A 72,089-nucleotide genomic window follows, 5' to 3' on the forward strand; every position below is an offset into this window, starting at 1 on the left:
AGTGGGCCCAGAGATACCTCTCCGACAATCGGAGTGACAAATCCTAATCTCGAAATACGCCAACTCAACAAGTACCTTCGGAGACACCTGTAGAGCACCTTTATAATCACCTAGTTACATTGTGACGTTTGGTAGCACACAAAGTGTTCCTCCGGTAAACGGGAGTTGCATAATCTCATAGTCATAGGAACATGTATAAGTCATGAATAAAGCAATAGCAACATACTAAATGATCAAGTGCTAAGCTAACAGAATGGGTCAAGTCAATCACATCATTCTATAATGATGTGATCTCGTTAATCAAATGACAACTCATGTCTATGGTTAGGAAACATAACCATCATTGATTCAATGAGCTAGTCAAGTAGAGGCAAACTAGTGACACTCTGTTTGTCTATGTATTCACACATGTACTAAGTTTCCGATTAATACAATTTTAGCATGAATAATAAACATTTATCATGATATAAGGAAATAAATAATAAGTTTATTATTGCCTGTAGGGCATATTTCCTTCAGTCTCCCACTTGCACTAGAGTCAGTAATCTAGTTCACATCGCTATGTGATTAACACCCAAAGAGTGATCATGTTTTGCTTGTGAGAGAAGTTTAGTCTACGGGTCTGCAACATTCAGATCCATATGTATTTCGCAAATTTCCATGTCTACAATGCTCTGCATGGAGCTACTCTAGCTAATTGCTCCCACTTTCAATATGTATCCAGATCGAGACTTAGAGTCATCTAGATCGATGTAAAAGCTTGCATCGACGTAACTCTTTACAACAAACTCTTTTATCACCTCCATAACCGAGATATATTTCCTTAGTAATGTAAGGATAATTTTGAACGCTGTCCAGTGATCTACTCTTAGATCACTATTGTACTCCCTTGCCAGAATGATGCTAAGGTATACAATAGGACTGGTAAACAGCATATCATACTTTATAGAACCTATGACTGAGGCATAGGGAATGACTTTTCATTCTCTTTCTATTTTCTGCTGTGGTCAGGTTTTGAGTCTTTACTTAACTTCACACCTTGCAACACAGGCAAGAACTCCTTCTTTGACCGTTCCATTTTGAACTACTTCAAAATCTTGTCAAGGTATGTACTCATTGAAAAACTTATCAAGCGTCTTGATCTATCTCTATAGATCTTGATGCTAAATGTAAGTAGCTTCATCGAGGTCTTTCTTTGAAAAAATCTTTTCAAATACTCCTTTATGCTTTCCAGAAAATTATACATTATTTCCGATCAACAATATGTCATTCACATATACTTATCAGAAATGCTGTAGTGCTCCCACTCACTTTCTTGTAAATACAGGCTTCACCGCAAGTCTGTATAAAACCATTTGCTTTGATCACTTTATCAAAGCATATATTCCAACTCCGAGATGCTTGCACCAGTCCATAGATGGATCGCTGGAGCTTGATCACTTTGTTAACACCTTTTAGGATCGAAAAAACCTTCTGGTTGCATCATATACAACTCTTCTTTAAGAAATCCCTGAAGGAATACAATTTTGACATCCATTTGCCAGATTTCATAAAATGCGGCAACTGCTAACATGTTTCGGACAGATTTTTAAGCATCTATATGAGTGAGAAAATCTCATCATAGTCAACACTTTGAACTTGTCGAAAACATTTTGCGACAATTCGAGCTTTGTAGATAGTAACACTACTATCAGCATCCGTCTTCCTCTTGAAGATCCACTTATTCTTAATGACTCACCGATCGTCGGGCAAGTCAATCAAAGTCCATACTTTGTTCTCATACATGGACCCCATCTCAGATTTCATGGTGTCGGTGTCAAAACCGGCGGATCTCGGGCAGGGGGTCCCGAACTGTGCGTCTACGGCGGATGGTAACAGGAGGCGGGGGACACGATGTTTACCCAGGTTCGGGCCCTCTTGATGGAGGTAATACCCTACATCCTGCTTGATTGTTCTTGATAATATGAGTGTTACAAGAGTTGATCTACCACGAGATCAGAGAGGCTAAACCCTAGAAGCTAGCCTACGGTATGATTGCATGTTGTCCTATGGACTAAAACCGTCTGGTTTATATAGACACCGGAGGGGGCTAGGGTTACACAAGGTTGGTTACAAAGGAGGAGTATACATATCCGTATTGCCTAGCTTGCCTTCCACGCCAAGTAGAGTCCCATCCGGACATGAGACAAAGTCTTCAATCTCGTATCTTCATAGTCCAATAGTCCGGCCAAAGGATATAGTCCAGCTGTCTGTAGACCCCCTAATCCAGGACTCCCTCAGTATCGCGTGAACCAGGTTTCAATGATGATGAGTCCGATGCGCAATGTTGTCTTCGGCATTGCAAGGCGGGTTCCTCCTCTGAATACATCCTGGAAGAGTTTGAATACAAGGACAGTGTCCGACCCTGCAAAATATGTTCCACATACCACCATAGAGAGAATAATATTTCCACAAATCTAATCTGTTGACATGTTTTGACAACATGACGTCACGCCATGGCCCGGTCATTATTCGAACCGTTTTTCTCAACCAACTCTGCACATAACGCGAGGCGGTTTTCTTGACACGTCTTGTCAAAGCAGAGATCGTGTTCCCCTTATCACGAGATTCTCATCAATACGGACGTGGGTAACCCAACCGCGCCATGAATTACGGCGCCTGGGGAATAAGCAGTTTTGCCAGGAAAGTGGGGAGAGACATCGCCTCTTCCGCCCTTATAAAGGGACAAAGATTTACTTTTTTCACCCACGCCTTCTTTCTCCTCGCTTACCCATTCCCGCACACTCGAGATCTAGCGCCCAAGCTCGCGTTCTTCTTCTCAAACCACTCCAAGCATGTCCGGAGCAGGAGGCAAGTGGATGGTCTCCTCCGTCACGGAGGAGAACATCAAAAAGTTACGGGAAGCCGGATACCTGGCTTGAAGGATCTAGAAGTAGATGTGTCTAGAAGGGGGGGAGGGGGTGATTAGACACTTAATGCTAAAGTTGCAATTTTTAAGCTTTTTCGGTTTAAGTGGAGTTTAGGCACAATTTCAACACACACAATACATATCAAGCAAGCATGCAAAGAGTGTATGAGCAGCGGAATGTAAAGCATGCAACTTGCAAGAATGTAAAGGGAAGGGTTTGGAGAAATCAAACGCAATTGGAGACACGGATGTTTTTCCCGTGGTTCGGATAGGTGGTGCTATCCTACATCCACGTTGATGGAGACTTCAACCCACAAAGGGTAACGGTTGCGAGAGTCCACACAGGGCTCCACCCACAAAGGGTAACGGTTGCGCGAGTCCACACAGGGCTCCACCCACGAAGGGTCCACGAAGAAGCAACCACCCACAAAGGGTCCACGAAGAAGCAACCTTGTCTATCCCACCATGGCCATCGCCCACACAGGACTTGCCTCACTAGCGGTAGATCTTCACGAAGTAGGTGATCTCCTTGCCCTTACAAACTCCTTGGTTCAACTCCACAATCTTGTCGGAGGCTCCCAAGTGACACCTAGCCAATCTAGGAGACACCACTCTCCAAGAAGTAACAAATGGTGTGTAGGTAATAAACTCCTTGCTCTTGTGCTTCAAATGATAGTCTCCCCAACACTCAACTCTCTCTCATAGGATTTGGATTTGGTGGAAAGAAGATTTGAGTGGAAAGCAACTTGGGAAGGCTTAGAGATCAAGATTCATATGGTAGGAATGGAATATCTTGATCTCAACACATGAGTAGGTGGTTCTCTCTCAGAACATATGAATTGGAATGGTGTATGCGTTCTGATGGCTCTCTCTCCGAATGAAGAGGAGGTGGAGGGGTATATATAGCCTCCACACAAAATCCAACCGTTACACACAGTTTTCCAATCTCGGTGGGACCGAATCAACGAACTCGGTCGGACCGAAAAGGTAAACCTAGTGACCGTTAGGGATTTCGGTGGGACTGACTGGATCAACTCGGTGGGACCGATGTGCTAGGGTTAGGGTAAATCCAAAACTCGGTTTGACCGATTACTCAAACTCGGTGGGACCGATTTGGGTAATAAGTGAAACTGAGATTTGGCCAAGCAAACTCGGTGGAACCGATTGCATATCTCGGTGGGACCGAGAATATTGCAATGGGTAACAGAGAGTTTGCAAGCCCATCTCGGTGAGACCGAGATCCCATCGGTGAGACCGAACTGATTAGGGTTTGGCAGTGGCTTATGACAAGTGAAACTCGGTGGCGCCGGATAGGAAGAATCGGTAGGACCGAGTTTGGCTTAGGGTTTAGGTCATAAGAGGAAGTGGGAAAGTAGCTGAGGGTTTTGGAGCATATCACTAAGCACATGAAGCAAGAGGCTCATTAAGCAACACCTCATCCCTCCTTGATAGTATTGGCTTTTCCTAAAGACTCAATGTGATCTTGGATCACTAAAATGTAAAGAGAGGAGTCTTGAGCTTGAAGCTTTAGCCAATCCTTTGTCCTTAGCATCTTGAAGGAGTTCCCACAACCTTTAGTCCATGCCACTCCATTGTTGAACTTATCTGAAACATGCTAGATCGAAATGTTAGTCCAACAAGAGATATGTTGTCATCAATTATCAAAACCACCCAGGGAGCACTTGTGCTTTCACTTACCCATTCCCGCACACTCGAGATCTAGCGCCCAAGCTCGCGTTCTTGTTCTCAAACCACTCCAAGCATGTCCGGAGCAGGAGGCAAGTGGATGGTCTCCTCTGTCATGGAGGAGAACATCAAAAAGTTACAGGAAGCCGGATACCTGGCTATGGATATTGCGCACCGGCTGCCAAATGCGGGGCATATCGTCCCAACGCCCAAACCCCATGAGAGGGTAGTTTTTCTTACCCAGGGATTTCCTCTCCACCCCTTTGTCCACGAGCTCATGTTCTACTATGGCCTGGATTTTCATGATCTGGCCCCCAATTTCATCCTCAACATCTCGGAGTTTATCATCGTGTGTGAGGCCTTCCTCTGCATCAAGCCCCACTTCGGCCTATGGCTGAAATCCTTTAATGTTAAACCGAAGGTGGTAGGTGGCCAACAAGCAGAGTGCGGAGGCGCCATGGTGGGCAAGATGCCTAATGTCACCTGGCTCGAGGGTACCTATGTGGATACCATAAAGGGGTGGCAATCGGGGTGGTTCTACATCACTGAGCCGCGCGACTCCAACTGGGTGGCGGCCCCCAAATTTCGATCCGGAATCCCCACGCGGCTTACCTCCTGGAAAGAGAAGGGCCTGTCTTGGTGTTCGTTGGTAGAGCTGACCGGACTCCAGACCCGCATCCAGAACATGACGAACAAGAAAATCAAGCTTGTCAACGTGGTCCAGGTTATGCTCTTCTGCCGGATCCTTCTGTGTCAACGACGGGCATTCAATTTGTGGAATTTCGACTCGGCCAAGCACCAGACGCTGCGAGAGCTCTATGACACGATGCACGAGGACGTCTGGAGGGTGCTGTTCAAGAGTGCTGAGATTCCTCCCTCCCTCACCGAGGACCGCAGACTCAGCGCAAAGCGCCGCGCCAATCCGGTAGGCTTTTTATATCTCTCAGGGTATCTATTTGCCCCGGTTTAGTTGTGTGTAGGATCTGAACTTCCATGTCATTAACAAGACTGGATAGAGACGATGGAGCAGCTTGATAGCCCAGCCCCACTGCCCGAAGATCCTGCAGATGCTCTTCTAACGAAGATGCTGACTCCGGCACCCTACGAGGTGCCGGAAAAGAAGACCAAGAAGAAGGCCGCGGGGGCCCGAAAGGGTCTCCGGCGCAAGGTTGTACCGGAGTCATCGGACGGTGACTCCGATGCGCACTCCTCCCACGGAAACGAGGAGGAGGAGGAGAAAAGTTCTCCCCCCAGCCGGGGGAGACAAGAAAAGGAAGGTCGACCCATCCGGGGAGGCCGAAGGGTCCAAGAAGGGAAGGACCCTCCCTCCGGACCGCGCCACGACGGCCGCCGACTGTGGCGACGAGTGGCTACCCAGGGTCAAGCCCCTGGCGAAATCGTAAGTGTCCGAATACCATAGTACTTCATGGTATGTTCTATTACACTGCCTCTCCTCATGCCGAACATGATTATGCAATCCTTCCGAGCTCACCTCGACGTATCCTCGTCGAGTGGCTCTCTGGACTCGTCGGATATGAACATCGGTTCTCTCCCAACCGCTACCACCGCTCGCCCTACGGACAATGCCGAGGTGTTGTCTCAAAAGGCACCGAGCCAAGGGGAGGTGGTCCTAGGGGCGCCTAGAGGCAACTTCCCGGACCCTGGGTACCAAGGGAGCGAGGCCCCTACAGGTTTCGAGTTCTGCCCCCAGCCGAATACTGCGCCGGAACCTTCGATGGTTCCGGACTCCGGCAGGCGGTCCCCCGTTAGGGAGGCCAACCATCCGTGCCGGTGTCCTCTATCCAACCAGAGGTACCGGACAACCCTCTGGAAGCGCTTCACAGCGCTTCCATCGAAGAAGAGCACCACGCTATGATACGTCTCCATCGTATCTATAATTTTTGATTGTTCCATGCCAATATTATTCAACTTTCATATACTTTTTTGGCAACTTTTTATACTATTTTTGAGACTAACATATTGATCCAGTGCCCAGTGCCAGTTCCTGTTTGTTGCATGTTTTTTGTTTCAAAGAAAACCCATACCAAACGGAGTCCAAACGGAATAAAAACTGATGGAGATTTATTTTGGAATATTTATGAATTTTGGGAAGTGGAATCATTGCGAGACGGTGCCCGAGGGGGGCATGAGGTAGGGGGGCGCGCCCCAGGGTGTCAGGCGCGCCCCTGACCCTCGTGGACATCGCGTAAGGAGGTTGGTGCCCTTCTTTCGCCACAAGAAAGCTAATTTCCGGATAGAGATCATGTCCAAAATTCATCCCAATCGGAGTTACGGATCTCCGGAAATTTAAGAAACGGTGAAGGGCCAGAAAACAGAACGCAGAATCAGAGAGAAACAGAGAGATAGATCCAATCTCAGATGGGCTCTCGCCCCTCCCACGCCATGGAGGCCAAGGACCATGGGGGAAACCCTTCTCCCATCTAGGGAGAAGGTCAAGGAAGAAGAAGAAGGAGGGGGCTCTCTCCCCCTCGCTTCCGGTGGTGCCGGAGTGCCACCGGGGGCCATCATCATCACCACCATCTTCACCAACAACTTCACCGTCATCATCACCAACTCTTCCCCCCTCTATGCAGCGGTGTAACCTCTCTCTTACCTGCTGTAATCTCTACTTAAACATGGTGCTCAACGCTATATATTATTTCCCAATGATGTATGGCTATCCTATGATGTTTGAGTAGATCTGTTTTGTCCTAATGGCTATTTGATGATCAAGATTGGTTTGAGTTGTATGTTTTATTATTGGTGCTGTCCTATGGTGCTCTCCATGTTGCGCAAGCGTGAGATATTCCGATGTAGGGTTTGCAATATGTTCATGATTTGCTTATGGTGGGTGGCGTGAGTGACAGAAGCACAGACCAGAGTAAGTAGGTTGTTTGCGTATGGGATAAAGGGGACTTGATACTTTAATGCTATGGTTGGGTTTTACCTTAATGAATCTTTAGTAGTTGCGGATGCTCGCTAGAGTTCCAATCATAAGTGCATATGATCCAAGTAGAGAAAGTATGTTAGCTTATGCCTCTCCCTCAAATAAAATTGCAATAATGATTACCGGTCTAGTTATCGATTGCCTAGGGACAAATAACTTTCTTGTGGACAAAAGCTCTCTACTAAAACTAATTTAGTCGTGTCTTTATCTAAACAGCCCCTAGCTTTTATTTTCGTGTTCTTTACTTTCTTGCAAGCTTACCCAAAAACACCTACAAGGTACTTCTAGTTTCATACTTGTTCTAGGTAAAGCGAACGTCAAGCGTGCGTAGAGTTGTATCGGTGGTCGATAGAACTTGAGGGAATATTTGTTCTACCTTTAGCTCCTCGTTGGGTTCGACACTCTTACTTATCGAAAGAGGCTACAATTGATCCCCTATACTTGTGGGTTATCAAGACCTTTTTCTGGCGCCGTTGCCGGGGAGCAATAGCGTGGGGTGAATATTCTCGTGTATGCTTGTTTGCTTTATCACTAAGTAATTTTTATTTGCTGTTCTTAGTTGTTTTCTATCTTTAGTTATGGGTAGGAAACGCAAAATACCAAAAAAAATAGTTGTACCTACTGAACCAATGGTTGAAGAACCACTCAAAATCTATCACACCGCTGAAGCTTATTACTTGGATCATCTTCGATCCCTATGTGCTCGTGCTGAAACCCCAACTAGCTTAGTTGAGGGCAAATCTTTAGATGAGCATGCTTGTTATGTGCGACATCGTATATCTGAAAGAGGGAAACGTTTATTGGATCAAATTCATCATTTGCAATGCTATGCTTGGAATTTATGTTATATATATGATTTTACTTGTTGTTATGAAAACCCTAAGAAACACCTTCCCTACCAATGTGAGTTTATTCATAATGGAATCTTATCTTCGTATGCTAAGGGTGCTTATAATTACTATGATGTTCAACAAATTGAAGAATTTGTTGCTTTTAAGGGTGCTTACGAAATTGCTTCTTTGATTGAAAAGTATGGTGCTACTCTTTACGAATCTGAAAATTTTGACATACTTAAATATTGCTATGATAATTATGCTTCTAATGCCTATGTTAAACCATATATCGAGGTCTACTCCGCTGTCCAAGAAGAGACTAATATTTTGCAGGAGTCTATGGAAGAAGAAATTGAAGAAACTGTGAGCTCATTGGATGAAAAAGATGAGGAGGAGAGCGAAGAACAAAAGGAGGAAGAGCGGATTAGCTACCCGTGCCCACCTTCTAATGAGAGTAACTCTTCAACTCATACATTGTTTAATTCCCCTTCGTGCTTACCGAAGGATGATTGCTATGATGACTATTATGATCCCATTGATTATCTTGAAATATCCCTTTTTGATGATGCTTGCTATGCTTGTGGCCAAGATGCCAATATGAATGATGCTTATGGAGATGAACTTGCTATAGTTCCTTATGTTAAACATGAAATTTTTGCTATTGCACCCACGCATGATAGTCCTATTATCTTTTTGAATTCTCCCGATTACACTATATCAGAGAAGTTTGCTTTTATTAAGGATTATATTGATGGGTTGCCTTTTACCGTTGCACATGATGATTTTGATAAGTATAATATGCATGTGCTTGCTTCTCCTACTTGCAATTATTATGAGAGAGGAACTATACCTCCACCTCTCTATGTTTCCAACACGATAAAATTGCAAGAAACTGTTTATACTATGCATTGGCCTTTACTATGTGTGCATGAATTGTTCTTTCATGACATGTCGATGCATAGGAAGAGAGTTAGAATTCGTTGTTTCTTGATATATGTTGCTTTGTGCTCACTACTAAATTACAAATCATTGTTGATTCAAATTGGCTTTGATATACCTTGGGATCCGGGTGGATTCACTACTTGAGCACTACATGCCTAGCTTAATGGCTTTAAAGTAAGCGCTGCCAGGGAGACAACCCGGAAGTTTTAGAGAGTCATTTATTTCTGTTGAGTGCTTTTATATAGTTTAAAAACAACAAAAATAAAGAGGGGAACCCAAAACTTTTCCAAAAAGGAAAGTGAAAGTGATAGAGACAAGCATTGTTGAAGTGGGAGCTAGCCTTGAACTTTGTTCATGCTCACGACAACTTTGTGAATCTTGATTACATAAACTTTTCAACAAAAATAATTATCCCCTTGTACAATTCCATTGTATTATAAAAATAATGTGCCAAGGTTTGCCTTTATGATGTTTACGATGCTTGTTGGTTTGTGCGGTGCAGGACAGAAACTTTGGCTGTAGTGCGTGAATTTTAATTTTTTACTGGAACTTCAAATGGTTCTGATTCTTTTTGAACTGTCTTTCTGTACAAAGTTTTTATTTTCCCTAATTTTGGCAGAATTTTTCATGTATCATAAGTATGGTGAATGTTCAGATTGCTACAGACTGTTCTGTTTTAGACAGATTCTGTTTTTGATGCATAGTTTGCTTGTTTTGATGAAACTATCAATTTATATCAGTGGATTAAGCCATGGAAAAGTTATATTACAGTAGACACAATGAAAAAACAAAATATGAATTGGTTTGCAATAGTACTTAGAGTAGTGATTTGCTTTATTATACTAACGGATCTTACCGAGTTTTCTATTGAAGTTTTGTGTGGATGAAGTGTTCGATGATTGAGAAGGTTTCGATGTGAGAAGAAGGAAGAGAGGCAAGAGCTCAAGATTGGGGATGCACGAGGCACCCCAAGTAAATATTCAAGGAGACTCAAGCGTCTAAGCTTGGGGATGCTGGGAAGGCATCCCCTCTTTCTTCAACAAATATCGGTATGTTTTCAGATTCGTTTCGTTCATGCGATATGTGCAATCTTGGAGCGTCTTTTGCATTTAGGTTTTCATTTTTATTTTATGCACCATGCTGGTATGAGATGGTCCTTTGTTGATTTATAGAATGCTCATTGCACTTCACTTATATCTTTTGAGTATGGCTTTATAGAATGCTTCATGTGCTTCACTTATATCATTTGAAGTTTGGATTGCCTGTTTCTCTTCACTTAGACAACCGCCATTTGTAGAATGCTCTTTTGCTTCACTTATACTTGTTAGAGCGTGGGCATATCTTTTGTAGAAAGAATTAAACTCTCTTGCTTCACTTATATCTATTTAGAGAGAGGACAGGAACTGGTCATTCACATGGTTAGTCATAAAATCCTACATAAACTTGTAGATCGCTGAATATGATATGTTTGATTCCTTGCAATAGTTTTGCGATATAAAGATGGTGATATTAGAGTCATGCTAGTGGGTGGTTGTGAAATTGAGAAATACTTGTGTTGAGGTTTGCAAATACCGTAGCATGCACGTATGGTGAACCGTTATGTAACGAAGTCGGAGCATGAGGTGTTTATTGATTGTCTTCCTTATGAGTGGCGGTCGGGGACGAGCGATGGTCTTTTCCTACCAATCTATCCCCCTAGGAGCATGCGCATAGTACTTTGTTTCGATGACTAATAGATTTTTGCAATAAGTATGTGAGTTCTTTATGACTAATGTTGAGTCCATGGATTATACGCACTCTCACCCTTCCATCATTGCTAGCCTCTTCGGTACCCTGCATTGCCGTTTCTCACCTCGGGAGTTGGTGCAAACTTCGCCGGTGCATCCAAACCCCATGATACGATACGCTCTATCACACATAAACCTCCTTATATCTTCCTCAAAACAGCCACCATACCTACCTATCATGGCATTTCCATAGCCATTCCGAGATATATTGCCATGCAACTTCCATCATCATCATATACATGACTTGAGCATTTATTGTCATATTGCTTTGCGTGATCGTAAGATAGCTAGCATGATGTTTTCATGGCTTGTCGGTTTTTTGATATCATTGCTACGCTAGATCATTGCACATCCCGGTACACCGCCGGAGGCATTCATATAGAGTCATATCTTTGTTCTAGTATCGAGTTGTAATATTGAGTTGTAAGTAAATAAAAGTGTGATGATCATCATTATTAGAGCATTGCCCCAGTGAGGAAAGGATGATGGAGACTATGATTCCCCCACAAGTCAGGATGAGACTCCGGAAAAAAAAATAAAAAAATAAAAAAAGAGAAAGGCCAAAAAAAGAGAAGGCCCAAAAAATAAAAAAAAGAAAACAAAAAAATGAGAGAAAAAGAGAGAAGGGGCAATGTTACTATCCTTTTACCACACTTGTGCTTCAGAGTAGCACCATGTTCTTCATATAGATAGTCTCTTGAGTTATCACTTTCATATACTAGTGGGAATTTTCATTATAGAACTTGGCTTGTATATTCCAATGATGGGCTTCCTCAAGTGCCCTAGGTCTTCATGAGCAAGCAAGTTGGATGCACACCCACTTAGTTTCAGTTTGAGCTTTCATATACTTGATAGCTCTAGTGCATCCGTTGCATGGCAATCCCTACTCCTCACATTGATATCTATTGATGGGCATCTCCATAGCCCGTTGATACGCCTAGTTGATGTGAGACTTTCTCCTTTTTTGTCTTCTCCACATAACCCCATCATCATATTCTATTCCACCTATAGTGCTATGTCCATGGCTCACACTCATGTATTACGTGAAAGTTGAAAAGGTTTGAGAACGTCAAAAGTATGAAACAATTGCTTGGCTTGTCATCGGGGTTGCGTTGATACGCCTAGTTGATGTGAGACTTTCTCCTTTTTTGTCTTCTCCACATAACCCCATCATCATATTCTATTCCACCTATAGTGCTATGTCCATGGCTCACCACTCATGTATTGCATGAAAGTTGAAAAGGTTTGAGACGTCAAAGTATGAAACAATTGCTTGCTTGTCATCGGGGTTTGTGCATGATGTGAATATTTGTGTGGTGACACTACTAGGAAAAGGCCTACTAATGGCGCACCGGTTTTGCCTACTAATGGCGCATCACCGGTGCGCCATTAGTAGCACGCCACTAGTAATTTTTATAATGGCGCACCACTGGTGCGCCATTAGTATCTGGTATACTAATGGCGCACTCCAGTAACAGTAGTGCGCCATTAGTTTTGCTCACGGTGCGCCACTAGTGTCTGCTATACTAATGGCGCACCACATGGTAGTGCGCCATTAGTAACAATTTTTTTAATTTTTTTAAGTATTTTCAAATTTATATGTCAACAATGCTCTGCGCAGAGCTACTCTAGCTAATTGCTCCCACTTTCAATATGTATCCAGATTGAGATTTAGAGTCATCTGGATCAGTGGCAAAATTTGCATCGACGTAACCCGTTACGACGAACCTTTTTGTCACCTCCATAATCGAGAAACATATCCTTATTCCGCTAAGGATAATTTTGACCGTCTTGATCAAGCGTATTGATCTATCTCTATAGATTTTATGCTCAATATGTAAGCAGCTTCACTGAGGTCTTTCTTTGAAGAACTCCTTTCAAACACTCCTTTATGCTTTGCAGAATAATTCTACATTATCTCCGATCAACAATATGTCATTCACATATACTTATCAGAAATGTTGTAGTGCTCCCACTCACTTTCTTGTAAATACAGGCTTCACCGCAAGTCTGTATAAAACTATATGCTTTGATCAACTTATCAAAGCGTATATTCCAACTCCGAGATGCTTGCACCAGTCCATAGATGGATCGCTGGAGCTTGCATATTTTGTTAGCACCTTTAGGATTGACAAAACTTTCTTGCTGCATCATATACAACTCTTCTTAATCTCAGGTCACTATTTCACCTATGAGATATCCAACACATATATATACAACAAGCATCCATATAACAATCATAGCCAACACACAAGTTCCATCATATATACATACATAGCCAACACATAGTTCCATCGTTACATATTACAAAAGTTTCACATTGTTCATCCAACACCGTTATCCATCAATTCACAAAAGTTTCACATTGATACAAAATAAAAACACAAATGGAAAAGAAGCACTCCATCCATGCAAGCTTCCATGAATTAAATCAAATCTGCAAAATGATAAACAAGAAGTTAGAAGAAGAAAAAGAAGAAGACTAGAAGAATACTAGAAGAAGAAGAACACTAGAAGAAGAATAAGAAGAATTTTGGAAAAGAATAAGAATAAGAAGAAGACTATAATCTTATTATGTAAACTTGATCATTTTGTGCTAACATAAGTTATTTTGGAGCTAACCTATAGGAAACTAAGCATATAAGCTCTAAGTTAGTATATTAGAGCCAACTTAGGTAAAATGAAGCTAACCTATGTCATTTTGGAAAAGAAGAAGAATAAGAAAAAGACTATAAGCTTATTATGTAAACTTGATCATTTTGTGCTAACATAAGTTATTTTGGAGCTAACCTATAGGAAACTAAGCATATAAGCTCTAAGTTAGTATATTAGAGCCAACTTAGGTAAAATGAAGCTAACCTATGTCATTTTGGAAAAGAAGAAGAATAAGAAAAAGACTATAAGCTTATTATGTAAACTTGATCATTTTGTGCTAACATAAGTTATTTTGGAGCTAACCTATAGGAAAATAAGCATATAAGCTCTAAGTAAGCATATTAGAGCCAACTTAGGTAAAATGAAGCTAACCTATAGGAAACTAAGCATATTAGAGATAACATAGGTAACTAAGTATATATATATATATCATTTTGGAGATCTGACATACCTGACAAAGTTCAGTTCTCATGCATTGTTCTTCTCCTTCTCCTTCCTCAGCCTGATGCGCCAAGAGAGGCGAGGCGGTGGAGGCAGTGGGATGTAGTCTTCTACCTCAATTGGCGTGGTCATGTCGCCCAGCTGTGGGATCGCCGGCGCCACCACCGGTGCGTGGTCATTGTCAGGCACCACCACCATCGCGAGGCCACCTTCAGGCACGACCATCGCTAGGTCATCCTCAGCCACCTCCATCTCTTGCCCATGGTCAGCCACCACCATCTCTTGCCCATGGTCAGCCACCACCATCTCTTGCCCTTGGTCAGCCACCACCAGTGCTAGGTCATCCTCAGCCTGATGCCCATCGTCATCCTGCAGCTCCTCATCCCCACTTTGCTCCTCTTCTCCCGCACTCCAGTACGGATCATCCTTCTTGTTATCTATGCTACTGCCAGAATCGCTGCTGCTTTCGCTACAGCCAGAATCGCTGCTGCTTTCGCTACAGCCATAGTCGCTACTGCTTTGGCTGTAGCCATTGTCGCTGCTGCTGCTCCCATTACCTGTACAAATGCAACAATGACCGTTAACAATCGATGTGAGACAAAGCCAAGTGTAGAGGAATAAGAAGAGGCAGAACGTACCGGCATCATAATCTTCAGCGTAGCGCATGCGACACATAGTCGCGTTGAACACCTTCACGATGAGCATGGTGGCGTCGTCGTCGTACCTGAAGAGAAGTACCCCAGCCGCAGGTCGTAGGCATGGTAGAACTTCTCCCACCCACGAGACAAGTACATGTGGCCCTCCTTGATCACCAACTCCACATCCCACAGCCTGTGAAACCCGCTGTCGGCCTGTCACAGCTTCACATTATTTGGCGGATCTTCACCCATCAGCATGTTCATAAAACTGTCAGGCAGCCTCTGCAGTTTGGGACAATGAGTGCTGTAGCAAACAACAGATATCATAATGAGATGGGTGAAGGGGAGATCTCTCGTTTTATATACCTGCGTCATGGATGATACTGAAGTCCCAAGTATGATAGTGAAGAACTCGGAAGCATCCAACTCATACTGCGGTGTCGCAGAGCGGCGGTGGCTGCTTCCCGCCATCTCTGATAAGCAGCAGAAGAGACCAATTAGTACCCTTACAACAGATCATAAAACATGCATGATAACAGGCATCACAAGTAATTCAGAGGCATCACAAGTAATTCAGAAATTGTGAAACAAGCCTTTCAATGTACGAACTTGAAAGAACTACTGAGGCTTCTGCGACAGTTCAGAAAAGTAATGATCAATTCTCTCTATTTCTGTTTCTAGTTCACATAGTTTGATAACTTGGATGCACAAAGGCTATTGGTGCAGTATCATAAGGTTCCATATCATGTAGAAGAAAAAAAAGATAGGTGACAATAGCAAGCACACATCTGAGCAGACATTAGCAATATATGACAGAAATGTACATGCTGATTAACAAGCTTGGGCTTAGCAGTAATATTTTGAGAAAATATTTTCTTGAAGCCTGAACAAGTGGCTTTCCTTTTTAAAAACAGAACCAAAACCATGACACAATCACTTGACAACATCTATTGACTACATTAGATGGAGAACTACTCAAGCGGTGCAAGCAAGCAAAATTGCCAAGCTAGTGCACCAAGTCCAAATTCAGTTAAAGCAAGCTCTTCCTACTGCCAGGATATTGAGCTTTCGAATTGTAGAGAATTTGTTGCTTTCACTTGCCATAATCTACTCCAGCTAGTTGCTGCAAGTGGGTGCAATTATAAATTGCATGGCTACAGAAAATATGAGGACGAGCAAGTGGGTGCAATTATAAACTCACTTACAGTAACAAGCGAGCACATCAAAATCTGAACCAGTATCTGAGCTAGTACTCCAAACTGTATGTAAAATGTGCTCCTACTAAAAAAATAGGACATTGTGCCTGTCAAATATGCAGTTCTCCTTATCAACCTACCTAGCAGTAACAAAACCAAAAAAAACTCATGCGGCACCTACATGAGTAGCAGGAGTATTTCTGAATTGTGATGCTAGGTTATTAATTTCTTACAGAGTGCACCATTTAAAGGCATTGATGTGATTATTTCTCTGCAATTATGTATCCTAAACTAGCAAGGTTATATTTAAAGGCATTTACAGAGTGCACCATTTAAAGGCATTAATTATGTATCCTAAACTAGCAAGCTGTTAACATGTCACTTGATAAAACATGGAGAAAACTACCTAAAGCGATGCAAAGCCTGCTTTGAAGAACGATTTAGAGAATAATAAGAAGCCACACAAAGCTAACAGCGGCAAATTAGCACCAGGCAGAAGCAAAAGGGAATGAATTACTACTACTCTTTACACTAGCACTGACCCTTCATAGTAGAAAAAGATGTCTACATACTCACACCATTCGTCCATCCATCTAGCAAGCAACTAGCACAATTCAACCAACCATCAAGCAAACCATCTACTACCTAACATCAACACACATCCATCTATCCAACATCCATTGATCCATGTAAATAGCAGCATGGACAAGAGAGGAACAGGGAACAGAGAGATGAACAAGGAACATGGAGGTGAGTAAGGAAGAGGGGCTCACCACGGGCAGCGCATCAAAGGAGAGCAGCCGCCGGCCACGCGCAGGGAGAGACGGCGGGAGGTGGCGACGATGGTCACGGCACCGTCCTTGGTTCACCGGCTGCTGCTGGGGAGACCGGAGGCGGAGGACGGTAGGGGCCGGCGGGGTGGGCGCGTGCGTCGGGGCCGAGGTCGTCGGCTGCTGCAGGGGTCGGAAGAGGCACTCGCTCGTCCGAGGTGGAGGAGAGGAGCGGGCGGCGGGGCGAGGAACCCTAGCACGAGGGTCGAGGCGACAAGGGTGGGGGCGCGGGGGCGGCGGGGGTGGGGGCGCGGGGGCGTGGGAGCGGTGGGGGTGTGGAGTCCGGCGAGGGTCGGGGCGGCGGGGGTGGGGGCGCGGGGGCGGCGGTGGTGGAGTCCGGTGAGGGTCGGGGCGGCGGCGTCGTGGGTCGGGGCAGCGCGCGGGTGGATTTGGTGGCGAGGGAGAGAGGGTCGAAGGGGATCTGGCGAGGGAGAGGGAGGATAGCTTACTAATGGCGCACCACTCCTCGGTGCGCCATTAGAGATCTTTTTTTAGATAGCAATGGCGCACCCCGCAGCGGTGTGCCATTAGAATGTTTTTTTATTACAGTTCGAGCACAGGTTATATTGCACCTAACCCAAACCACATTAGAACCTGCCCACTAGCTTGACTGGTCAGCACGTAGCACACACACCAGGAGGTCCTGGGTTCGATTCCCAGGCTCCGCAATATTTTTTTGCATTTTAAATGCTGTTTAATATTTATTTGTGTTTAAATATGTTCAAACTTGTTTAAATCATAATAGTAATTTTTTTATAGAAACAGTAATAATTTTTTAAAAAATATGTTCAAATTTGTTACTTGAAAATATCATCGGCGGCAGCGGTGGAGCGGGGGGGGGGGGGGGGGGGGCCGGTGGGGGGGGGGGGGGGGGGGGGGGGGGGGGGGGGCCGGGTGCTCGTCGGCGGCGGTGGAGGGGGATCGAGATCGAGTGTCCTCACCACTGGCTCGCATCCTTAGGGTGACTCAGCATCTTGTCTTTTTTATTTATCTCCGGATCATTTCCGGCATCTTCCCGCTTCTTCTCCCTATCCGCGTGCCAACGCAGGAGCTTTGCTACCTTAGGGTCCGCGAAATACCGCTGCAGACGAGGAGTGATTGAAAAGTACCACACCGATTTTCGAGGAGCTTTCTTCCTCTTCTTGTATCGAGTGACGCCGCACACCGGACATATGGTAGACTCCGCGTGCTTGTCCCGATAAATGATGCAATTGTTCATGCACACATGGTATTTCACGTGCGGTAAATCCAGAGGACACACGATTTTCTAATGCAGTGCGCCATTAGTAGTTTTGCAAAAAAGTAAAAAAAAATAATTTTTATACTAATGGCGACCGTTGCACAACGATTTTCTATATGCAGTGCGCCATTAGTAGTTTTGCCAAAAAGTAAAAAAACAAATTACTGGCGCACTTTGTCGCCGGTGCGTCATTAGTAGTTCTAACTACTAATGACGCACTTTGCCTGGATGCGCCATTAGTATGTTTGAAAAAATGGAATTTTTTTGTTACTAGTGGCGCACCTTTTGTCTGGTGCGCCATTAGTGTCTTCCACACTAATGGCGTACCTCCACCAGGTGCGCCATTAGTATATAGTAGGGGTGCACCACTTCTCTGGTGCGCCATTAGTGTCAATCCTATCTTTAGCCCTTTTCCTAGTAGTGTGAAGATGGAGCATAGCCAGACTATATGATTTTGTAGGGATGAGCTTTCTTTGGCTATGTTATTTCAATAAGACATAATTGCTTGGTTGGTATGCTTGAAGTATTATTATTTTTATGTCAAAGGATAGACTATTGCTTTGAATCACTCGTGTCTTAATATTCATGCCATGATTAGACATATGATCAAGATTATGCTAGGTAGCATTCCACATCAAAAATTATCTTTTTTATCATTTACCTACTCGAGGACGAGCAGGAATTAAGCTTGGGGATGCTGATACGTCTCCGTCGTATCTATAATTTTTAATTGTTCCATGCCAATATTATTCAACTTTCATATACTTTTTGGCAACTTTTTATACTATTTTTGGGACTAACATATTGATTATTGATCCAGTGCCCAGTGCCAGTTCCTGTTTGTTGCATGTTTTTTGTTTCACAGAAAACCCATACCAAACGGACTCCAAACGGAATAAAAACTGACGGAGATTTATTTTGGAATATTTATGAATTTTGGGAAGTGGAATCATTGCGAGACGGTGCCCGAGGGGGGCACGAGGTAGGGGGGCGCGCCCCAGGGTGTCAGGCGCGCCCCTGACCCTCGTGGCCACCCCGTAAGGCGGTTGGTGCCCTTCTTTCGCCGCAAAAAGCTAATTTCTGGATAGATATCGTGTCCAAAATTCAGCCCAATCGGAGTTACGGATCTCCGGGAATTTAAGAAATGGTGAAGGGCCAGAAAACAGAACGCAGGACCAGAGAGAAACAGAGAGATAGATCCAATCTCGGAGGGGCTCTCGCCCCTCCCACGCCATGGTGGCCAAGGACCAGAGGGGAAACCCTTCTCCCATCTAGGGAGAAGGTCAAGGAAGAAGAAGAAGGAGGGGGGCTCTCCCCCCTCGCTTCCGGTGACGCTGGAGTGCCACCGGGGGCCATCATCATCACCACCATCTTCGCCAACAACTTCACCGTCATCATCACCAACTCTTCCCCCCTCTATGCAGTGGTGTAACCTCTCTCTTACCCGCTGTAATCTCTACTTAAACATGGTGCTCAACGCTATATATTATTTCCCAATGATGTATGGCTATCCTATTATGTTTGAGTAGATCTGTTTTGTCCTAATGGCTATTTGATGATCAAGATTGGTTTGAGTTGTATGTTTTATTATTGGTGCTGTCCTATGGTGCTCTCCGTGTGCGCAAGCGTGAGGGATTCCTCCTGTAGGGTTTGCAATATGTTCATGATTTTCTTATGGTGGGTGGCCTGAGTGACAAAAGCACAGACCCGAGTAAGTAGATTGTTTGCGTATGGGATAAAGGGGACTTGATACTTTAATGCTATGGTTGGGTTTTACCTTAATGAATCTTTAGTAGTCTCGGATGCTTGCTAGAGTTCCAATCATAAGTGCATATGATCCAAGTAGAGAAAGTATGTTAGCTTATGCCTCTCCCTCAAATAAAATTGCAATAATGATTACCGGTCTAGTTATCGATTGCCTAGGGACAAATAACTTTCTTGTTGACAAAAGCTCTCTACTAAAACTAATTTAGTCGTGTCTTTATCTAAACAGCCCCTAGCTTTTATTTTCGTGTTCTTTACTTTCTTGCAAGCTTACCCAAAAACACCTACAAAGTACTTCTAGTTTCATACTTGTTCTAGGTAAAGCAAACGTCAAGCGTGCCTAGAGTTGTATCGGTGGTCGATAGAACTTGAGGGAATATTTGTTCTACCTTTAGCTCCTCGTTGGGTTCGGCACTCTTACTTATCGAAAGAGGCTACAATTGATCCCCTATACTTGTGGGTTATGACGCTATCATGAGTGCGGTGGTCGAGAAGGTTCAGTCCACGAAAAACGGACTGACCCAAACCCGCGCTAGCCTCCTAACAGGCTTTGAGGTAAGCAATCAAAATATAAGAAAATATTACCACATAGATAGTAGCCCCTGATGCTCTATTCGACGTTCGCGAAGAAAAGTCGAATAGAGGATCAAATGATAACTCAGGAGTCTAATTAGAGTATGTCTATGTGTATGTACAGGCTTCACTGCTGGCCGCTGCCGCACGTACTGCGGAGGTCTCTGCGCTGAAGTAGGACCTGAAGCGGTCCGAGGACGAGCTCGGCCTTACCAAGAGGCAGCTCGAAGAGAGCAAAGGTAAGAAATACCCCTGTCTATATAGTTAAAAAGAAGTTCAGGAGTAAAGTAATAGGATCATCATGGATTTGTCAGGGGCCACGACTGAGGTGGCGACCCTGAGGAAGGCGTTGTCCGAGGCCAAAGACAAAGTGGCCAAAGAACGCATTGAATGGGAAAAACAAGAAGCCCGAGTAGGCGAGGTGTAGCAAGAGCCTAAGGCTCTCGCCAAAAAGTATGAGTCATTGGAGCTTGACTCCAAGACGCGAGAGTCCGAGCTCGTGCAGGCGCTTGAAAGCGTCCGGAGGGCCAAGGCCGAAGCCCACAAGGCCCTCTAGGAGATTGACGCGGCGAAGAAGATATCAGCGGGTAAGGCATTCATTATGCAAAGCAAGCACGTGAAGGAGACTTTCCTTTTTCTTACCTGAGTTCGGAGCTCTCCAGGAGCATTTGCAGATCTTCCCCGCAGTGTACTGGATGCCGCGATGTTTTACCGGGCTGAGGAGGGGAGCTCAACGGAGAAGTTGTTCTGGTCTCAGTATACTGGGACCGAACACCCCGTGCCCTTGAGCGACCAGCTGAAGCAGTTGGTCGAGCTTCACAAGGCGGCCGAACAGGCCATGAGGGGCCTTATAGTCTGGATGTGGCCTGGCGAGCCCATGTTCGGCAGCTACTTCGGCCTGGTGAGGCGGCTTGTGGAAGCCTGCCCACGGCTTGAAGTCATCAAGCGGTCCGTTTGCATCGAGGGTGCACGCAGGGCTTTTGCCCTGGCAAAGGTGCACTGGGCAAAGCTGGACGCCGTGAAGCTGGTGAAGGAGGGTCCGCCGGAGGGCAAGGAGCATCGCTGCCCCGAGAATTATTATGAGAGTGTCCTGAAGGGTTCCCGCCTAGTGGAAGATGAGTGTGCCAAGGATGTAATTTTTGAATGGACATGCTCATGTGATCCTGTAATATGAAACGAGTTCGTTTGCGCCATGCAACGCCTTCTTAATTTAAAATATTACCTTCTGTGCGTCCGTTTATAAAATCTGAGAGTTGGCCAGTCGTCGGCTTCTGCCCCCATGTAACTAGTGCTGGGGTGTTCGGGATAAACCTGAGCACTCTTTACCCCAATTTTGGGTCCTTCTAGGGAGGTGTTCAACGCAACGAACTAGGCAATCGGACTATAATGCTTTGTCACTCTCACTTAGCCATAGAAGTCTATAATTTTAAATTTTGGCGAAGCCCCTGGTATTCGGAGGGCCGAATTTGGGGCGCTATACACGCCTATGCCGGACAAGGCCGACTCCTCGCCCAAAGCAGAAAAAGTCTTTAAGGACTTGAGACCTCTCGAACAGCGACCAGTCTCTCGCCTTATCATGACAGTTAGTTTTTGGCTTTCTCTACTGAGGTGCTCGTCCGGAAGAACCGGGACACAATCGCAGTAGTTCTCCCACCGCTACCTTAGCCGATATAGCGGAACGTAAGGTACCAAAGCATGGGAGTCGGGCAACCCAACATTTGACCAAGGACATGATTCAGAGTTGATGCATATAGTGCTATAAGTTCGGGGTGACGCACTGTCGAAAGTGTTCGGACTTCTTGCGCCGTGTTATGGGGTAAACGAGAACCCCTAGCGAACTGATCATACCCGAACGTGCGGGTGCAGATTGTCGTAAGTGGACATGTAAGAGAAAGAGAAAAACTTAAATAATGCAATGACAGATTAATGATATGCATTGTTATGTAAATAATACGTCGAAGCGTACTTGGTATAGGTAGTTCAATAAGCATAAAGTAGGACAGTTCGAAATGTCCTATCCCAGGGCAAGCTATGCATAAATAGTGAAAAGCGGGTATATCAATTATTACTAGAGACCACCTGGCGGTTCCCGTGTTCATCTTAGCTTCTTGCCGCCTTGGTTGTTGCTTCCGGAATGTGTCCGACAATCGTACTGCCGGAAAGGGCTTCCAGAGAGTTAGGCCCTGAAAGAGAGAAGGAATGACAAAGGTATACAACCCCTAGTGCGGTTAAGCCACAATGCAGGGCATGTCCTGATCGTGCCCCCGCCTATGTCCATGGTATTTTCAATGCGTAGTTATGTACGCGCGACACGGATTTCGTCGCTTCACTGGGATTGGGACGGGGGCCAAATTGCTAGGCGAGCTCTGATCGTGCCAGGCGATCCTGTTGTAGCTTGTTCCGGACTCACTTGAAGGTGTCCGGGGGCCGTGACGCCGAATGAGTGGTCTGCCTAAACAGGCTACTTTGTGCTTCTACTGCAAGGGCCACAGTGTTCTCTTCCGTACGGAGTGAGCGTTCTGTGTTTCCATTTACTGTTATGACCCCGCGAGGTCCTGGCATCTTGAGCTTGAGGTATGCGTAATGCGTCTTTGCATTGAATTTTGCAAACGCTGTCCGTCCGAGCAGTGCATGATAGCCACTGCGAAACGGGACGATGTCGAAGATTAACTCTTCACTTCAGAAGTTGTCCGGTGATCCGAAGACCACTTCCAGTGTGATTGAGCCTGTGCAATGGGTGTCGGAGTAAGTGACCATGGGTAGCCTAGCCGGCTCCCCCTGGCCTTTCTGAAAAAATTACGAGCCGACCCGGCTCTCAAGAATCCAAGACATGGGGCCGCCTTCCCCTGGCCGGCTGTCTCCCAGGCCGGCTATTGGAAGGCGGCCCGACTTCAGCCCTCATGAAGAAAGCCGCGGGAGGGCCGGCTCTAAGGAGCCGGCTGCAAGAAGGCCGACTCCAAGGAGCCGGCTCCCATAAAGCGGTCAAGACCGTACCCTCGAAGTCTGCATCCACATAACGGCGATGTGACGGGGCGTGGCTACAGTGAAGCCTGCCACCCCCGAATCCCGGAGCGCGCCTGGCACAGTGCGTCGTACGGGTGGCCATGACCCGTCCGGCGCAGCACTGTTGCCACGTTGACCCTGATGTCATCCACGACGGGCTACCAGTACGGCCCACGGGCGGTGGGCCCCTTCGGGCAGAGAGACACCCGAAGGCGGCCTAGCCTCCCCCAGTCGGCCCAAGACGGAGCCGGCTCTCCCCAGCCGGCTTGCCACCCCCTCGAAGGAGACGCCCCATTAAGGAGACAAGACGCGGTGAGGCTACAGTGGTCACCCGCCGGACGGCAGCACTGTAGCCACGCTTACCTCGGCGAAGCCCTCGTCACCAAGATTGAGCAACAGTAACCAGCCACCGACAAGGCCCTGGACAGTGGGGCCTGCCTGTCGACCAAGGAGCCGGTAGCCGGCGGGACCCAGCAGCCGGCGCAGGAGCCGGAGAGCGAAGACACAGACGGCTGGGCCCCACGCCCAGCCGGATTACCATTGTACCCCCGGGGTTAGGCCTATATAAACCCCCCGGGACACCCATGCAAAGGAGGGATCCCTGCTAGTTTTAGACACCACGTAGGGAGGAGAAGAGAGCAAGCAGAGCCCTTCTTCCTCCTCTCGCCAAACAGCTCAAGGAGCATCGTGTAGCTACTTGTTCATCTAGTGATCATGCGGAGACCCCGCAGAGCAGCAGTAGGGGTGTTATCTCCACGGAGAGCCCCGAAGCTGGGTAAGATTCACCGGCGTGCATGTCTTCGCCTCATCCTGTTTCCAGGCACCGGCGATGTTTTACTGGCTCCCACAATGATAAGCCACCCGTTGGCATATGTCGCACCTACCACCCGACATTTGGCGCCCACCGTGGGGCCAGGTGCACCGTCGTCCGGAGACCTGTTCTAGACGGGAACCCTCTTCCTCCCCCGCGAGCGTAGCCAGCCCGGCACGCCCGATGGCGCTTGCCACGATGCGCTGCAAGGCGTCACCAATGCCTGCGCGGCGAGCAGCCTCGCTGATCTCCTCGACAAGACCCTCATCTTCAACGAGCTCGCCTCCGACGTGGGCACCGACCACCTCGTCAACCTCCTCGGCCGGCTCCATGTCTCCGGCGAGCCTGCTGTGGACTTGGAGTCGGTTGGCTCCACCGATCCGATGCCTGTCGACTCCGTCACGGCCTCATTCGACACCTTCCCCACCAACGTCACGATCTACAACGACCCGCTTCCCCGAGCCGATGGCTACGACGCTGTCACCACCGAGGTGATGGTCATTGGCCACGACGGCGCTGCTGACGAGAGCGCCCACGACGCCCCGCACGCGGCGGTCCACGACTTGTCCATCCCCCTCCCGGCCGACACCGACGCTGAAGCACTGGAGGCTCGCCGCCTCGCCCTCCTCGCGGAGGGCTGGAAGTTGGTTTCCATGAGACGCCTCGCTGAGGCCCGCCGACGCGAGGCCGACCGCGCCGCCTTTGGCACGCCGCCCCCAGGCGGGCCCAGCCGGGTCGGCGTTGTCAGACAGCGCGGCGCTGTCGTTGCCGACACGTTAGGAGTCGACCGCCCAGTCTACGCCACTCCACTCGAGAACCTGCGCGCCGCCCAAGCGGCCGTAGACGAGCTAGACGGACTGGGGGCCGAAGAACTCCCCCACATGACCCGACGCATCCAGCAGCTGATCGATGCAGCCGTGCAGCGGCATGAAGCCGACGCCCGCGCGGAAAGCCCTCCCCCGCGCCGAGATCACGACGCGACGTCCCGGACGCCGACTGCGGGTAGAGACCGCGCGCGGCGCGAGAAAGAGCCGGCTGCCAGCCGAAGCCAAACCCGGATCTCCATCGAGCGAGACGCAGAAGGCCACCCTCGGGCCGTGGAGTGGCGGGGCAACCCGCCTCCGCCTCGGCCCCGTGGAGAGAGATATCCCACCCCTCCGCCTGTGGCGCATCCGACTCTCAGCGGCCGACTAGGTGGCCATGGAGGAGTCGGCGAAAGCGACGCCCGCCATCGGATCGACCGCCTGGCGCGATCCCTGGCGCTGGAAGAAGAAGACGATGTCGGTATGCCTTGCTTCGGCCCCCGCATCCGCGACGAGCCCTTCCCCAAAGGGTTCTCGCTCCCAAGAGACACGCCCAAGTACAACGGCTCCGTGAAACCGGAAGATTGGTTGATCGACTACTCCACGGCGGTTAGCATAGCCAACGGCAACCGGCGCGTTGCCGTGAAGTACGTGCCCCTCATGCTGCAAGGCACGGCGCGGACCTGGCTCAACAGCCTCAAACCACACAACATCAACAGCTGGCTAGATTTCACAGAAGCTTTCGTCCGCAACTTCACCAGCACCTACAAGCGGGCTCCCAAGCCCAGACAGCTCTCCTTGTGCGTACAAGGCCCCGCCGAGTCAACTCGCGACTACCTCACGCGTTGGGCCGAGCTCCGCAACTCTTGCGAAGGGGTGCACGAGGTGCAAGCCATAGAATACTTCACAGCCGGGTGCCGAGAAGGCACCCTCCTCAAGCACAAGCTTCTCTGCGACGAGCCGACTACCCTCGACGAGCTTCTGGATATAGCGGACAAGTACGCCACCACCGACTCCTTAATGAAGACCGAGCTCCGGGTAGACGCGTCCGGAAAAGTACTCAACCCAGCGCCCAAGACGCCGGCTAGGGATTCCGGCCGACGCCCACACTCGAACGACCACAAGCGCAAGGGCCCCGCGCCGCCTCCCGCCAGTCGGCAGGTGGCCACAGTCGAAGACGTGCCGCCCGAAGGGCGGCCCGCGCCCAAGAAACCCAAGGGCGGCAGGCCGGCTTGGCAGCCGGCCTTCTCCTACGAGCAAACTCTCGATGCCCCATGCAAGTTCCACAGCGGCGGGAAGCCGTCCAACCACACAACCCGAAAGTGCCATTGGCTCACCCGAATCTCCAAAGGCGAAGGGCTCATGCCGCCTCCTCCTGCCGGCCCGCCACCTCCGGTTCCGCCGCCGCCGGCCGCTCGGCCCGCAGTCGGAGCCGTGCATGATGAGTTCCCCGACGAGCATGCCGCCTATATCGTCTTCACAAGCCAGCCCGTAGACCGGCGCAGCAAACGCTGAGAGAACCGGGAAGTCAGCATGGTTGCTGCCAACCCCGCCGAGCACATGCACTGTTCAGAAAAACCTATCAGCTGGAGCCGGGACGACCACCCAGAGGTGATGCCATCTCCCGGCTCTTATGCATTGGTTCTGGATGCCACCCTTGCAATGGACAGACGCGCTGCCCGCTTCTCCCGTGTGTTGATAGACGGTGGGAGCAGCATCAACATCTTGTACGGCGACACCCTGGAGAAGCTGAACGTCAAGACAAAGCAACTCATGCCTACTCGGACAGTGTTCCATGGCATCATACCCGACCTGTCCTGCGCCCCCATTGGCAAGATCAAGATTGATGTACTTTTTGGGGACAAGGAGCATTTCCGCCGGGAAGCGATCTGGTTTGAAGTGGTGGACCTGGAGAGCCCTTACCATGCATTGCTTGGCCGACCTGCCTTGGCCAAATTCATGGCAGTTCCCCACTATGCATACCTCAAGATGAAGATACCAAGCACCAAAGGCGTCATCACCGTAGCCGGCGATTACAAGAAGTCCTCTGAGTGCGCAGCAGCCGGCAGCTGGCTGGCCGAGTCCCTTGTGATTGCCGAAGAAAAGAAGATGTTGGACCGAGTCGTGGCCATAGCCGGCAAGCAGTCGGCCTTGTCCCCCGATCCCAAGGAGCATGATGCTCAAGGATCTTTCCAGCCGGCCAAGGAGACGAAGAAGATACCTCTTGACCCCGAGCACCCAGAGAGGTTTGCCGTCATCGGGGCAAACCTAAACAGCAAATAGGAAGGCGAGCTCGCCGATTTCCTCCGTGAGAATCGGGACATCTTTGCATGGTCCCCCAAGGACATGCTGGGCGTTCCGAAGGAATTCGCCGAGCACAAACTACACGTCCGAGAAGACGCAAAGCCAGTCAAACAACCCCTCCGCCGACTGTCAGAGGAGAAACGCAGGATTGTGGGAGAGGAGATAGCCCGGCTTCTGGCAGCCGGCTTCATTATGGAAGTTTTCTTTCCAGAGTGGCTCGCCAACCCGGTCCTCGTGCTAAAGAAGAACAACAAGTGGCGCATGTGTATAGACTACACGAGCCTCAACAAGGCCTGCCCCAAAGATCCCTTTGCCCTGCCAAGGATTGACCAAGTGATAGACTCCACGGCCGGATGCGAGCTGTTGAGTTTCTTGGATGCTTACTCAGGGTATCACCAGATAAAGTTAGATCCGGCAGACCGCCTGAAGACCGCCTTCATCACGCCATTCAGAGCCTTATGCTACCTGACTATGACATTCGGCTTGAGAAATGCCGGTGCCACTTTTCAGCGTTGCATGCAGAAGTGCCTCCTCAAGCAACTCGGCAGAAATGCCCACGTCTACGTAGACGACATTGTGGTGAAGACAGAGAAGCGCGGCACCTTGCTGGAAGACCTCAAGGAAACATTTGAGAACCTACGCCGGTTCCAAATCAAGCTTAACCCCGAGAAATGCGTGTTCGGAGTACCAGCCGGCCAGCTCCTAGGCCTCCTGGTCTCCGAACGCGGCATCGAATGCAACCCAGTAAAGATCAAGGCCATTGAGAGAATGGCGATTCCCACCAAGCTTCGAGACATCCAGAAGTTCACCGGGTGCTTGGCCTCCCTAAACCGCTTCATCAGCCAGCTCGGAGAGAAAGCTCTCCCCCTCTACCGCCTCATGAAGAAGACCACTCACTTTGAGTGGAATGACCAAGCTGACCAAGCTTTCCACGAGCTGAAGAAGATGCTGGCCACACCGCCAGTCCTGGCGGCGCCGACTGAGAAAGAGCCCATGCTCCTCTACATTGCCGCAACCAGCCGGGTGGTCAGCACCGTCATCGTAGTCCAACGCCCAGAAGAAGGCCGAGCCCAGCCGGTCCAGAGGCCGGTGTACTATTTGAGCGAGGTGCTGTCTACCTCGAAGCAGAACTATCCACACTACCAGAAGATGTGCTACGGCGTGTACTTCGCCGCCAAGAAGCTGAAGCCCTACTTCCAAGAGCATCCCATCACGGTTGTATGCACCGCCCCGCTGGCCGAGATCATAGGCAGCCGGGATGTGTCCAGCCGGGTGGCAAAATGGGCCATCGAGCTGGCCCCTTACGCGATCTTCTACCAGCCTCGCACCGCCATCAAATCCCAAGCATTGGCCGACTTCCTCTTCGACTGGGCCGAGACCCAGTACCTGCCGCCGGCTCCCGACTCCACTCATTGGCGCATGCACTTCGATGGGTCCAAGATGCGCACCGGCTTGGGAGCCGCCATCGTCCTCACCTCTCCCAAAGGCGACAAGCTCAGATACACGCTGCAAATCCACTTTGCCGCCTCCAACAATGTAGCCGAGTACGAGGCGCTCATACACGGGCTCCGGCTTGCCAAAGAGCTCGGCATTCGCCGGATCCTATGTTATGGCGACTCGGACTTGGTGGTCCAGCAATCATCCGGCGACTGGGACGCCAAGGACGCAAATATGGCAAGCTACCACTTCCTCGTTCAGCAGATCAGTGGGTATTTTGAAGGATGCGAGTTCCTCCACGTACCGTGAGCCGACAACGAGCCAGCTGATGCTCTGGCTCGAATAGGCTCCACCCGGCAAGCAATACCAACCGGCGTCTCTCTACAACGCCTCCTCAAGCCGTCTATCAAGCCGTCTCCAGAGTCCGATTCCATCTTCATGCCGCCTGACCCCGACGTGGCCGGGTCCGGCTCGAAGAACCAAGCAGGTGGCCCGGGGACTTCGATAGTCGGCCAGGGGGTATCAGCAGGCGGCTCGGGGACTTCCGTAGTTACGCCCGACCCGGGGACTGTCTCACCCAGCTCGGGGACTGCGGTAGTCGACCCGGAGACTACACCAACACAACAGGCGGCGGCCGACTCCAGCATTTCACCGCCCAGCCCGCCCGCCTTGGTCGCAGCAGCCGTTTTGGCAATAGAAGAAGTCGCAGCTCCGTCATGGGCTCAATCCATCCTCAACTTCCTAATAAACCAAGATCTGCCGGCTGACGAAGTAGAGGCAAGACAAGTCCAACGCCGAGCCGGAGCATACACAATCATCAACAGAGAGCTCGTCAAGCGCAGTGTCACTGGAGTCCTCCAGTGATGCGTCGAGCAAGAGAAGGGCATTGCAATCCTCAAAGACATCCACCAAGGAGAATGCGGCCACCATGCGGCCTCAAGATCACTCGTCGCCAAAGCCTTCCGCCATGGTTTCTTTTGGCCGACTGCTTTGGATGACGCCAAGGAGTTAGTTAAACATTGCAAAGGGTGCCAACTCTTCAGCTCCAAGCAACACATGCCGGCTTCAGCACTCAAGACCATTCCCCTCACTTGGCCCTTCGCCGTTTGGGGACTGGACATGGTGGGCCCATTCAAGATGGCGCGCGGCGGCATGACACATCTGCTTGTTGCCGTGGACAAATTCACCAAATGGATTGAAGCAAAGCCGATCAAGAAGCTGAATGGGCCGACTGCCGTCACATTTATCACAGATATAACAACTCGGTACGGCGTGCCACACAGCATCATCACCGACAATGGCACAAATTTTGCCAAGGGAGCCTTGGCACGTTTCTGCCCGACGCAAGGCATCCGGTTGGATCTAGCATCCGTCGCCCACCCGCAATCAAACGGCCAGGTCGAGCGAGCCAACGGCCTCATCCTTTCCGGCATCAAGCCCCGACTGATCGTACCACTGGAGCGTTCAGCCGGCTGTTGGCTCGATGAGCTGCCGGCTGTCCTCTGGAGTCTGCGCACTACACCAAACAAGTCAACCGGCTTCACCCCTTTCTTCCTCGTGTATGGTGCCGAGGCGGTCATCCCAACTGACATCGAGTTCGACTCGCCTCGAGTAACCATGTACACGGAAGCGGAGGCCAAGGAAGCACGAGAAGACGGCGTCGACCTGCTGGAAGAAAGCCGCCTGTTAGCCCTCAGCCGGTCCGCCATCTATCAGCAGGGCCTGCGCCGCTACCACAGCCGGAAGGTCAAGCCAAGATCCTTCCAAGAGGGCGATCTTGTGCTTCGGCTGATCCAGCGAATAGCCGGCCAGCACAAGCTCTCGGCCCCTTGGGAGGGCCCCTTCGTCATCAGCAGAGCCTTAGGCAACGACTCCTACTACCTGATCGACGCGCAGAAGCCGAAGGCACGAAAGAGAGACGACTCCGGCAAGGAGTCGGAACGACCATGGAACACCAACCTCCTCCGAAGGTTTTACAGCTGAAATGCAGTATGTATCACGCTAACTTTTGTACTAAGTACGAGACAATAGGGCCCCCGAGGAGAGCTCGGGGACTGCCATCTTTTGTCTATAAATGAAAAGTATCATGCTTATGGCCTTGTCATTGCATTCACTTTTTTCCGTCCGGCACCGGGTTCGACTAGTCGGCCCGGGGACTGGCCGCCTGGAGTTATATTAGAAGTCCTACCCGCAGTCAGACAAGTAGTGTGCCGGCTCCCAAGCCTTCTCTTGCCAAAAGTCGTAGTTCGAAGAACCGACTGTCCGGCTGGCAAGAGTTAAGGGCAGGAACGGGTGCCCACACGAAAAACGGCTAGGGACTAACGGACTAATATAACAAAAGCCGGTTTTTCTCCCACCGCCGACCGGCTACCAGAGTAGCCGGCCGGCTGGCTTCCATTCACCTCGCTCCAATCTAAGAAAGCTCGAGTACTTGCCTTCCCAGAAGGGGAAGGCGGCAAAGGAAACAGCCTAAGGATAAAAAGCATACGTGAATGGAAACCAAACATGCACACGATAATACTTACATAAAAGACCTTCAAAAGGCCATCATTCAACATAGTTTGGATACACCCCCTGTGGGTGGAACTGCGGAAGCTTAATAAAATTGTTCAGAAGGCAACAAGCAAGAAAAAACAAGGACGGCAGATTAAGCCGGCGGAGCGACTGACGAGCCGGGCAGGTCGGTGGAGACGGCAGTGCCGGCTGGAGGAGTGGCCGGCTGGCGAACCTCGGCATGATCACCGCCTCCCGCAGAAGGCGTGCTTGTGCGCGCCTCGTTGCTGGAGGCACGGTCAGGCTAAGGCTGGCTGGCTGTTCCACCGGCCGTCTCGACGTCTTCGCTTTCCTCTCCTTCGTCGTCTTCGCCTTCGTCGCTGGAGGCGATCTCTTCTGCCGAGTCTTCACCCGCCACCGGGTCCAGCCCGAACCACTCCTCCGGCTGGGCAACACCGTCATCATTAATCTCGGGAGCGAAGACGCTGATGTCAGTACACTCGGCGATTGTCGATGCGCGCTGAGCGATAGCCGGCCGCACCTCCGCTAGCTCTTCGTCGGCCTCCAGCCGCCAGGTGCGTAGCTGGTCCAGGTTCAGCCCCGGATACCAAGCTCGGACGAACTCCAGCGCCCGCCCAGCGCCCGCCCAGCTCCAAGCCGGGCCGCCGACGCCTTCCAGGCCTCGAAGCGGCCAACCGCAACCTCCAGCCAGTCGGTAGTCCGACTCGGGGTGCGGGGAATCGTCTCGCTTGGCCAGAGGGCGGCCAACACCTGCGCTCCGGCGCGCTAGAGGCGGCGGAGCATACGATGAGCCGGCTGCAGCCGCGCTTGGACCGCCAAGAGTTGCTCTTCGAGCGACCGACTCGCGTCCGGCGCGACTTCAACCCCCGCCTGCCGGCGCGCTTCACGATGGGCCTCGATGGTTTGGGCGTCGAAGACGGAGTAGCCAGGAAAGTAGTCTGCACAGAGAATAAAAAGCAGCTCAAGTCAGAACACAAGTCAGGTGGCAAGGGGCAGGCAAGGAGCGAGGAAGGCGGCTTACCGTCGATCAAATCCTCAATACGGCCGAAGCCTTCATTCAGCGCTTGCCTGGTCTCAGCCTAGCCCGCCACTTCAGTCTCGAACTCGGCCTTCAGGGCGGCTTCGTTATCCTGCGCCTTCTTCAGAGCCGCCTTGTGGCTCTCCTCCTAGTCAGCCAGCTTCTTGGCCAGGCGGTCATGCTCCAGGACCAAGGCGTCGTACTCGGTTTCCTTGGCACGAAGGGCGGCCTGCGCCTCGCTGAGCTGCCCCCTTAAGTCGGCATTGGCTTCTGCGAGCACGAAAGACAAAAGAAAAACCAGTAAGGTGAAGTCGTCAGGAAAGATCCGACCCGACTGCTCAGCAGTCGGCCTGAATCTCGGGGACTACACCCAGTGGGTGCACTGACGCGCCCCCACAGGAGATGAACGAAACCAAGTACGTACTCCGGCTGCTGATCAGGTCTTCGGTTCTCCGACCCAGCTCCTGAGCCTGGGAGTTGAAGGCGGCAGCCGCGGAGGTTATGATACTCCTGGAAGATTAGACAGGAGGCGAGAATAAGGTAGTCGTCAAGGAAGATCCGACCCGACTGCTCAGCAGTCGGCCCGAATCTCAGGGACTACACCCAGTGGGTGCGCTGACGCGCCCCCACGGAAGAAATCAAGAGAACAAAGCAGCCAAAGATAGAAGACTCACCCGGATGACGGCCCGCGTCGCAAGGAACTCTTGGGTGTATTGCTGCAGCGAGGCGGCTTGGGCCTGAAGCCGGTTCCGAACCTCTTGGGCCGCCACATTCAGCTCGCCTGTCCCGCCGCTGGGAGTCCACTCGGACGTGCCGGTGCTGGCCGCCTCCAAGGCCTCCGCCGTCTGGCTGGCACTCGTAGCTCGGTGCGGCTCCGGCGCAGCGGTGCCTCCCCCTACGCGCTGGCGCATTGCCGGCTGCACCTCGAGGCCGGCTCCTGCTTCCAGCTCACCCCCAGCCGGCTGCTCTAGCACCGCAGCCGACTAGCCGCCTTGGCCCGCTCCGGTTGGCACTGCCGGCGGTGCCCTCTCCACGAAGATCACGGAGTCCTCCCTCCGCTCCATCACCGGCGGTTCTTGGTCGACCTCCTCCAGCGGAGGCACAGGAATGTTGGGGGCCACAGCGCGGAGGGGAATGGCTAGCAGCGGAGGCTGGTTGTGCGAAGCCTCCGCCTCCGTCTCCGCAGCTGCCGCCTCCGCCCGGGCCTTGGCTGCTGCATCGGCCTGCTCCTTCGTCGCCTAAGCGGCCCTTCGCTCCGCCGCCTCCCGCTCCTCCCGCGCCTCTCGTGCGTTCCGCTCCGTGGCCTCCCTGAGGTCGGCGCGGGGATCCACGTGGCGGGAGCCTGAAGACCCTCCAGTCGGCCCGACTACGGAGCCGGCCGGACCCCGCTCAAGGGAAAGCGGCGCCCTGTCCGGCGATCAAGGAAAGGTTTAGAAGAGTTTTCAATCAAAAAGAAGAACAACAAAAAATATGTATCCAAGCATTCGACGACTTACGCTGAGATCGCCTGCGGCTGCTTCACCGCCTTGCGGAAGCGGGCCGCCTTCGCGGCCGCCTCATCTCGCTTGGTCACCGCTGTGGAAGCCTTGGACTTCTTCGGCCGGCTGCCGAAGAGGATCGACACGGCCCGACGCTTCTGGGCGCCGCCGCCAGCAGCCGGCGCGGCGGATGAGCTCACGCCTTGATGATCAGGCGCCGGCTGGTGGCGCGGGGCAACTTCGACCTCGGCATCATCCGGCCAGTCCTCGAAGCCGGCCGTGAGCCCCGCGCCTCCGACCTCGTCTCTTTCCCCCACGATGGCGTCTTCCATGGCGGCCGCTCCCAAGTCCGGGTCGTCGGCGTCGTCCACCGCGCGGTCAGGGACGAGCTGGCGCTCTACCCCTACGGCCGCGGTCATCGGTAGAAGGAGAGGGTTCTGCTAGGGGCAAACCGACTGATTAGAGGCCGGCTATCATGAGGCCGGCTACCAAAAAAACTTACGACGGGCGGAGGGTTGGCGCAAGAGTACGGCCCCTTGCCGTACCGCCAATCCTCAGCGAGCTTGCAGTTGGAGATATAGTTCACCATGTAGGAGACCTCCGCATGAGGCATCTCCCTGGTGCTCAGCCGGCTTGGGTCGAAGCGGCCGCTCATCTGACAAACCATGTGAGGCCGGCTTTGGAGGGGAAGAACCCGGCGCTCCACGAAGGCAGCCACGAAGTCGGCTCCGGTCAGGCCCTCCGACTGGATCATCACCCGAAGCCGGGAGACGGCTGCGTTCCCGGCCCGAGACAACGACCTGGCCCGGTAGCTCCATGAAGGTCGCCTCCCAGCCGGCGGGCCAGCTTCATAAGCCGGCAGGTTGACGTAGTCGCCTTGCTGCGTGACATTCTTCACGTAAAAGTATGACTTCTGCCAGAGCTTCACCGTCTGGATCAGCGGGATGGGCGGGAATGGGTTGTTCTCGCCCGACCGCCTCATGGCAATATAGGCTCCGCAGGGGGCAGGCACGCCCGCGACGACGGTGCCGAGTTTGCTCTTGAAGAATTCCGCCCAGAGCTCGAGCGTGGGGAGGACCCCAAGGAAGCCTTCGCACAGCGTGACGAAGGCCGACAGCAGCATCACCGCGTTGGGCATGAGGTGATGCGGCTGGCGGTTGTAGAATTCGAGGAAGGCTCGGAGGAACCCGCTCGCCGGAAGGCCGAAGCCGCGCAGGCAGTGCGAGCAAAAGATCACCCGCTCGCCCTCCTCCGGTGCCGGCGAAATCTCCTTCTCCGGCGCTAGACGAACCCGAACGAAGTTCTCGCCGGGCAGGCGTCGCGTCTGGCGGAGGAACTCGACGTGGTCCTCATGGACGTTGGAGCCATCCCACGAGCTTGACAGCGCCATGGGGCAGCACGGCGAGAAGCAAGACGATGCAGCGGCGGAACGAAGCGACGACGGAACGGCGCGGCAAAGAGCTGCTGCGGGGAAGAGAAGAAGAAGGAGGGCGAGAAGGGGCGGAGTGAGGGAGAGCGCGCGAGCCTCTGTCGCTCCCCCTCCTCCTCCTACTTATAGACCGCGCGGCGGAGCCGAGGAGGCGCGGCGTGGGGGAACGTGGGGATCAACTGCGCCCACTCCCCCACGTCCCACGATTATTGTGCCTTGATGGCAGAATAAAACCGTCGCAGGAAGGCGAGCGGTCCATGTGGGCCGCGGAAGATCCGCGCTCGGACCGAGGCCTGCGAGTGGCGGGCCTGGGCCTGCGGCGGTGTCCCGTCACGCGCGTGTGTTGGCAGGATTTCCTCGCCACGTGGACCGCGTTCCCGCCTATGAGAAACGGAGCTTTTCCGAAGACGGCGCGCACAAGCAAAGCCGGCCCCTCAGGATAGGAAGCTGACCAAGCTTCTCGTCCCTTTATCAGCCTCGAAGCTCGCTCAGCTTCGGGGACTACTGTCAGAGTAAGTGACCACGGGTAGCCTAGCCGGCTCCCCCTGGCCTTTCTGAAAAAATTACGAGCCGACCCGGCTCTCAAGAATCCAAGACATGGGGCCGCCTTCCCCTGGCCGGCTGTCTCCCAGGCTGGCTATTGGAAGGCGGCCCGACTTCAGCCCTCATGAAGAAAGCCGCGGGAGGGCCGGCTCCGAGGAGCCGGCTGCGAGAAGGCCGACTCCAAGGAGTCGGCTCCCATAAAGCGGTCAATACCGTACCCTCGAAGTCTGCATCCACATAACGGCGATGTGACGGGGCGTGGCTACAGTGAAGCCTGCCACCCTCGAATCCCGGAGCGCGCCTGGCACAGTGCGCCGTACGGGTGGCCATGACCCGTTCGGCGCAGCACTGTTGCCACATTGACCCTGATGTCATCCACGACGGGCTACCAGTACGGCCCACGGGCGGTGGGCCCCTTCGGGCAGAGAGACACCCGAAGGCGGCCTGGCCTCCCCCAGTCGGCCCAAGACGGAGCCGGCTCTCCCCAGCCGGCTTGCCACCCCCTCGAAGGAGACGCCCCATTAAGGAGACAAGACACGGTGAGGCTACAGTGGTCACCCGCCGGACGGCAGCACTGTAGCCATGCTTACCTCGGCGAAGCCCTTGTCACCAAGATTGAGCAACAATAACCAGCCACCGACAAGGCGCTGGACAGTGGGGCCTGCCTGTCGACCAAGGAGCCGGTAGCCGGCGGGACCCACCAGCCGGCGGGCCCCAGCAGCCGGCGCAGGAGCCGGAGAGCGAAGACACAGACGGCTGGGCCCCATGCCCAGCGGGATTACCATTGTACCCCCGGGGGGTAGGCCTATATAAACCCCTCGGGACACCCATGCAAAGGAGGGATCCCTGCTAGTTTTAGACACCACGTAGGGAGGAGAAGAGAGCAAGCAGAGCCCTTCTTCCTCCTCTCGCCAAACAGCTCAAGGAGCATCGTGTAGCTACTTGTTCATCTAGTGATCATGCGGAGACCCCGCAGAGAAGCAGTAGGGGTGTTATCTCCACGGAGAGCCCCGAAGCTGGGTAAGATTCGTCGGCGTGCATGTCTTCGCCTCATCCCATTTCCAGGCACCGGCGATGTTTTACTGGCTCCCACAATGATAAGCCACCCGTTGGCATATGTCACACCTACCACCCGACAATGGGCCTCTACACCTGGGATGACGCCTTTAAAGGTGGTTTCGCTGGGTTTGATCCTTGAGGGATCGATACCCATTTTTCGCACTGTATCCTGATAAAGCAGGTTCAGGCTGCTGCCGCCGTCCATAAGGACTCGAGTGAGGTGAAATCCATCAATGATGGGGTCTAGGACCAGTGCGGCTGATCCACCATGACGGATGCTAGTGGGGTGGTCCCTGCGATCGAAGGTGATTGGGCAAGCAGACCATGGGTTGAACTTTGGGGCGACGGGCTCCATCGCATAAACGTCCCTTAGTGCACGCTTCCGCTCCCTCTTGGGAATGTGGGTTGCGTATATCATGTTCACCGTCTTCACTTGTGGGGGAAACCCCTTCTGTCCTCCTGTGTTCGGCGGCCGGGGCTCCTCCTCGTCATCGCTATGCAGCCCCTTGTCCTTGTTCTCGGTATTTAACTTGCCGGCCTGCTTGAACACCCAGCATTCTGTGTTGGTGTGATTGGCTGGCTTGTCGGGGGTGTCGTGGATTTGACACGAGCGATCCAGTATGCGATCTAGACTAGACGGAGTCGGAGTATTTCTTTTGAATGACTTTTTCCACTGACCGGATCTAGAGCCTCTAAATCTGGCATTGACTGTCGTATCTTCGGTGTTATCGCCGTTATTGCGGCGCTTTGGTCTGTTTCGACGCTGCCTACCTGACAGTGTCCTGGACTAGGGGGTACTCAACACATTGTCTCCCAATAAGTTGGATTGGGCCGAGGACCCCCATGGCCGCATACTCATGGGCCAGTTCGGACAGCTACCGCATACAAGGAAGATTCCACAAGACTTGGCGATCAAGACAAGGACTTCTTCCCATCGGCGTATTCGGCTAGGACTCTTGTTATCCTAGGCCTCTGGTGCATTATATAAACCGAGGCCAGGCTAGTCGATATAGATACAACAATCATACCATAGGCTAGCTTCTAGGGTTTAGCCTCTCTGATCTCGTGGTAGATCTACTCTTGTACTACACATATCATCAATATTAATCAAGCAGGACGTAGGGTTTTACCTCCATCAAGAGGGCCCGAACCTGGGTAAAACTTCGTGTCCCCTGCCTCCTGTTACCATCTGCCTAGACGCACAGTTCGGGACCCCCTACCCGAGATCCGCCGGTTTTGACACCGACACTACAGTTAACATCTTTGGTATCCGAGGTATCCGGATTCCTCGATGTGTTGTTGCTGCGAGCCAGCGAGCTATCCTCGCCCGCGCAAAAGTGGGTCATGAGTGTTGTGAGGGCTGTCATGGACTTCGGCTTCTCCTGGCCGAGGTGGCGGGCGAGCCATTCGTCGCGGATGTTATGCTTGAATGCCGCTAGGGCCTCTACATCCGGATAGTCTACAATTTGATTTTTCTTAGTCAGGAACCGTGTCCAGAATTGTCTGGCCGATTCCCCTGGCTGCTGGGTTATGTGGCTCAAGTCATCAGCATCCGGTGGCCGCACATAAGTGCCCTGGAAGTTGTCAAGAAATGCGTCTTCCAGATCCTCCCAACTGCCGACGGAATCTGCTGGCAAGCTATTCAGCCAATGCTGAGCTGGTCCTTTGAGTTTTAGTGGGAGTTACTTGATGGCATGTAGATCATCACCGCGAGCCATGTGGATGTGAAGGAGGAAATCCTCAATCCATACAGCGGGATCTGTTGTGCCATCGTATGATTCGATATTTACGGGTTTGAAACCCTCCGGGAATTCATGATTCATAACTTCATTAGTGAAGCATAGGGGGTGTGCGGCACCTCTGTGCCGGGCTATATCCCGACGTAGTTCGTATGAGTCTTGTCTGCTGTATTTGGCCCGGCCGGATTTACTCTTGGTGTATCTGACGCAACGATCATCGTCCCGTGTGGGCGCACGTGCCCGTGTGCCGTATATTGACCTTGCGATTTTTGCCTTACTGTCCAATATGTCCCGCAGGTCCTCTATGTTGCCCTGGGCCTTAGTATTTTTGATTGAGTGGCGACGGGGTGCAGGCTGAACTTTAGGCTGAAACGCCTCTCTGGCTCGGCCGCGTAGTGGCCGGTCAGCCGCATCGTACACTGGTGAATGAGGTTTCAATGCTTCCTCCTCGAGGTGAGGTAGCAACCTGCGTTTTGGGTAACTCTTGGATGGGCGCTCGAGTTCATGCTCCTCGGCCGCAAGGACTTCGGTCCACCTGTCTACTAGCAAGTCTTGATCAGCTTGAAGCTGTTGCTGTTTTTTTCTTCAGGCTATTTGCCGTGGCCATAAGCCGGCGCTTGAAGCACTCTTGCTCGACGGGGTCCTCAGGAACGATAAACTCGTCGTCGCTGAGGCTCGCCTCATCTTCGGAGAGAGGCATGTAATTGTCCTCCTCCGATTCTCCATCTGCTGCCTGCTCTGGAGGGCTAGCTTGTTCGTCCTCTAGCTCTACATCGTGCTGGAGGGGATTGTTGTTGTCTTCGGCGCTATCCGGAGTGTTATTATCTCCTGTGCCGGTATCACTGCTCTTGCTGTGGCGGGACTTAGAGCGGCGCCGCTGACGTCGGTGCTTGGGTTGCTTCTTGGAGGGGTCATCCTCTGCTGTCTCGTCGCCATTGCCTTCTTTGGGGGTGTCCAGCATGTATATATCATATGATGAGGTGGAGGTCCAGTGCCCTGAGGGCGGTGGTTCCTGTTCGTCTCTAGCTTCGTCGTCCATACCGTCGAAGTCTTCGGAGTTGAAGTCGAGCATGTCGGTTAAGTCGTTGACAGTGGCTACTGAGTGGGTGGTGGGTGGGCAGCAAATTTCTTTGTCGTCCGCATCCCATTCTCGCCGGACATAGTTCGGCCAAGGTTCTCCTGACAGGGAGAGAGACCTTAATGAATTTAGCACATCTCCGAAAGGTGAGTGCTGAAAGATATCCGCGGAGGTGAACCCCATGATCGGCGCCCAGTCGGACTCGACGGGCACGGATGTGAGCGGCTCGGAGTTCGCGGCTGGAGATGAATCTAGTGGTTCGGCGACATGGCTCTCGTAAGGGGTGAAGTCAGTATCCGGCTCTATCACCACTGAGAGTGCGGCCTCCATGGCGGGGTCCATCCCTCCGCTCTCGGATGGCGCGACTTGCTCCGGATTGATGGCCGGAGTAGTTACGGATGCGATCTCCCGAACATTGTCCGACGGCAGAGTTACGTCATGCTCGTCGCGACTGTGCGGCGCGTCCGACATGGGCTCGAATCCGTCGAAGATCAAGTCCGCGGATTCGGCCATGTAGTTCAAGTTTCCAAATCTGACCTGATGGCCAGAGGCGTAGCTCTCGATCTGCTCCAGATGGCCAAGCGAATTGGCCCGCAGTGCAAAGCCGCCGAATACGAAGATCTGTCCGGGGAGGAAAACCTCACCCTGGACCGCATCGTTAGCGATGATCGAAGGAGCCATCCAGCCTTATGGTGACGACACAGTGGAACTATCAATGAAAGCACCAATGTCGGTGTCAAAACCGGCGAATCTCGGGTAGGTGGTCCCGAACTGTGCGTCTAAGGCGGATGGTAACAGGAGGCGGGGGAAACGATGTTTACCCAGGTTCGGGCCCTCTTGATGGAGGTAATACCCAACGTCTTGCTTGATTGTTCTTGATAATATGAGTGTTACAAGAGTTGATCTACCATGAGATCAGAGAGGCTAAACCCTAGAAGCTAGCCTATGGTATGATTGCATGTTGTCCTACGGACTAAAACCCTCCTGTTTATATAGAGATCGGAGGGGGCTAGGGTTACACAAGGTCGGTTACAAAGGAGGAGATATACATATCCGTATTGCCTAGCTTACCTTCCACGCCAAGTAGAGTCCCATCCGGACACGGGACAAAGTATTCAATCTAGTATCTTCATAGTCCAACAGTCCGGCCAAAGGATATAGTCCGGCTGTCCGGAGACCCCCTAATCCAGCACTCCCTCACATGGCCTCAAGCCATTTCACGGAATCTGGGCTCATCATCGCTTCCTCATAGTTCGTAGGTTCATCATGGTCAAGTAACATGACATCCATAACAGGATTACTGTACCACTCTGGTGCGGATCTCACTCTGGTTTACCTACGAGGTTCGGTAGTAACTTGATCTGAAGTTACATGATCATCATCATTAGCTTCCTCACTAATTGGTGTAGGAGTCACAGGAACAGATTTCTATGATGAACTACTTTCCAATAAGGGAGCAGGTACAGTTACCTCATCAAGTTCTACTTTCCTCCCACTCACTTCTTTCGAGAGAAACTCCTTCTCTAGAAAGGATCCATTCTTAGCAACGAATGTCTTGCCTTCGGATCTGTGATAGAAGGTGTACCCAACTGTCTCCTTTGGGTATCCTATGAAGACACATTTCTCCGATCTGGGTTTGAGCTTATCAGGATGAAACTTTTTCACATAAGCATTGCAACCCCAAACTTTAAGAAACGACAACTTTGGTTTCTTGCCAAACCATAGTTCATATGGCGTCGTCTCAATGGATTTAGATGGTGCCCTATTTAACGTGAATGCAGCTGTCTCTAATGCATAATCCCAAAATGATAGTGGTAAATCGGTAAGAGACATCATAGATTGCACCATATCTAATATAGTACGGTTACGATGTTCGGACACACCACTACGTTGTGGTGTTCCAGGTGGCGTGAGTTGCGAAACTATTCCACATTGTTTCATATGAAGAACAAACTCGTAAATCAAATATTCTCCTCCATGACTAGATTGTAGAAACTTTATTTTCTTGTTACGATGATTTTCCACTTCGCTCTGAAATTATTTGAACTTTTCAAATGTTTCAGATTTATGTTTCATCAAGAAGATATACCCATATCTTACTCAAATCATCTGTGAAGGTCAGAGAATAACGATACCTGCCGCGAGCCTCAACACTCATCAGACTGCATACATCGGTATGTATTATTTCCAACACTCATCGGTATGTGTATCACTACGATCAAGATTCAATAAACCATTCACCTTGCGTGTATGACCATTGAAGGTTTTATTCATGCAGACAGAACAACAATTATTCTTTGACTTTAAATGAATAACCGTATTGCAATAAACATGATCAAATCATATTCATGCTTAACACAAACACCAAATAATATTTATTTAGGTTCAACACTAATGCCGAAAGTATAGGGAGTGTGCGATGATGATCATATCAATCTTGGAACCACTTCCAACACATATCGACACTTCACAGCTAACTAGTCTCTGTTCATTCTGCAACTCCCATTTTGAGTTACTAATCTCAGCAACTGAACTAGTATCAAATACTGAGTGGTTGCTATAAACACTAGTAAAGTACACATCAATAACATGTATATCAAATATACCTTTGTTCACTTTGCCATCCTTCTTATCCGCCAAATACTTGGGGCAGTTCTGCTTCCAGTGACCAGTCCCTTTGCAGTAGAAGCACTTAGTCTCAGGCTTAGGTCTAGACTTGGGCTTCTTCACTTGAGCAGCAACTTGCTTGCCGTTCTTCTTGAAGTTCCCCTTCTTCCCTTTGCCCTTTTCTTGAAACTAGTGGTCTTGTCAACCATCAACACTTGATGCCACTACAAAAAAAAGACACATCCGTGACATTTTGGGCCGAACGAATTTTTTTCTGTCATACATATGACACTTCTATGACGATAATTGTGACAAAACCCGGTATCATCATAGATGTGGTGGGCTCCTACTTCTATGACAAAAAATCATGACAGAAAATGGGCTTTTCGTCCTGGGCAGGTCGGAGACGTAGCTGCATGACATTCTTTGGGCCGTCCATGACAAAAAAAACCATGGTAGAAGCGAGGGGGAGGAAAATTTCAGGGAGTTCCTGGTTACGGTGGGAGGTCGGGGGCCGAGGGATGCGCGTTTCTCTCGTACACGTACACGCGTGTGTGCGAGGCGTTGGCTCTAACTGAACCCGAGCGAGGCGTTGAGCTCTAACTGAACCCGAGCGATTGCACTACAGGCTACGCGTTACTAAACCGAGCGATCGATCGATGGCTGTTAACTGAACCCAATCGAGCGATTCCTTCGCTACTGCCGCTAACTGAAGCCGATCAATTGGATGAACAATGAGCGTTGCGGGGGGGGGGGGGGGGGGGGGGGGGGGTTGGATGAACAGTGAGCGGTGGCATTGCCTCTGGATGAACAGGACCCCGTGGTGTGGTGGAGGGCTGGATGAACAGTAGACGGTGGAGGGGTGCCCGTGGAGGGGTGGTTGAACAGGACCCCGTGGTGTGGAGGGCTGGATGAACAGTAGACAGTGGAGGGGTTCCTGTGGAGGGGTGGTTGAACAATAGCCGGTGGAGTAGCGCGCGGTGGAGGCTGGATGAACAGGAGCCTGTGGAGGCTGGAGGAGGTCGACGGTGGAGATGAACAATATCCCGTGGAGTCCCGTTTTGCGGTACGCCACACCCCTCCCGATGAACAGGACCCCCGTTTCATCCGTAGCGCTCCAACACAAGTCCGTTTTGTCCGTTTTGCGGTACGCCACACCCCTCCCGATCAACAGGACCCCCGTTTCGACCGTAGGAGGTCTGTTTCGTCCATTTTGTGGTACGCCAGACCCCTCCCGATGAACATGATCCCGTTTCGAACATGGCCGGGCGAACACAAGGTCGTTTCCTCCGTTGTGTGGTACGCCAAGCCTCGTTTCCATCGCCTGTTCCGTCCAAGCCCTCCCGATGAACACGACCACGCATTCTGTTCTGACCCAGCCGATTGGCTCCCACGCGTTCCGTTGCCTCCCGATGAACACGACGCATTCTATTGCCTCCCCATGAACACGACGCATTCCGTTGCCTCCCCATGAACATGACGACGACGCTGTTTCTCCGTTCCGACCCAGCCATGTCAACGAGCCCTGGCCGTACGTATGCGCGAGTAGGCGTTCGAGACCCCGCCCGTATGTACACATACGTGGCCGTATTTTCTTTCTTGCACCCTGGCCGCTGTACGTACATGTACATGCTACGTGCGCGCCTCTACTACGACACGTGCGCGTCTCTACATCCACCAGTATATATGTACGTACACATTCGCGACCAGAATGACAACGCTACGTACGCTTCGACCAGGTGGGTCCCGACTGTCAGGCACTTCCTTGCGTGCGAAGATGTAGCTGGTGGGTCCCAGCAGTCAGGGGGGCGAATCGTATTGTTTTTTTCCCGGACGCACTTCCTTGTGTGCGAAGGTGTAGCTGATGGGTCCCAGCAGTCAGGGGGGAAACATTTATTTCGCGAAATACGGTGGCCCGTCCGGTGGGTCCCTGCTGTCAGGTGGAGGAATAATTATTTCGCGCATAATAAGGAGTCACTTCCTTGCTGCAGCCGTGGACCCAACTGTTAGTGTCTCCACGCACAGTACTCTTCCGATGGAAGTCGGTTGTTGACCACATTGACCACGCCGCGCCGAGAGCACCACGGCGGTGGACGACGGCAAGGCCTGGGAAGGGGATGACACGGAGGCAGGGAAGACTCGGCAGTTGTTTCCCACGCGGAGGGGAGTACGACTGTACGAGGGTTTACTGGTTCGTCTGCCGTCGCCGGAGAATAACAGCAGGTGTGGGTGAGTAGAGGGATGGCTAGGCCAGCGATGGGAGTACAGTGGGGCGGTGAGGCCTGCGCGGCAGCACAACCGGCCGCGGGGAGGAGGGAGCAAGCAGTCCCGCCGGCGCTTGTTTGAGCGGCTGGAGCAGGAAGAGCAGAGATTGAAGAAGCACGACGGCCGTTGGATGGACATCCAACAGTCAGTGCTTGTGCGTCAACCTTTTTTTTTAGGAAAGCCTCAAATCTATGGAAAACAACATACAACCCATCTGCCATTATTTCTAATAATTTACAACCCATTTGCTAATTCTTAAGGTTTTTTGGAGCCCATATTCTTTTTGTTAGCATTACAGCCCATATTGTGGCCATGGTTAAAAAATTATATGAAATTTTGCATATTTCGGTGCGGTCCAAACTATTTTTAATCCCAAAATTTTGACTCACATTTAAACTGATTTTAAAAATAAATGTATATCAATATAAAATCCAACAAATTCTCCACGCATAAAAATTAATGTAATTTAAAATCTTGAAATGGAAAAAAAGATATTTGAAGCTAATTGCCGGTTTGATGTTTTTTAAAAATGTACAACCCATTTCTCATCACTGATGGGCCATTTTCTCGGCCAGCCGAATGAAAGCTCTCCTCGTCTTGAAAGATTTGCAGCCCAACAGGCCTGACAAAGCGACTTACCTGGCAAATCAGAAAAAACTGGGTTGTGGCCGTGGACCCAGCTGTCAGCCTCTCCACGTAAGTACTCTTCCGATGGAAGTCGTTCCTTGACCACGTTGACCACGCCGCGCGAAGAGCACCACGGCGGTGGACGACGGCGAGGCCTAGGAAGGGGATGACGCAGAGCCGGGGAAGACGCGGCAGTGGAAGCCCGCGCGGAGAGGAGTACGAGGGTTCGCTGGTTCGGCTGCGGTGTGAGGCTGCCGTCGCCGCAGGGCCTGGCCAGCGGTGGGAATAGTAGGGGGCGGTGAGGCCTCTGCGGCAGCACAGCCAGCCACGGGAGGCAGGAGCATGCGGCATGACCGGCGCTGCTTTGGGCGGCTGGAGCAAGAAGACCAGAGGTTGAAGAAGCACTACGGTCGTTGGATGGACATCCTATGGTCACTGGAGCTAGAATCGTTCATATTGACTAAGTTGACAAAGCCCTTTGTCCCCCTCAACTTAGTAGGCCCACAAGTCAGCCTCCCACCAAGGTGGGTCCCAGCTAGCCAGGGGAGTATTAATTTTTTGTGCGTAATAAGGAGGCACTTCTGGTGGGTCCATGCTGACAGCGGGGGGAACATTTTTTTCGCGAAATACGGTGGCCCGTCTGGTGGGTCCCAGCAGTCAGGGGGAAACAATTTTTTTTGCAAAATACTGGTGGCCCGTATGGTGGGTCCCCGCTATCAGGTGGAGGAATAATTATTTTCCGCGTAATAAGGAGGCACTTCCTTGCGGCTACCGTGGACCCAGCTGTCAGCCTGTCCACGTACAGTACTCTTCCGATGGAAGTCGGTCGTTGACCACATTGACCACGCCACGCTGAGAACACCACGGCGGTGGACGACGGTGAGGCCTAGGAAGGGGACGACGCGGAGCCGGGCAAGATGCGGGAGTGGATGCCCACGCGGAGAGGAGTGCGAGCGTTCACTAGTTCGGCTGCGGTGTGAGGCTGTCGCCGCCGCAGAATAATAGGGGGTGTGCGTGAGTGGAGGGATGGCCTGGCCAGTGGTGGGAGTAGTATGGGGCGGGTGAGGCCTCCGTGGTAGCACACCTGGCCATGGGAGGCAGGAGCAGGTGGCACGACCAACGCTGCTTTGGGCGGCTAGAGCAAGAAGACTAGAGGTTGAAGAAGCACTATGGCCGTTGGATGGACATCATACGGTCATTGGAGTATTGACTAAGTTGACAAAGTCCTCCATCCCCGTCAACTTAGTAGGCCCACAAGTCAGCCCAACAATATGGTGGGTCCCAGCTAGCAGGGGGTATTCATTTTTTGGGCGTAATAAGGAGGCACTTCCTTGCGTGCGAAGATATAGCTGGTGGCTCCGACCTGTCAGCGAGGGGAATGTTTTTTTCGCGAAATACAGAGGCCTTTCCTGTGGGTCCTAGCTGTCAGGTGGAGGACTCATTATTTTGCGCGTAATAAGGAGGCATTTCCTTGCGTGCGGCCGTGGACCCAGATGTCAGCCTCTCCACGTACAATCCACTTCCGATGGATGTCGTTCATTGACCATGTTGACCAGGCCGCACCAAGAGCACCAGGGTGGTGGACGACGGCGAGGCCTAGGAAGGGAACGACACGGAGCCAGGGAATACTCGGCAGTTGTTTCCCACGCGGAGGAGTACGAGGGTTTACTGGTTCATCTGCCGTCGCCGGAGAATAACATCATGTGTGGGTGAGTAGAGGGATGGCTAGGCCAGCGATGGGAGTACGGTGGGGCCGTGAGGCTTGCGCGGTAGCATAGCCGGCCGCGGGAGGAGGGAGCAGGCAGTCCCGCCGGCGCTTGGTTGAGCGGCTGGAGCATGAAGAGCAGAGATTGAAGAAGCACGACGGCCGTTGGATGGACATCCAACGGTCACAACTCTCGTGTGTTGCCTAAGTTGACAGGGCGTTGCATGTGCGTCAACCTTTTTTATGAAAGCATACGCGTCAACCTGTAGTAGGCGCACAAGTCAGCCTCAAATATGTGGAAAACAGCATACAACCCATCTGCCATTATTTCTAATAATGTACAACCCATTTGCTAATTCTTAAGAATTTTTTTAGAGCCCATCTTCTTTTTGTTAGCATTACACCCCATATTGTGGCCACGGTTAAAAAGTATACGAAATTTTGCATATTTCGGTGCGGTCAACTGTTTTTAATCCAGAAATATCAATTCACATTCAAACTATTTTGAAAAATAATTTATATAAATATAAAATCCAAATAATTGTCCACGCATAAAAATCAATGGAATTTAAGATCTTGTAATGAAAAAAATTGAAACTAATTCCTGGTTTGATGTGTTTTGAAAATGTACAACCCATTTCTGGGCAAACCGAATGAAACTCTCCTCATCTTGAAAGATTTGCAGGCCAGCAGGGCCGATAAAGAAAGTAGGCCTTGTTTGGGTATTTCTTAAAAAAAATAGAACTGGGCTAGCCATTTTCAGCAAGAAAAAAACACAACTGGGCTCATGATGTGGTAAACATAAATAAAACCCTGGCTAGACGGGCCACAGCCCCCGCACAGCCCTGTTGTTACCCTGATCCGTCGCTAAAACTAGTATAAATAACAACTGCTTGTTCCTCAAAAAAATGCGCGACTTGCTGGGTCCCTAGTGTCAGCCGCTCGTAGTGTAATTCTCTCGTTTATTGACTATGTTGACAATGGCATGAGCCCAAGATGTCCAACCATTAGGAGGAACCATATTTTTGGGCTTGTACTATAGAGGCACTTGCTTGCGTACTGCCATGACGCTGGTGGGTCCCTACTGTCATCCTCTCCACGTATAGTCATCTCCTTGTTCCTCTCGGTTGTTGACGACGTTGACAACACAAGAGGGCGGCGCACCACGCACGGCGAGCGAACCAAGGCCGCAAGGCGGAGGACGACAGCGAGGCCTCGGACGAAACGAACAGGAGCCGTTGAAGATGCTTCGGTCTAGTCGCAGGCGGAGGGGAGTACGAGGGTTCACTGGTTCGGGCGCGGGTGCGTGTTGGGGCTGACGTCGCCGGAGAATAACAGGACGTGTGGGGGAATAGAGGGAGGGACTGGCCAACGTTGGAGGGTACGTATGGTAGGGCGGCGGAGGTGTAGCCAGCCATGGAAGGTGGGAGCAGGCGAAGCCGACGGGGTGGTTTGGTTTGGGCGGCTAGAGGAAGAAGAAGACAAGAGATAGAAGATACACGACAGATGTTGGATGTCAATCCAACGGCTGGTAGGCAGAATCGTTTGTTGACTGGCTAGTAAGTCGACACCACCTTGGATAGGCTATTTCCTCGCGGGTCCCAAATGTCAAAATCCAAATCTGTCATGGTCATGCAGCCTTTCCTATGAAAATTTACAGCCCATTTGATGTGCTAGTTCGAAATAAGTTTGTGGGTGCTGGTGGGGGCTAATCACTTGGCTCCTGTAATGCACAGTGAGCTCAAGGAGCCGGCGAGAGTGATGTTATTTCCCTTGGTTGGGATTTGTTACAATATTTCACTCTAAATTAAACGAATGGCAAGCCATTTGCCTTGTTTCAAAGAAAATATGACAGTCACAGCCGAGTTGAAAAGGGCAGGAACATCTAACTCCAGCTTACAAACTGTACAAAAGCACGAGGGTTAATTGTTCATCAGGTTTACAAAAAAACCAGATTGAAAAGGGCAACAACATCTAACTCCAACACTGTTTTCGGCAGTCACAGTCAAATGGATCGATCAGGTCCATAGAATGAACATCCTGGGTCATAAAATTTACTGGATTATGACCACAATATGTTGTAAATAGAAGCCTGGCACGTTCAGAAGCTCTTTTGCCCACCTGACACTCCTTTTTTTGCTCTTCGACATACCCATATGTCAATTCAGTAAATATATGGGCTTTTGAATTGATTTTACTATTTACTAGTGTGGATGGGCTGTGTTGTCTTGGGCCCAGAGAAACAATTACTACTAGTACAGTGGAGACACTCTACAGCTATCCAGAAAAACAATTACTACTAGTACAGTGGAGACACTCTACCACTTCTGGCTCCTCCTAGGTCATTGAAACGTCTCCCTCTACTGAATGCCGTTATACTTTTGTTCACCGACATGCGGGCCATGCAGCGCGCGGGCCCAAATGCCATCCACCAAATTAGAAGACAGTATGCAAGCGGAGAGTCACCCCGGTCGTAGCACGGCAGTAACGAGCCGTCGTATCACAAAACCCCACCTCCCCGTAGTCTAAGTTTGACGGACGAAGCAACCATCATTTCACTCTTCGCTAAATCCCCTTCTCCCTCACCGTCTTCAAGAAAGGCAACACTCGCATGTGCCACTGTTCTTCTCTTCGAACGAAGGGAAGGTAAGCGGATCTGTGATGTTGGTATATTTTTCATTCAGAGAAAAAACAGAACTTTTGCAAAGCAGTAACCGATCCTCACTCTCTTTTTTGTTTCATTGTCATTGCGATTGTGTTTTCCTTTCAGTGGTCTCCTAGTATTCATCAGTTTCATGATGGACCAAGGAGAACCAGACAAAGATCTGTCGATATTGGAGCAGACGCCGGAGGCTGATCCCCACGAGACAGAGAGCTCCAAGAAGATGGAGGCAACCACCGAGCTGACCCCAGATACGCTCACGACCACTACTGAGATGGTCAACGCCCCGATTGAGGTTACAGCCGCCGTGGCACTGCAGGAGCATTTTCCCCCCTTCGAGGATGTGTCCCCCCCGCTGAGCTGCCCAAGGTGATTTCCTTCTTTGCCAATCTCGATTGTGGTTTTTCATCTAAGTATGTGGTGATTTTTTTAGAAAAGGAAGTATGTGGTGATTAATAATGCAAAATTTTATTAGCTTAGATGCCATGCTATACATAGTGGTTTAAATAACTTGTGTTTCTTATACTGAAAAGTAATTCAGAATTTCTTTCTGTTTCAATTAGAGCCCTGATGCAGACAAGGATTGTGTGGTTGTACATGTCACTCGCTATGAGGCGGACGACCTGAATATACGCACTAGGAAAACAGAGTTCTTAGGTTGTTGGATCCTGGAAGCCATTTGTGGTTATACCAATGAAGAGTTGTATTCCAGCCTCACTATTGTCGGGCGTGTTGTCCAGGGTGTACTGAAGCACAAGAAGTTCAAAGCTACTCCTTCATTTGTGAGGCATACTGTTCTTGTCAAGCTTATGCAGGAAGATGATGTGGCATGCCTCCACAAACAAGTTTATCAGTGGCAAGGCCACAAGGTTGTCTTCATGAAGGTTCACAGGATTGAGCTGCTGCGGGACGTCCTCGATGATGTTCATGGCAAGGTCCGTCTTGTGTCCAGCCCAAATTAGATCGAGGCAAGAAATAGTTGCCCCATCTAGTGTTTAATAGTAGTTTGGATTGTGTCTAATTATCCGAACCTTGCCTATTATCGACCCCTCTGGGGCTAGTACTCTGTTTGAATCCGTCTATGGGAACTGCTTCTACTTTTGTGTGCCCGTGAATCATGTGAGAACCATCGTAATTGTTGCCGAAACAAATGCATCCTTGCTAGTTTTTTCATGAATATGGCATGGTAAGACATAAGTTGTCACAGTTTATCATATGAGCAGTGTGTGTTTTGATGAAATAGAGCACTCGTTCGAGAACCGTGCGCCGACGTATACATAAGTACTTGTAAACACCGTTGGTGCTACCCCACTTGTAAGCAGTTGTGCAAAACACATCACATTGGCTCAGCTCGCTTCAACACTAGGCTATCGACCAGCTAACAATCAACAATTTGTTGTCTGACATATAAGCAACTATGTATCTTGTTACACTGGTTCATGCAGTTAATTGAGGCCACAATGTAATAAATTCCAAACGTTCACACGCTAGTCCAGCGCTCATGTGGAACACTCACATTAAACTCGTCTTCATAAAAAACTTGAAAAGCATAAGTTAAGCAATCTTATACATCTCAATGATTCATAGAACATAACAAACATATACTAGTTCACAGCAAAAGACAAAGTTGTGAGAAGGTTTACAAATCAGGAAAAAACAAGCAAGGCTTCTCTAAGCAAAGGGCCTCCCAGCAGGCTTAAATTTCCTGGAGTTCACTCTGGTTTTTTCTTGTTGCCACCATTCAGGGTTAGGTTCTCTCATTCCAGAATAACCAATTATAATTGTGGTCTCAGCTGGAATGCTGAACTGAACCATGCAGTGTACTGACCAGCTGAAATGCTTGTGCATTCCACTAAATTTAAGCACCGCTATTTGCAGAAATAAGCAGACCACAATGCCTCTTGTCCGCGCACCTGTCCAAAAAACCGCCGTGCAGCCGTGCCAGCTAGTCCTCGGTCCATGGATGAACTGGTAGAAAGTGCATTCCGGACTCGGATGCAGTTGTTTTCACTCGTCCCTGCACTGCTGTAGCGACCCGACCTCAAACGGTTAAGTCTCTGTGCTTCAGTGTCATCCCTGGATCGGTAATGCTGACACACATAGTACTCGAAGGATTTATAACAGAGTAGCAATCACACACTTATTACATCGAATGTCTCAAAAGAGAACTTATTACAATAATATGGCTTAAGGCCATCTAATACGATAACAGCGGAAGGCTTGGAAGATAAAGTGAGTCCATCAACTCCAACTGCATAGCTGAGCTGCACGGCAACGACCTAAGGAACCTTACTCCTCGTCTGAAAAGTCTACAACATAATACATTGCAGCCCGAAAACGGGTCAGCACATGGAATATGCTGGCAATATAACACAGTAGAGCAAGAACAGAATAATGCTATCACTACATGCATATTTGGCTGGTGGAAAGCTCTATGTTTATAGTTTTTTTTTGCGAAAAGCCAATTTTTCCCTACAAGAAAGGAATAAATTTTAATTTAACTATCATGGTGGTTGAAACATCATTGAGAAGGTTCCTCCAACTCAATCCCAATTAAAGTAATTAACAACCCAACAATATTAATTAAGAGTGATGAGATACTTAAGATACTCCAAGTACTAGATACTCAAGATTGTCCATAACCGGGGACACGGCTAACCATGATTAGATTGTACACTCTGCACAGGTTTGTCCACTTTTCCCCACAAGACTCGATCGCCTCCGTTAGATTTCTCGCACTTCATGATGTTTGAGAAACGGATGACCGAGACACAGTCTTTCAGAAACATTAACTCTCTACTTCGGGCGGACCATACCAAACCTACAACCCTCTACCTGCTGATCCACCTCTTCAAGAGCTTCATGTAACTTACTCAACTATGCTAGAGCGCATAATAGCTTGTGGCTGCACACGGAAGTTTCTAGCATGAATAATCTCAGTTCCCTTTGAGCTTGGGTGGCGGTCCATAGGAGAATCACACGGAACCCCGGGATTTCCAAAAATATAGGCAACACTGGGTACTCCAGGTGCCTTAATCCACCTAGATGTGTATTTAAGTTGCCACCTTAAGTTGGAACATTAATTAACAATCTCACATCTGTCATGGATTTCACTCAAACCCAAACCACGTCTACGAGCATAGCATAGCAATATAAGCAACGCGTAGAAGTAACTCCCAAGGGTTTGATATAACAGGGCAATAGGTTCTACCTCAACAACTACTTCCCAACCCACAAGTTAATGACATCCTATTCATGCAATGTTTGAGGATTGATTCTAATGCATAAAAACTAGGTATGGAAAGAGTATGATCAATGTGTTACTTGACTTGCTGATGATCCGCGAAACCTAGGGACTCGTAGTAGCATGCTTCGCACTCCGGGAATTCTATCGCAAACAAACAATAGCATACATAATCAACAAGAAGAGATGCACGGGCAAAACTCAAATAAGAGAGATTGACCAGAAAGTTCAACTTAAGAACTCTGGTTTGCAAAAAGAATCAAATCGAACGGAGCAACGAAACTCAAACGGCGAAAGAAACAAGATCCGTTTACTAATCTGAACTGAAGTCAAATTTTACAGTACCAAAACCTTGTTTAAGTTGATTAAACAGAAAGAGGGTCTCGAGACGAAGATCTAGGCGCTTGAATCGCTTGATTCCGATAAACGAGCAAAAAGATAAACTGAAACGAAAATCGGATCAGAAATCGCGATCGAGAATAATCGTGGAAAAATCCGATAAGAAAACTGACGAACAAACTAACGAACGGGCGTTCGTTATCTGTAACTAATGTCCGAAAACCGTTCGTTAAAATGAACGTACGGACGAACGTCCGCTAAGTAGCAGAACCGGGAAAAACCAGTGAACCGATCTAAAAAAACAAACTAGGGTTTAAAAAAACAATCGGTTTTCAAAAAAACCGGCGGCGGCGGATCGACGCGTTACCTCTCCGGCGAGGCAGCTCCGGCGAGGCGGGGCTTGGGCGGCGGGCTTGCGGGGCGGCTCGGCGGCGCGGGGCAGCTGCAGCGCGCGCGGCGGCAGGCGGCGGCGCGGGCTGCGGCGGCGGGGCTGGCGAGGGTTGCGGCGGCGGCGACTTGGGGCTCCAGGAGGGCCCCGGGGTGGGTTTTTAAAGGGGAGGGCGGGGCGGCGGCTCAGACTCTTCCGAGTCCGGTGGCGGCACGGGACGGGGAAGGCGGTGGCGCGGGGTTGGGCCGGCCTGGCTCGGCTGGGCTTCGGCCCGGTCGGGCGCTGGAAGTTTTTTTAAATAATTCCGCCGAACAAAAAATAAAATAAAAATCTAAAAATGCCAAAATAAATTTTCACCGTCTAAATAAAATATTTAGAACGAGATGAACATTTTCTTAGCCCTAAAATGCAATTTTGAAAACGTGCAATTTTTCTAATGCAAATAAAATCCAAAGAAAATCAAATAAAATCAAATAAACGATTTTAATATTTTTCCTCCAATATTTCAATTATTTTGGAGAAGTCATGTTATTTCCTCTCATATGTTTTAATATGAAATATTTTTCGTAGAGAAAAATTATTAAAATAAAAAATCCTCGTTTCATTATTTGATAACAATCAAATATAAAAATTGGGAAATCCCCAACTCTCTCCGAGGGTCCTTGAGTTGCTTAGGATCTCGAGGATTGCGGAACGAAAATGCAATAAAATATGATATGCATGAATGACCTATGTATAACATTCCAAATTGAAAATTTGGGATGTTACAAACCTACCCCCCTTAAGATGAATCTTGCCCTCGAGATTCGGGTTGGCTAGAAAATAGGTGTGGGTGGTCTTTGCGAAGATCATCCTCTCGTTCCCAGGTGGCTTCATCCTCGGTATGGTGGCTCCACTGAACTTTGCAAAACTTGATAACCTTGCTGCGGGTGACTCGGCTGGCAAACTCAAGAATCTTAACTGGCTTTTCCTCATAAGTCGAATCACTGTCCAACTGAATCGCCTCCAAGGGTACTGTATCTCTTAACGGTATATCGGCCATCTCAGCATGACACTTCTTCAACTGCGAAACGTGGAACACATCATGAACCCCTGACAGTCCTTCAGGTAACTCCAACTTGTAGGAAACTTCTCCCGTACGTTCCAAAATACGATACGGTCCTACAAATCTCGGGGCTAACTTTCCCTTAACTCCAAAACGTTTCACTCCTCGTAAGGGTGATACTCGCAGATATGCTCTGTCTCCAATTTCATAGGTTACCTCCTTGCGTTTCGAGTCTGCATAACTCTTCTGCCTGGACTGAGCTATCTTCAGTCTATCACAAATCAGCTTAACCTTCTCTTCAGACTCCTTGATCAGGTCTGGTCCAAACAACTGTCGGTCTCCTACTTCATCCCACATCAACGACGTTCTGCACCTTCATCCATACAGGGCTTCGAACGGTGCCATCTTCAAACTGGCTTGGTAGCTATTGTTGTATGAGAACTCTGCGTAAGGCAAATTGTCATCCCAACTAGATCCATAATCTAGCGCACATGCTCTCAACATGTGCTCCAGAATCTGGTTGACTCTCTCGGTCTGTCCATCCGTCTGCGGGTGAAACATTGTACTGAACTCCAATCTCATTCCCAAAGTTTGGTGTAGCTGATGCCAAAACTTCGAGGTAAACTGTGTTCCTCTATCTGATACGATGGTCCTCGGAACTCCATGCAGACATACGATCCTGGACATATATATCTTGGCCAACTTCGCACTTGTATAAGTGGTTTTCACTAGGATAAAGTGAGCCACTTTGGTCAAGCGATCAACTACTACCCATATAGAATCATATCCTGATTTGGTCCTGGGCAATCTGGTGATAAAATCCATGCGAAGTTTATCCCACTTCCACTCGGGTATCGGCATAGGCTATAACAATCCTGCTGGCTTTTGATGCTCTGCCTTCACTCTCTGACATACATCACATACGACTACATACTCTGCAATATCCTTCTTCATCCCCGTCCACCAGAAACGTTCCTTCAAATCCAAATACGTCTTGGTGTTTCCTGGGTGTATTGAGTATGGTGAGTCATGAGCCTCCTGAAGTATTAACTTCCTAATCTCTGGGTTATTGGGCACATAAAGTCGGTCCTCAAACCATAAGGTGTCGTGCTCATCCTCATGAAAACCTTTGGCATTTCCTTTGCTCATTCTATCTTTTATCTCGGCAATCTCTTTGTCATCCTTTTGAGCTTCCCTAATCTTACCCAACAATGTCGACTGAACCTCCATTGTTGCAACAAAACCTCTAGGAACAATCTCTAATCTAAGTTCCATGATATTCTCTGCCAACTCCTTCGGTAATCTCGTACTTGCTAGGATGTTAGCATAACTCTTCCGGCTCAAAGCGTCTGCTACGACGTTGGCCTTACCTGGATGATAGTGCAGCTTCATGTCATAATCCTTTATAAGCTCCAACCATCTCCTCTGCCTAAGGTTCAGCTCCTTCTGTGTGAAGATGTACTTCAAACTCTTATGATCCGTGTACACATCACAATGATTTCCAATAAGTAATGCCTCCAAGTCTTCAATGCATGCACTGCGGCTGCTAGCTCCAAATCATGCGTGGCGTAATTCAACTCGTGAGGTTTTAGTTGTCGCGAGGCATACGAAACAACTCTTCCGTCCTGCATAAGCACACTTCCAAGTCCTAAGCGAGAGGCATCACAATACACTTGGAATTCCTTACGTATATCTGGCAGGGTCAGCACTGGGGCTGTAGTCAAATGTTTCTTCAACTCCTGGAAACTTGCCTCGCAATCTTCTGTCCATTTAAACTTAGTATGCTTCTTCAATAATTCAGTCATTGGCTTCGCAATCTTGGAAAAAAATCTCAATGAATCTCCGATAGTATCCTGCGAGTCCAAGAAAACTATGGATCTCGCTAACTGAAGTGGGTGCCAACCATTCAGTGACTGACTGAACCTTGCTAGGGTCTACTGCTATACCTTCTCCTGATATAACATGTCCAAGGAATCCGACTTCCTTCAACCAAAACTAGCGTTTGCTGAACTTGGCATACAACTGGTGTTCCCTGAGTTTCTCGAGAACTAATCGCAAATGCTCCTTGTGCTCCTCTTCATTCTTCGAATATACCATTATATCATTAATAAACACCACAACAAACTTGTCCAAATATTCCATGAATACTTTGTTCATCATGCTCATGAAATAGACAGGAGCGTTAGTCAGTCCAAACGACATGACCGTATGCTCATACAATCCGTACCGCGTGGTGAATGTTGTCTTTGGTATATCTTTCTCTCGAATCTTCAACTGGTGGTATCCCGATCGCAAATCGATCTTCGAAAACACCTTAGCTCCTTGTAGCTGATCAAACAGATCATTAATCATCAGCAGTGGGTACTTGTTCTTAATCGTCACTTCATTCAAGGACCGATAATCAACAACCATTCTTAGGGATTTATCCTTCTTCTCAACCAAAAGTACTGGGGCTCCCCAAGGTGATGAACTCCTTCGAATGTAACCTTTCTCCAATAACTCCTTGATCTGTTTCTTAATCTCCTCCAGATCATTTGCGGGCATCCGATAGGGTCTCTTGGATATTGGCCCAGTACCTGGCAATAGCTCTATCAAAAACTCGATGTCTCTATCCGGTGGCATGCCTGGTAACTCCTCTGGAAAAACATCCGGGTAATCCTTCACTACAGGCACTTCCTACTGAACAACTCCCGTGAGGGTATTCACTTGGCTCCTTCTGGGCACATGCCTAGATACATACTTAATCCTTTTTCCCTCCGGGGTGGTGAGGTAAATCGACTTACTAGCACAGTTAATGCTTCCTCCATACTTTGACATCCAGTCCATGCCTAATATCACATCCAATCCTTGTGACTCCAAGATAATTAGGTCGGACGAAAAACATGTGTGCCAATGGTTAGGGGTATCTGGTCGCACCATCGACTAGCCATATACTCTGCTCCAGGTGAACTCACTAAAAGAGGGGTCCTAAGGGTTTGGGTTGGTAGTCTAAACTTATCCACGAATCCCCTTGATATGTATGAATGCGATGCACTAGTATCGAAAATAACAAGAGCGGTAAATGACTTAACCAAAAACTTACCTATAATCGCGTCTGGCTGGTCTTCAACCTCCTCCACGTTAACGTGGTTCACTTGTCCTTTGTTGAATGGATTGGGCTTCTTCCCAGCGCTCCCATTTCCGTTTCCATTCTTCCCTTCAGGGCACTCCGTGGCACAGTCTTCCCGCACTTAAAGCAAGTAACGTGACTTAGGTCTCTTTTGGCGGGTGTGGCTGGATTGGAGCGGTTCTGATTGTTGTTGGCTCCGTTCCCATTCCCATTCTTAGAACCATTGTGGTTATGCGATCCTCATCCGGTGTGGTTATGACCTCCATGGTTATGAACAAGTCCTCCCGAGTTCGGGGTTAGGCGAGGCTTCTGCTGAGCTCCTGAGTTATACCTCCTTTGTCCATACTTCCTCTTACGGCTCTCAATCTGCTGCTGCTTCCCTTCAATCATAAGAGCCTTATCTACCAACTCCTGGTAGTTTTTGAAGGTTTCTACCATCAACTGCATGCTCATCTCGTCATTCAGCCCTTCCATAAACTTCTCCTGCTTCGCGGCATCTGTGGCCACATCGTCAGGGGCATAGCGAGATAACTTGCTAAACTCATCCACGTATTGAGCCACAGTATGGTTCCCCTGGCGTAAGTTGCGAAACTCGCGCTTCTTAATATTCATAGCTCCAGTTGAGACATGGGCTGTGCGTAAAGCTTGCTGAAACTGGTCCCAAGTGACGTTGGCTATGGGGAAAGTGGCCGTGTAATTCTCCCACCATGAGGCTGCTAGTCCATCCAATTGATGTGCGGTAAAGCGCACCTTCTCAGCATCTGTGCAACCTGCGGTGGTCAACTCCCTTCTAATACGGCGTAGCCAATCATCAGCAATTATAGGCTCGGTGCTACTAGAAAACACCGGCGGCTGTAACTTTAGAAAACGGGCTAGGTTGTCAACTGGCGGCGGGTTGTTGTTGTTGTTGTTGTTGTTGCCCTAGTTCTGAACTAGCAATTGCATCAAGGTGTTCTGCTGCTGGATCAACTGAGTGAGCTCCGGTGGGAAGGCAAAACCGGTGTCACGTCTCGGAGGCATCTGATGGGTTTAGATGGAAGAGATCGGAATAAAAAGGGGTCTAATGAGAAAGCACTACCCATATGCACATGAGACAAACACAATCATTTCACTGAATCAATCAAGCAAGGGCATACAAGCGGTCTAGAACTATTGCAAATGTGCTCAACTACTACTAAATACATGGGGAAATACTACTAATATGTGGTGGTCATCTAGAAATTTTGATCGGTGGAAGACTCCATGATATCTGCTCTAGCTTCATCTTCAAAGTCATCATCACTATTGTCGGGGTCCGAGTCGGTGTCGTCGATGATGATGTAGTCCTTCGAGCGAATCTCCTTGGGTTCTTCATCTTCTCCTCCTGGTGCGGGGTCTCCCAGGAATACTCCGATCTTCTTAACCAGGTCGTCATTCTTCTCCAGTAGCGTCTTAATTTCCTCCTCATATCCATCGCGTGTAAACTTGAGTTCTTCCTCCAGTTCGATGATCCTAGTCTTCGCCTTCTTCAAGTCCATCATGTCTGCGCACATTTGGTTCTCCTGACGTCGAATGTGCTGGTTTAGCTCCTGGATGAAAGCTACAATGGATCTATCATTCTTGGTGCTGATCACTTCCCATTGCTCGTCTCGGCGCCCACAAATCTGGTAGATAGTGTCCTTAAGATCCTTTTTGTAGACTTCTCCAATGCGTCCCATGGTAATGTGGGCTGCCATGCTCTTGCCTAGACTCCAGGTGGGTGCTTCGAAAGAAAATTCTATGGGTTTAGAGGTTGGCGAGAATGTCCTTCCTGGAACTTGTACTTGAATCATCCAACGCTCCTCTTCTGGTAAGGTGGCGTTGTATGTCCCGGTGAAGCTTGGTATTCCAATGTTCAAGTACCTAGTAACTTCCTTCAAATGGCATCCAAAAGGTGTGTCTTCATCCGGCTGTGCAAACTTGTTCTTCATCTCCGCCATCTTAAGGAGTAGAAAATGGAGAGGAGTCAGAAATGAGTAGAGAAGAGTGACCTAGGGTTTTTATCTAAGTGGTCGTGCCATACACTCTGCGTGTGCTCTAATACCATCTTGTAGCGACCCGACCTCAAACGGTCAAGTCTCTGTGCTTCAGTGTCATCCCTGGATCGGTAATGCTAACACACACAGTACTCGAAGGATTTATAATAGAGTAGCAATCACACACTTATTACATCGAATGTCTCAAAAGAGAACTTATTACAATAATATGGCTTAAGGCCATCTAATACGATAACAGCGGAAGGCTTGGAAGATAAAGTGAGTCCATCAACTCCAACGACATAGCTGAGCTGCACGGCAACGACCTAACGAACCTTACCCCTCGTCTGAAAAGTCTGCAACATAATACGTTGCAGCCCGAAAACGGGTCAACACATGGAATACGCTGGCAATATAACACAGTAGAGCAAGAACAGAATAATGCTATCACTACATGCATATTTGGCTGGTGGAAAGCTCTATGGTTATAGTTTTTTTTGCGAAAAGCCAAATTTTCCCTACAACAAAGGAATAGATTTTAATTTAACTATCATGGTGGTTGAAACATCATTGAGAAGGTTCCTCCAACTCAATCCCAATTAAAGTAATTAACAACCCAACAATATTAATTAAGAGTGATGAGATACTTAAGATACTCCAAGTACTAGATACTCAAGATTGTCCATAACTGGGGACACGACTAACCATGATTAGATTGTACACTCTGCACAGGTTTGTGCACTTTTCCCCACAAGACTCGATCGCCTCCGTTAGATTTCTCGCACTTCATGATGTTTGAGAAACGGATGACCGAGACATAGTCTTTCAGAAACATTAACTCTCTACTCCTGGCGGACCATACCAAACCTACAACCCTCTACCTGCTGATCCACCTCTTCAAGAGCTTCACGTAACTTACTCAACTATGCTAGAGCCCATAATAGCTTGTGGCTGCACACGGAAGTTTCTAGCATGAATAATCTCAGTTCCCTTTGAGCCTGGGTGGCGGTCCATAGGAGAATCAGACGGAACCCCGGGATTTCCAAAAATACAGGCAACACTGGGTACTCCAGGTGCCTCAATCCACCCAGATGTGTATTTAAGTTGCCACCTTAAGTTGAACCATTAATTAACAATCTCACATCTGTCATGGATTTCACTCAAACCCAATCCACGTGTACGAACATAGCATAGCAATATAAGCAACGCGTAGAAGTAACTCCCAAGGGTTTGATATAACAGGGCAATAGGTCCTACCTCAACAACTACTTCCCAACCCACAAGTTAATGACATCCTATTCATGCAATGTTTGAGGATTGATTCTAATGCATAAAAACTGGGTATGGAAAGAGTATGATCAATGTGTTACTTGCCTTGCTGACGATCCGTGAACCCTAGGGACTCGTAGTAGCACGCTTCGCACTCCGGGAATTCTATCGCAAACAAACAATAGCATACATATGCAACAAGCAGAGATGCACGTGCAAAACTCAAATAAGAGAGATTGAACAGAAAGTTCAACTTAAGAACTCCGGTCTGCAAAAAGAATCAAATCGAACGGAGCAACGAAACTCAAACGGCGAAAGAAACAAGATCTGTTTACTAATGTGAACTAAAGTCAAATTTTACAGTACCAAAATCTTGTTTAAGTTGATTAAACAGAAAGAGGGTCTCGAGACGAAGATCTAGGCGCTTGAATCGCCTGATTCCGATAAACGAGCGAAAAGATAAACTGAAACGAAAATCGGATCAGAAATCGCGATCGAGAATAATCGCGGAAAAATCCGATAAAAAGAAAACTGACGAACAGACTAACGAACGAGCGTTCGTTATCTGTAACTAACGGGCGAAAACCATTCGTTAAAACGAACGTACGGACGAACGTTCGCTAAGTAGCAGAACCGGGAAAAACCGGCGAACCGATCTAAAAAACAAACTAGGGTTTTTTTTAAAAAAACCGAATCGTTTTTCAAAAAAATCGGCGGCGGCGGACGTTACCTCTCCGGCGAGGCAGCTCCGGCGAGGCGAGGCTTGGAGGGCGGGCTTGCGGGGCGGCGGGGCGGCTCGGCGGCGTGGGGCCGCTGCAGCGCGGGCGGCGGCAGGCGGCGGCGTGGGCTGCGGCGGCGGAGCTGGCGAGGGCTGCGACGGCGGTGACTTGGTGCTCCAGGGGGGCCCCGGGGTGGGTTTTTAAAGGGGAGGGCGAGGCGGCGGCTCCGACTTGGGGAGGGGGTCGCGACGGCGGCGGCCGCTCGGACTCTTCCGAGTCCGGCGGCGGCACGTGACGAGGAAGGCGGTGGCGCGGGGTTGGGCTGGCCTGGCTCGGCTGGGCTTCGGCCCGGTCGGGCGCTGGAAGTTTTTTTAAATAATTCCGCTGAACAAAAAATAAATCCTAGAAAATAAAATAAAAATCTAAAAATGCCAAAATAAATTTTCACCGTCTAAATAAAATATTTAGAACGAGATGAATATTTTCTTGGCCCTAAAATGCAATTTTGAAAACGTGCAATTTTTCTAATGCAAATAAAATCAAATAAATGATTTTAATATTTTTCCTCCAATATTTCAATTATTTTGGAAAAGTCATGTTATCTCCTCTCATATATTTTAATATGAAATATTTTCGGAGAGAAAAATAATTAAAATCAAAATTCCTCGTTTCATTATTTGATAACAATCAAATATGAAAATCGGGAAATCCCCAACTCTATCCGAGGGTCCTTGAGTTGCTTAGGATCTTGAGGATTGCGGAACGAAAATGCAATAAAATATGATATGCATGAATGACCTATGTATAACATTCCAAATTGAAAATTTGGGATGTTACAACTGCAATCAGGAAGTAAAACGTACGAATCAGCTTCTTTTAGATTGCGTTGGTCATTCTACCTTAGTTACTACCAATGTAGGGATACCTTGAGGACGGGAGGTTAGACGACGGCAATGAGGGATAGCCATCTCATTTTGCGCGGTTGTACTAAAACTGAGGTGTGTGCTTTTGATTGCATGGATAGAAACGATACGGAGATAGACATCCCGAAACGATATGGAGACAGACATCCCTGTTTGCGCAAATACGAAATACGGTTATTTAAACAATGACAGATATTACTACTTTCCCCATTTCCTCTTAGAACCAAGTCCTAGATTCATGCTATAGCTTTCCCACCTTCTTCCGTGTTTAAACCAACGCTTTGAGTCGACTGTATGAACTAGCTTTACTTCTAATAATAGTAGATGTCTAGGTGGCTTTGGAACAGTGGACAGAAATATAAAATGATCCACACTTAGGGAGCTGGGGCAGTAGAGCAAGGCAGGTTTCGAAGGAATATATACCTAAGGGTCGTCGACATGTGGCAAAGACGGCGTCGGGAGGCCGCATCTTGGCCACAATACCGCAGGGAGGAAGAAGGGGTCGGAGGCCCTCCCGAGGCGGTGCTCTCTCGGAGAGAACGACACGGCCGCCGATCGGGACGCGCGGGCAGCCGTTGGTCTCCTCCCTCGCCGCCGACGACAGCGTGAACGATTCACCTACACCCCTGCCCCGGTCGAGGTTGTCCGGCCGGATTTGTGACCAGTCGTGAGCTGAGAGAGAGTGTGGCCACCTATGTGTTGCTTAAATCTGGAGAGCATGAGAGAGTGAACGAGAGGAACCCTAGTAAAGCAAGCGCTAAGGCTCATGCTTTTATATATAGTGGAGTGATTTTGTTGTACCGGCTTCAAAAAAATGCGCTCCTACGTGTACCCGCGAGTGGGTGTGAGAGAACTAGTGCGTGCGTGCACCGCTTCTCTTCGTGAGAGTACAATATACTATACCCAAAGAATGTTTGCCGCAAGAGTAATAGTATAAGTGTGTGACGTGTGAGCTAAAATGAAATGTGCACGCCGTATTTTGTTCTGTAGAAGTTCTGAGGGTAGGGTGTGAAGAGCACATACGTGCGTGACGTCTACCTGCAGATAGACGGTGGGTGCGACGTGCGAGTCTGCGAGAGGACTCGGGAAAGTCATGACTCGTGAGGGTGCGTGTGCGTGAGAGAGAGGGGGGCACGTATCAATGCAATGCATGTGTCTGTAAATCATTATCCGATAAAGGTTCGCCACAAGCCTTTTCCTGACGAATGCCGTAAGAACCGTTAGATCGGCATCCGACAGTGTCAGTTTTGCCATGTCATTTAACAGAACAGCCACTCCTCCTACACACAAATCTTCCACGTGAGTGTTAGCAACTGCCGTATGCTCTCTCCGTTCCGAAATGTAGTGCATATAGCTTTATTGAAAATTCGAACCTCGCAAACTTTTATCGAGTTTTCGTGTACCAAATTGCACATGTAGAATACCATGTATATATATCATTTCATTCATCTTCGAGAGGTAACTATAAAGATGGGTGATGAGTCTACAAAGAAAGACCATCGTATCACCCGCAGCAATTTCAAGCATCCTTTAGTGTCGAGGAATATCATAGGAACTCTATATGATATGATTTTTATAGGATTTTTCCTTTAGAGCCAATTGGTTCATAGGAATAGATTCATATACTCCACATTTCAAAGAAAATAAACATGATATTATTTCTGTAGCTTTAGAGCCACTTGGTTCATATGAATGAATTCTTATACTCCCTTAATTTCAAAGGAAAATAAACATTAGCGCATATTCAATAGAAAAGTTCCTATGATATGAACCAAATTACATCTCTTTTCTAATCCCTCCTCATAGGAATTGAGATACATGTTATCTCTAGATTCAATAAAAAAGTTTCTATGATGTGAACCAAACGACACCTCTTTTCCAATCTATACCTACTAATAAAGCAAGATGCGTTTCTCCAATAGTTTCATCCGTTCATCGCCGAAAATAATTTTTTGCTATTCGAGGTTGTACTAAATTTTTGTGCGTCTCTCCACTGGAAAAGACAAAAAGTTTGTCCAGAATACCGCAACTGGGCCAGGCGCACTTCAGCCCAACAAAACCAACCCAATAGTTACCCTGCCCATGCGTCGCCAGGACCTTATTTGTCGCCGAGTTGAATGTACAAACAAGTCGCCCAAGACTGGGCGAGCCTGTTTTTGTTTTTTCTGTATTCGGTTTCTGTTTAATTTTTATTCCCTCCTTCTTTATTTTTATTGTTTCGGGAAATAAAAATATACAAAATGTATTCAGAATTTCATTTTTTTTTTCAAATATTCAAAAGAATTAGCATTACAAAATTTTATTCCTGTCTTAAAAAATATTAGCAACTTAAAAAAATTGGTTTCGTAATTTCCTCAACATTTTCAAAATGTTGCAATTTAAAATAAATCTATTTCAGAATTGTTTGATATTTTTTATAAAATTATTATTTTATAAAATGTTCGATATTCAAAAAATATTCCTATTTTAGTGAAAAGTTCAGAAATACAAAAAAATGTTTGCGTCTAAGAAAACATTTTAAAAAAAGTTTTTAATGTTCCCCTTTTCAAAAATAATAATAATGTTCTATTGTATAAATAGTTCATGTTTTCAAAATATTGTTTATTAATTTCAATTACTACTCCCGTTTCTAATTTTGTTTGTGTTTTTCCAAAACTATGTGGAATTTAAGAAAAATGTTGACATTTTTTTAGAACTGTCCGGGTTTTTCTATATCTATACCTCTATATCTACATCTATACCTATTACTAATAAAGCAAGGTGCGTTTCTCCAATAGTTTCGTCCGTTCGCCGCCAAAAATAATTTTTTGCTATCCGAGGTGGTACTAAATTTTTGTGTGTCTCTCCACTGGAAAAGACAAAAAGTTTGTCCAGAATACCGCAACTGGGCCAGGCGCACTCCAGCCCAACAAAACCAACCCAATAATTACCCTGCCCATGCGTCGCTAGGACCTTATTTGTCGCCGGTGGCGACAAATAGTTGAATGTACACACAAGTCGCCCAAGACTGGGCGGGCCTGTTTTTGTTTTTTCTGTATTCGGTTTCTGTTTAATTTTTATTTCCCCCTTCTTTATTTTTATTGTTTCGGGAAATAAAAATATACAAAATGTATTCTGAATTTCAATTTTTGTTCAAAGATTCAAAAGAATTAGCATTACAAAATTTTATTCCTGTCTTAAAAAATATTAGCAACTTAAAAAAATTGGTTTCATAATTTCCTCAACATTTTAAAAATGTTGCAATTTAAAATAAATCTATTTCGGAATTGTTCGATATTTTTTATAAAATTATTATTTTATAAAATGCTCTATATTCAAAAAATATTCCTATTTTAGTGAAAAGTTCAGAAACACAAAAAATGTTTGCGTCTAAGAAAACATTTTTAAAAATGTTGTTAATGTTCCCCTTTTCAAAAATAATAATAATGTTCTGTTGTATAAATAGTTCATGTTTTCAAACTATTCTTTATTAATTTCAATTACTACTCCTGTTTTTAATTTTGTTTGTGTTTTTCCAAAACTATGTGGAAGTTAAGAAAAATGTTGACATTTTTTTAGAACTGTCCGGGCTTTCAAAAAAATTAACGTTTCCAAGAACATTCACCGGTTTTCTTTGAATGTTCGAAATAATAAATAAATAAATAAATAAAATCTGAAGCTATCGTATCTTCTTAAATATTCGTGTTGGCCATTGATTAGAGCGCGCGTTTGTTCTATCCTAGTTGGAAATAAATTAAAAAAAGGGCATGTGCCAATAAAAGAGTATATGTTGTTTGGCTCTAAGTAGAAAAAAAATGATTGATACGTGAGCGCTAAAATAATCAAAGAGAATAAACCATCATAATGAAGGGATATTCACGACTGATTATGCTTATGAAACAGGATTTATGCGCTTTAATTAGTAATCCATCCGGTTACGCAGTTGTAGGAGAGTGGTCGAAGCAACCGTGTCCCGAAGATCGTCACACACCCATCAAATGATGAGGCATGCACAACGCCGAGATGGAGGCGGACACGGAAAAAAAGCACGAGTTGGGTGCTCGCCACCGCGCCTACCAACCCCACCACTATCAAGATTTCATGGGCCAAACACGTCCAGTGAGAAGACAACTCCTTGCTCTGTCGCCTACCGTTGTGGAGACCGTTTTTTGTGGCCACATCGATTATCGTTCCCGTTATTTGTCGTAAATAAAATATCTCACCCGTTGCATCGCATGGGCATTTGTGCTAGTCCCTACTCATAGGAATTGAGATGCTCCATGTCATCTCTTTCCCTACAACTTCCATGTATACATCTTCTATTCCTAAATAGATAGTACAACCCACTAGTAGCTTTTTTCCAAAACATGCAACTATGGCACAAGAACTATATAGTGTGCCAATAACTTTGAAATATGGTCGCTGGATGAAGCTAACCCGACAATGCAGAGGTAGGTAAATCCGAGCACTACTGGTCGTTGGATATCATCAACATTCCACCAAATCTGCCACATGTACAATTTAGAAGACTCCATGGTTGAACTTAAGCATAATGCACAAACCTTAAAACATAAGCACTTCTCCTTTGTTCTAGAATCTTCTGTATCATAATTGATTATTTTTTCTAAATGAATTGCCATTATTTGTTTTTTACTTTATGATTTACAATGCACAACCCCATGAATCTTAACATTTTTATAAAACTAATTGATTTTGAATGAGATGAACTATAAGAACTAAACGAACATCTATATCATGCATATATGACTCAAAACTTTACATGCTGTAGTGTGTATTTATTCATAATTTGGTTTCAAAATCTCATGCGTTCAATACATGTGTACCTTACTAGTTTTGAGTAGAGTAGCAAATTTCACGCGGCCCCGGGTATATCAAAATGCAGGGCCCATGCATCATTGCCTTTCGGTCGAACCTACGTCCACAATTTTTTGTACGTACTATATCTCCACTGGTCCCCGAACCCAAAATCCTGCCTCGTTCCCGTAAAACCAAGCGGCCCACACATATTTAAGGCGTCGACTCGAACCTGTTTACTACGACGTGGCCCCACACGCCTTAGTACTCCTACAAACCCTACCGCCGCACTCATCATCGGTTTTCTTCAAGAGAACGAGGGAGAAGCCGATTTGTAGTGGAGGCGCTTTAAAAAAAAGGATCTGTAGTGGAGACCCCTACCCTAGGTGCCCTAGGTAGCTGCCGCACGCATAATTGTTTTCTCTTTTCTTTATGCTCTTGCGCCCTAGAGTGAAATGATGGTTGCTTCGTCCGTCCAACTGAATGCGGGAAAGGTGGGGCTTTGTGATTTGACCCCTCATCGCTCATTTTCTACTACTGCGGCGCTATGACCGGGGTGCCTCCAATTCCAACCGCTGCTCCGAACTGTAATTTGGTGCATCGCACGTGGAACAAGACGGTGGATGAGCCACATGTCGGCCAAAGGGGTCCTATTAAGTGTGTCGCCATTTCGTGTGCGGACTGACTCTGCTTGAGTTGCTACGCCAACACGACAGGAGTAGCCTACCACTTGGTTTTGCTCCTTGGTGAATCCCGACTATATTGATCTAAAAAGATACGTGCTGAACTACCCTCTCCATCTTGGTTTTTTTATTTTTAGGCATCTCGGTTTATAGGGCCTGTACGTAGTTCTAGGTTATCCATTTGACTAACTAAATATGAGTTACTATGTCACAAAAAGTATATCATTGGATTCTTAAGCGGATGTAGTTGTATTTAAAAGTCGAGGGCGGGGCTTTTCCTGCATGGTAGGCGGGGTAGTTCCGCCTAGTCGGTTCGACAGAGACACGAGAAGACGAGGGAGTAGGCTGCTGCTAACGTAGGGCTGTGTGATTTGACAACGAGTTACTGCTGGACAGGTGGGGCCCCGTGATTTGACTTGCCATTATCATTTTAACTGCGGCGCTACGACCGGCGTGAGTCTCCCGATTCCTGACCACCTCCATTACGAAGAAAGAGATAGAGATGAGTAAAAAAATACACTTATAGCCAACCTTGTTGTAGTATGAGTGACTAAGTGATGACTATGTATGACATGCCAACGTCAGATAGCCTAACGCACCGTGTTAAATCTCCAAGGGCGCGACCGCGCGAGCGACGCGACGGTCGTGGTAGGCGCGACTATGATACGGGCTGCTGGCAGCCCTTGGATCTGAGATCAAACGGTCGCATGCTAAATTGCTGAAAATTTGCAGAATAACCCTCCAGGATAGGATATTCACCCATAGGTCTAGAATCACGCCATGCAACCTTTCGATCTCAGATCCAAGGGCTCTCGGAAGCCCGTATCATGGGAGAATGGAAAGCCACTACCCCGCCGTTCGCACGCTGGCAATTCGCTCCTACTCGTCCCCGCATGTCCTTTAATACTACGGCGGTTCGCTCCTAGTCGTCCCGTCCATTCACATTATGGCAGTTCCACTAATCCTAACCCTCCTCCCAATTCCATGGCGTCCCAAATCTCCACGATCGGCGGTGAATACAAGGTTAGAACCATCATCGGCGATGAGTTCGACGTCATCTACACCCATTCTTCCGCGACGGTGAAAGGATGCCTTTCTCGCTTCAGGCGCATGTTCGAAAAATCAGATGATGAGTGGGTCGCTGGGCTAGATGTTGAGTACACCACAATCCTGGGACCAGAGAAGGATCTAAAGGACGAAGAGAGGAAGAAGCCCGCCGTGATCCAGGTTTGCGTACATAACGTTTGCTTGGTCTACCACATATGCCATGCCGACGTTGAGTGCCAGGATTTTAAGAACTTCCTCAAGGACAAAACAGTGAATTTCGTTACTGTAGACTTTAAGAACAACAGGGATGTCCTACATCGGATAGGTCTCGTTGTAGGCAACCCCTTCGACCTCCAGAAGAATCGGCTGGTGTCCTCTCGTCAGCCTTCAATGCTGACCCTGGCAGGAGCCATGGTTCATCCTTCGTACGGTAAACTGGAGAAACCTCCATACACGTTTCATCGTCATGCCTGGCAGCGGAATGTACTAGATATAGACCACATCCACTACGCTACAATGGATGGCTACCTTTGCTTCAACATCTACAAGGGTTGGATGAAGAGCAACAACCAAGTGTGCGGTTCAAGCAAAGAAGTATCAACCAAGAGGGAGAGGGACAAGGACAAAGTCGAGGACGTGGACGAGGACTCCGAGTAAGGTGGCAGTGTCGTTGCTCATGGTGGTTCTAAACTTCTAATGCAATGTCTACCGAATTAGTTGCATAATTTAATTTCAGGTGTGCTTAGTTTAATTTGAGGGGTGTGTTGTGCTGAGCCCCCAGCAGAACTATATTATGTTTCCTCTCGTTACTTTAACTCTTCAGTCTGTACATACTACTAGTATTTCTTTAATAGAATTCAGCACCCCAATTAAGCACGTACTAGCTTTTTTAATAGTACTAATATGCATAATTTGGCGACGAGCGCTCTCTATATGTACCACTTTTTTTAATTTCAATTTTTGCTCCATGGCGCAATCCATCGATAGTACTATTGTACAAAAGTATACATTTTTTAAAAGGCTAGAGTACTGTTAATCACATATATATAGCCAGTTAAATTCTCAACCTAGAACGACGTGCATGCCATGTAGTAAACCGATACGGAGGAAGTATAGTAAAAATGAGGTGATTTTACCGAGCGATCGGCGGGGGAGCATGGCCTGTCATGCGGTCCCACGTGTCATGATGTACCAAGGCAATGCGTGTGTCCCTCTTGAGACAGAAGCAATACTACGTGGTTTGAGACGATGGTGAACCGAAGTGTGAAATAATGGTTGCTTCGTCCGTCTGGGAAGGTGCGACATTGTGATTTGACGTCTCATTGCTCATTACTACTACTGGGCCGGTACGAGTGTGGTGCGTCCCCCCTGCTGTTCTGCACTGTTATTTGGTGCCTGACACGTCGACCCGGTTGCTATATGTCCCACATGTCGGTGACAGTAAGTACATAATTCATGAAAGGGAGCGTCGACGGAGGAGTATACCATAGAATTCATGAAAGGGAGCGACTTAGTTTTGGAAAAATCTATTTTTACGGAGTACGTACCCACTAGGGTTTATAGGGCTCATAAAAAAAATTCATTTTTCCATTTGATAAGTCTCAATTCTACTATACTAGTAGTAGCACCATTACATGTTGGATTTTGAGGTGCGTTAGATCACCCGACGCAAGCAGTGTCAAGAGGAAACTAACCAATGCATGTACAAGTTCATGGAAATTTAGTGGTCATTCATGCATTCGTTCTAATTAATGCCTCAGTAAACATAACTTCTTGAGAGAAACGAGCGTACTAATTACTTGTGCAAACTACAAAATTAATTCAACCACTCACCGTCTACCTTGGTTGGAGAGATTTTGAAATTGAGCCATAAACTGGAAAGGAGGGAGTAGTAACTTTTGTCTCGATTACTATTTGTGGCCTTGTATAGATGCAAAATATATTTTTTATAGTGGCCTTGTATAAGTAAATGGAGGGAGTACTAACCAAAGTACGTAGTAGGGACGAGGAGTAAACGGAGGGAGTAGTAAAATTTTATCTTCAAGTGGGCGAGGGAGCGGGCGTAAAGGCATACAGTAGTAGTAGTGCTAGTACTACTCGTAAGCAAGCTTCACCTCATCCTGCAAGCCACCGCACCCATGGGCGGGGGAGACGGCGTACTAAGCAAGCTTCTCCTCGTTCTGCGAGTTGACGGGACACATCAAAAGTACTCCAGTGTATAGAGCCTTGCCTCTAAGGTAGGCCCCACATGGTTTTCCTCTTTTTTTAATTTAACATAACGCGTCAAGTCGCAATTTGTTTGTTCACCCGTGGTAGACGATCCTCCCTACACCAAGTGGACAACCAGTACACATGCCAAATTACCACGTGGGCTGCCTTTTTCGTACACAAATGAGCTCCACCGTGTACCCACACGGGTGTGGTTGGGAAAGAGACGGGAGTGCGTGCGCCGTGCGTGCACCTCTTCTCTTCGTGCACGTACCCCACCTACGTGGGTGTGTTTGAGAGAGATACAAACCTAGACATAATGCGCCGTCCATCCCCATGCCTCCGCCCAGTCCGACCATCAGTCACCACCACGCCCCACTCCTCCTCACCTTATCTCTCATCTTTCTCCCTCCATTTTTATATACAAGGGTTCACTATCAAAATTACAATTTGCAGATATACAAGGCCACTAACACTAATCGATGCAATATTAATGGTGTTTGCCTCATGGTACCAGCAAAGGAGGACATTAATTATCCCTTGCATGCATGCAGGAGTTTGTAAAAAAATGCATCTTGATGTTCCATGCAATGCACGGGCATCTTGCTAGTCCATGAAAACAAGACATGGCAAAATTCCACGGCGAACGAGGGATTTGAATCTGTTGGGAGGGGCTGTTTGGATCTTGCCCGGGGTAGCTGAGGGAGTCCTGGATTAGGGGGTGTTCAGGTAGCCGGACTATACCTTCAGCCGGACTCCAGGACTATGAAGATACAAGATTGAAGACTTCGTCCCGTGTCCGGAT

Source organism: Triticum urartu, chromosome 1 (assembly GCF_003073215.2).
Source record: "Triticum urartu cultivar G1812 chromosome 1, Tu2.1, whole genome shotgun sequence".
NCBI lineage: Eukaryota > Viridiplantae > Streptophyta > Magnoliopsida > Poales > Poaceae > Triticum > Triticum urartu.